Raw genomic sequence first — 72,089 nt, 5'->3', positions numbered from 1 at the left:
GAAATAGAGTTCTGCATTGATGTTGTGTCAGGGACAAACCCCCATATCAATGCTGCCTTACAGGATGGCACCAGCAGAATTGAAAGAGTTAAATGAGCAATTACAGGAGCTTTTGGACAAGTTTTTCATACGTCCGAGAACTTCACCTTGGGGCGCTCCTGTTCTATTTGTGAGAAAGAAAGATGGGTCATTGAGGTTGTGCATTGACTATAGACAGCTGAACAAGGTGACTGTGAAGAACAAGTATCCACTTCCTCGGATCGATGATCTGTTTGATCAACTCCAAGGAGCTAGATTCTTTTCCAAGATAGACCTGCGATCAGGCTACCATCAGTTGAGAATCAGGAATGAGGATGTGTTCAAAACAGTATTCAGGACAAGATATGGTCATTATGAGTTCTTGGTGATGTCTTTTGGACTCACTAATGCACCAGCAGCCTTCATGGACCTAATGAATAGAGTGTTCAGGACATTCCTGGACCGTTTTATCATCGTATTCATAGATGACATTTTGGTATACTCTCGGACCGAGAAAGAACATGTGTGGCACTTAAGGATGGTGTTGCAGACTTTGAGGGAGCACCAGCTATATGCCAAATTTTCAAAATGTGAATTTTGGCTAGGAAGCATCTCATTCTTCGGACACGTGGTTTCTAGTGAAGGCATTCAAGTGGATCCCAAGAAAATTGAGGCTGTAACTGATTGGCTTAGGCCTACAATAGTCACAGAGGTGCGAAGTTTTCTGGACCTAGCTAGCTACTATAGGCGTTTTGTGCAGGATTTTTCTAGGATAGCAGCTCCCCTAACTAAGTTAACTCAGAAAAATGTTCCATTCATTTGGACAGATGATTGTGAGGAGAGTTTCCAGAAGCTTAAGGAGTGTCTAACTACCGCCCCTGTGTTGGCACTACCAATGAGTGGTGAATGATATACCGTGTACTGTGATGCCTCCAGAGTTGGCTTAGGGTGTGTTTTGATGCAAAATGGAAAAGTAGTGGCTTATGATTCAAGGAAGCTGAAGAGGCATGAGTAGAACTACCCCACCCATGATTTGGAAATGGCGGCTGTAGTCTTTGCACTAAAGATCTGGAGACACTACCTGTATGGTGAAGTGTACGAGATATACACCAACCACAAGAGTTTAAAGTACATCTTCCAACAGAGGGATTTAAACTTGAGACAAAGGAGATGGATAGAGCTTCTGAAGGACTATGATTGTACCATCCAGTACCACCTTGGGAAGGCCAATGTAGTAGCAGATGCTTTGAGCAGAAAATGTAATGCCCCTATTTGCATAGCCTGGTATATTTCACTATTCCAGTGACCAGTGTCAGTACGGATAATTAAGGGGATTAGAACCATACTTAAGACAACTAGATAAGCCCTGAACACAATAATTAGTAATTGCCAATTAGTTAAGTATAAATAAGAAAAACAGAACATAAGAAGTTCAACAAGCCGAGAGTCACAGTGATGGGTGACCTTATCGGGAAGGTCTGCGAAGTAAATTTAAACTCAAATTTCAAACCATAAAATGTGACGCTACAGTCCTTAGGACTATTGCGAACACAGTGGAAAAGAGAAAATCACGAAAAAGAATTGTTAAGTCAATCAAATAATTAGGTCAGGGAGCCGAAAGAAATATTGAATTATTTGCAAACCGGGTTGAACTAGCGAGAGGCAATTTGGTCAATTGATCCCGAGAGCTGACTCCTGACCTGACTGTTAAATAAAATCAAAGAAAAGAAAATTTCAGAATCGGGTATTAAATTAAAGAACTAATGGAAAAAAAAGAAAAGAAAAGAAAAAGTTAAAAAGGTGATGACATCATGCATGATGTAATAAATATAATAATAAACAATTAAATTATGGGTCTTCCATAAGGATAAGTTTATAAAAAAAAAAAAGAAAGAAAAAAAAAGTAAAAAGAGTTGTCTTCCTCACCATTGCCGTCTCTCTCTCACTCTCTCCCTTACTCTCACTTAAACCTCCATTGAAGCTCACTTTGAGCTTGGAGAAAACTTAAATTCAGCCATAGGGATAGTAAGCTCCTTATTTAAACCTTGTGTATGAGCTTTGGAAGGAAGATTGAAGAAGCTAAGGAAAGGAAAAAAAGAAGAGAATTGAAGAAATTGGAGGTAAGTAATCTAGTTTGAGAAATTTAGTTTCTTAGTTACGTTTTTAGTTTAACTAACCTAGAACTCAACTTAAAAATGAAAGTAAACACTTGTTAAGGGACCATAGGAAATTCAGCCAGCCTAGGGAGATATTGGATTTGATGAAAAATATTTGAATTAAAGTGTTAGAGAAGTTGGGTTAAGTGTGTATATGTGATTTGTGTAGTTGGATGGCATGAATTGTGATGATTAGACAAATTAGGGTTTTGGCACCTAGGGTTTTGAAAGCCAAAAATGTGAGAAGTGATCAATTGGTGTGTTTGACCTTGTTTGAGATGAAAAATGGTCATTTGTGACCAATTGAGATGTGTTGGAAGTGTTGGAAGTGAGTTTGAATTTGGATTGAAAATGGTCATGCCGCAAGCAACATGACCAAGGTCCCTTTGAGGGACTAAAACTGAAAATTTACAAGTCCAATTGGTATGAGACCAATTGGGAATGAAAATAGACACAAAATGGAACATTTTTCATTTAGGAATCATGCCCAAAAAGTGGCCATAACCTAGTGAACAAATTGACCAAATCCGGATTTCTACAGTCTGACCTGTACAAAAATGACTAAATTTAGCCATAACTTGGGCTAGGCAGGTCTAAATAACCTCAAATTTTACCAGTGGACAGTTGAGATATAGACCAAAAACTTTTATGAAGAACATCAATCCAAATTATGCCCTTAACCAAGTCATTTGGCCACCCAAATTTGGTGACCTAAAACTGCCAGAACCAGTTTGGTGCCCAGAAATCTGGGTTAAGTCCAATCCGGCAGCCATGATTCAAATGGCTATAACTTGTGCTACAAAACTCCAATTGGAGTGATTCAAAAAGGAGAATAAAGTTAAGACAATAGGGAACATTTTCTATGAAGAAACTTTTACCAAATTCTAACAGCAAATTGACCAATGGAACAATGCAACATAAGACACCAAAACAAAAAATTTGCAATTTTGCCTAAAAGACCTAAGTTTTGAGAAAATGACCAAAACTAACAACTTAGGTGACCAAAATGTGGTATGTGGGTGAAGTTGGAATTCCCATACCTATTAAGCCTTAGAAAGTCAATAATTGACTTGAATAGTGTTGTGAATAGTAACCCCGAAATACAAATTTTAAAGAATGTCAAGTTTAGCATATATAAGCTAGATAAAAGTGAATTTGAATTTATTTGGATTTATGCTAAGTTATGGTACTGAAACATTGTGAAACTGTGTGTTTCAGCTGAAAAAGGCTCGAAAAGTCTAAGAGACTGAGTCAAGGCCTAGAGGCGACTCACGTCAGGTTTGTGCACAATAAACTCTATTTCAGCATTTTATCCTTGAAAAATTGATTTAGTACGCATTATGAGTTTAAGAACTTTTGTGTTGCCACTTTGTGATGAGATTGTAACTTTGGAAATTGATTTGATTTTTGTATGCAATATTTGAATAAAATGTTTGAAGTGGATTTTTTATTCACACTTAGCATGACAATGCCTTATTATTGCTTCTCCATTTATGGGGTTGAGATCGATTATTTTTCTCCCTCTCTGGTTTACCAGTTGAGGTTGTAGATCGGATGAGTACTCATTAGCTAGCTAGCCACCTCCCTCATTGATTTCGATTAGTGAGGTTGTAGATTGCTTTGTCGTGGTGTACAACGCGGCATTGATCGAAAATTTTGTGTCATGGCTTAAGTTGTGTATGAATTGGCAATACTGTGGTTATTAAATTATTTGACCCAAAAATTTTGCTATAATGAGTTTTGATAATTGGTGAAATGTAATTGTGCAATATTTAAATTGTGTTTTGTTAACGAATGATTTATGTACTGCATTTCAATTTTTATTGTGCACCACTGAGTATTTTTATACTCATCAATAGCTTATTTTGCTGTCGCAGATAAGAGCAAGGAGAAAGCAGCAGAGTGAGCTGCTCCTGATATTGAGGACTTCACTGATCCTTTTTTTTGTACGGGTATTGTTTTATACCCTTGTAGTTATTTTGATGTAAATATTGTAATGTCATATGTATTAATGTAAAGTTGAACAGTTATATAATAAATTGTAATAGTATTATTTGTTGTATTTTATATCTGTAAATTAGCTTTATTGAATGAAATGATGAAATATTTTGAGATGTCAAACTTGGATTAAATTGTGAAATTATTTTGAAGTGGAATTGACTTGAGTTATGTTGAATTGAGATTATTTGGAGGTTGGAAGTTGTGAAAAAATTTATTGGAAGTGTTTTTACAGGTTTTTGAAGAACTGTTTTCTCTAAATATAGGCAGCACTCTGCCGAAATTTTTATAAAATTTGCGGAAGAATAAAATGGACAAAATTTTTTACCAATTTTGAGACTTCAATTAAATGTTTTAAATTCCTACCAAAACGCTCACCACTTCCAAAATATAAGAAAATGGTTTTAAAATCTCTTGTAGTGTACTTAACGAATTATCGATAGGTGAAGTTTGATAGTTCATTAGGTATTCTGCGGGATCATGTTATGCCTTACAGAGGGGTAAGGTGTGACATGTTTTAGTGGTATTAGAGCATGATTTTCCAATAAATTTTGACTATGTGTATGAATATTTCTTTGATAAGTACAACTGCTCAAGTGTTTTTAATTGATACATATGACATATTTACATCATGAATATGCACTAACGGAGGTCAACCTCCTTGTGTTTGATCTCAGGAAGTAGAAATTTTGGGAAAATGGAATGGAAGAAGGAGATCCATCCGTGGAACAATCTGTTAAGGCTGAGGTTCAAGGGGAAGCCCCAGCACTCCAGAACGTGAGTGGGTCAGCCACTCCAGCTCCTACTCTAGCACCGCAGTTTCCTGCTTAGTTTGCACAGTAGATGGCTGCATTTTTCCAACAAATGGTGGGAAATGTGCCACCCCAAGCTCAGGTGTAAGCACCTACAGCACAACCATAGCCCTCGGCTCGGTAATATGAAAAATTGATGAAATCTGGGGCCACCGAGTTTAAGGGCACTGTGGATGCACTGGAGGCAGAACAGTGGTTGGAAAGAATGGAACGGGCTTTTAGAAAGCTGTAGTGAGCAGAAGAGCAAAAGTTAGAGTATTTTGTTTCTTTGTTGCGAGGGGATGCATATAAATGGTGGAAGACCATCCCCCACAGCTTGGTAGAACCTCCAGTCCTTACCTGGTCAAATTTTTTGAGAGAGTTTCGACAGAAATGGGTTCCCGATGCTTATGTGGATATGAAATTGCAAGAATTCTTGAGTCTGAAGTAAGGGGACAGAACAATAGCAGAGTATGAACGGGACTTTTCAAGGCTAAGCCACTATGCAAGAAGCTTAGTCTCCACCCCCAGAGACAGATGTAAGCGGTTTGAGGCCAGGTTAAGGCTAAATTTGAGAATGCAAGTTGTGGGTTTCCAACATCAGAATTTTTCTAAGCTGATTTCACAGGCCCTGAAACTGGAAAGAATAGAATCAGAAGGGCCAGTGAAGAAGGGTACGCAAGAGAAAGAGAAGACTGAAAAGACTACTGGTCAAGCATCTGAAAGTGGTTCAGGGAAGAGGAAACAGTCTGGGGGGTCTAGCTCTCGCAGATCTGGCAGAGGCAGATTCTCTGGCCAAAGACCACCCCGATCTGGTCAGCCGACCCAACAAGCTTCTCGAGGATCTTTATCAGTCCGGCAGTGTGAAACCTGTGGTAGAACACACGGTGGGGTGTGTTTCAAGGCCATAGGTGCATGCTATAACTGTGGAGGGAGCGGACATTTCGCTAAGGATTGTACTAGTCTGTGCCGGTCTGGACCTTCTGCTGCATCTGAGGGATCAGCCCAAGTCTCTGCACCTAGAGGGTCACAGCCAGCTGGTAGAGGTAGAGGCAGAGGTAGGGGTCCTGGTAACACTCCTGGAAGTCAAAGCACTGTTAACCAGCCAGTACCCAGTGGCGCACCAGTCAGAGTGTATACCATGCGTCAAAGGGAGGAGGCTAAAACATCAGACGTAGTAGTTGGTATTTTCTCCATCCTTGACCAAGATGTATATGTGTTGTTTGATCCTGGCTCCACATATTCGTATGTTAGTGCTAGTGTAATGTGTTCTACTGCTATTCAGTGTGTACCAATGGACTCTGATGTGTTAGTAACTAGTCCATTAGGTCAGAAGGTCAGGGTAAATAGACTATATAGGGATTGGCCTTTGGTGATCCAAGGACACACTTTTCTATCTAATTTTATTAAAATGCCCTTCGGAGATTATGACATTATCTTGGGCATGGATTGGTTAGCCAGGCATCATGCGATGATTGACTGTAGACTGAAGACAGTCACTTTTGGTCTCCCTCAATATGGTGATGTAGTAATACATGGAGAGAGGCAGTTATTGCCTTCAAACATCATTTCAGCTGCATTGGCAAGAAAAATGATTAGGAAGGGGTGTGAGGCGTACTTGGCACATGTGATAGACACCCAAGTCGGTAGTCCAGCATTGAGGGACATCCCTACGGTATATGACTTTCCGGATGTATTTCCTAATGAATTGCCAGGATTACCTCCAGAAAGAGAAGTGCAGTTTGATATTGATGTTATGCCTGGTGTGGACCCAATCTCCATAACGCCATACAGAATGGCACCAGTAGAACTAAAAGAATTGAAAGTGCAGTTGCAAGAACTGCTTGACAAGGGCTTTATCCGCCCTAGTGTGTCACCTTGGGGAGCGCCAGTGTTGTTTGTAAAGAAGAAAGATGGCACTCTCCGGTTATGCATTGACTATCGTCAGTTGAATAAGGTGACAATAAAGAATAGATACCCATTGCCCTGCATTGATGACTTGTTTGATCAGTTGAGGGGTGCAGCTGTGTTCTCCAAAATTGACTTGAGATTAAGTTATTATCAGCTAAAAGTACAAGAGCAGAGTATTTCTAAAACTGCCTTTAGAACCCGTTACGGCCATTATGAGTTTTTGGTTATGCCATTCGGGTTAACTAATGCTCTGACTGCTTTTATGGATATGATGAACACTATCTTCAAACCATACCTCGACCATTTTGTGGTTGTGTTTATAGATGATATATTGGTTTACTCGAGGAGTGCAGAAGAGCATGATAGACATCTACGGATTGTACTACAAACTTTGAGGGAGAAACAGCTATACACCAAATTATCGAAATGTGAATTTTGGCTGAAGGAGATATCCTTTTTGGGGCACATAGTATCAGCAGAGGGTATTAAGGTAGATCCTAGCAAGATAGAAGTTGTCCTTAATTGAAAGCCACCCAGAAATATCACAGAGATTCACAGTTTTTCTGGGTTTAGCTGGATACTACTGTCGTTTTGTGAAAGGATTCTCCATGTTGGCATCTCCATTGACCAAGCTGCTTAGGAAATATGTGAAATTTCAGTGGACGGATAAATGCCAGCAGAGTTTTGATGAATTGAAGAGGTGTTTGACTGAGGCTCCAGTCCTGACTTTACCTACACTGGGTAAAGAATATACAGTTTACAGCGATGCTTCTCACAATGGGTTAGGTTGTGTGTTGATGCAAGATCGGAATGTCATTACCTATGCATCACGCCAGCTAAAACTGCATGAGAGGAATTATCCGACGCATGACTTGGAGCTTGCAGCCATTGTGTTCGCTTTTAAGATCTGGAGACATTATTTGTATGGGGAGAAGTGCTACATCTACATAGATCATAAGAGTTTGAAGTATTTGGGCACCCAGAAAGAGTTGAATTTGAGACAGAGGAGATGGTTAGAGTTGATAAAAGACTATGATTGTCTGATAGACTATCAGCCAGGGAAAGCTAATGTGGTGGCTGACGCCTTAAGTCGCAAGACTATAGCAAGTCTACGGGTTACTCCTTTGTCTATGGTACATGAGTTGAGATCATTACATGCCAGTTTAGAGATTAATGATGAGGGGCAGACAACAGTTGCATGGCATGTACAGCCAGTGTTGATTGATCAGATCAGAATGGCTGCTCAGAATGATCAGAAGTATCAGAGGCTGTTGGAAGAAGTCCAGCAGGGCAAGAAACTAGAATTCTCAATTAGGGATGATGGTCTACTGCTACACCAGGGTAGAATGTGTGTTCCTAATGATGTTGATTTGAGGCAGATCTTTTTTAAGGAAGCACATGAGTCTCCTTTTGCCATGCACCCTGGTGGTACAAAAATGTATAGAGGGCTAAAAGAGTACTACTGGTGGATGGGTATGAAAAGAGATGTGGCAGAATTTATTTCAAATGCCTAACTTGTCACCAAGTGAAGGCAGAGCATCAAGTACCAACTGGATTATTACATCCACTACCAGTGCTAGAATGGAAATGGGAGAGAATAACAATGGATTTTGTGATGGGACTTCCGAGGACACAGAAGAGTCATGATGCAGTATGGGTCATTGTTGACAGACTGACCAAGTCTGCTCATTTTTTGCCAGTTTGGATAGACTACAGTTTAGAGAGATTAGCCAAGTTGTATATAGATGAGATTGTAAGACTGCATAGAGTGCCAATATCCATCTTATCAGACAGAGATCCTAAGTTCACTTCTAGATTCTGGGGTAGTCTTCAGAGAGCCCTAGGAACTAGATTGAACTTCAGTACGGCATTCCACCCACAGACAGATGGCCAATCTGAGAGGGTAATTCAGATCTTAGAGGACATGCTACGGGCTTGTGTGATTGAATTTGAGGGCAGTTGGGATACACACTTGCCTTTGATTGAGTTTTCTTACAACAATAGCTATCAATCAAGCATTGGGATGCCTCCATATGAAGCTTTGTATGGCAAAATATGTAGAACCCCATTGTGTTGGGATGACATGGGTGAAAGGAAAATGATTGGACCTGAAATTGTTCAGCAGACTGGGGAGAAAATTAGGATGATCAGAGATCAACTTAAGACTGCATCAGACCGTCAGAAGTCCTATGTTGATCTGAAGAGAAGGGACATTGAATATGCAGTGGGTGACAAAGTATTCCTCAAGGTTTCCCCTTAGAAGAGGATTATGAGATTCGACAAAAAGGAGAAACTGAGTCCTCGTTTCATTGGGCCATATGAGGTTCTGGAAAGAGTGGGTCCTTTGGCATATCGGTTGGCACTACCTCCAGAGTTAGAGAAGATACATAATGTCTTCCATGTGTCTATGTTGAGGAGGTACCGATTAGACCCATCTCATGTACTATCAGTGGAAGAAATTGAAGTGAATCCAGACCTCACTTATGAAGAAGAACCTATAGAGATTCTGGTTTATGAGGTGAAGCAGCTACGGAACAAGCAGATACCATTGGTAAAAGTGCTGTGGAACCATCATTCGGGCCAAGAAGCTACTTGGGAACGAGAGGAGGACATGAGGAGACAGCACCCACAGCTATTCAGAGATTGATACCAGGTAAAATTTCGAGACGAAATTTATTTTAAGGGGGGTAGAATTGTAATGCCCCTATTTGCATAGCCTGGTATATTTCACTATTCCGGTGACCAGTGTCGGTCTGGATAATTAAGGGGATTAGAACCATACTTAAGACAACTAGATAAGCCCTGAACATAAATAGTTAGTAATTGCCAATTAGTTAAGTATAAATAAGAAAAACAGAACATAAGAAGTTAAACGAGTCGAGAGTCACAGTGATGGGTGACTTTCTCGGGAAGGACTGCGAAGTCAATTTAAACTCAAATTTAGAACCGTAAAATGTGACGCTGCAGTCCTTAGGACTATTGCGAACACAGTGGAAAAGAGAAAATCGCAAAAAAGAATTGTTAAGTCAGTCAAATAATTAGGTCAGGGAGCCAGAAGAAATATTGAATTATTTGCAAACCGGGTTGAACCGGCGATGGGCAATTTGGTCAATTGATCCCAAGATTTGACTCCTGACCTGACTGTTAAATAAAATCGAAGAAAAGAAAATTTCAGAATCGGGTATTAAATTAAAGAACTAATGGGAAAAAAAAAAAGAAAAGAAAAAGTGAAAAAGGTGATGACATCATGCATGACATCATGCATGATGTAATAAATATAATAATAAACAATTAAATTTTGGATAAATTATGGGTCTTCCATAAGGATAAGTTTATAAAAAAAAAAAAAAGAAAGAAAAAAAAAGTAAAAAGAGTTGTCTTCCTCACCATTGCCGTCTCTGTCTCACTCTCTCCCTTACTCTCACTTAAACCTCCATTGAAGCTCACTTTGAGCTTGGAGAAAACTTAAATTCAGCCATAGAGATAGTAAGCTCCTTATTTAAACCTTGTGTATGAGCTTTGGAAGGAAGATTGAAGAAGTAAAGGAAAGGAAAGAAAGAAGAGAATTGAAGAAATTGGAGGTAAGTAATCTAGTTTGAGAAATTTAGTTTCTTAGTTATGTTTTTAGTTTAACTAACCTAGAACTCAACTTAAAAATGAAAGTAAACACTTGTTAAGGGACCATAGGAAATTCAGCCAGCCTAGGGAGATATTGGATTTGATGGAAAATATTGGAATTAAAGTGTTAGAGAAGTTGGGTTAAGTGTGTATATGTGATTTATGTAGTTGGATGGCATGAATTGTGATGATTAGACAAATTAGGGTTTTGGCACCTAGGGTTTTGAAAGCCCAAAATGTGAGAAGTGGTCAATTGGTGTGTTTGACCTTGTTTGAGATGAAAAATGGTCATTTGTGACCAATTGAGATGTGTTGGAAGTGTTGGAAGTGAGTTTGAATTCGGATTGAAAATGGTCATGCTGCAGGCAGCATGACCAAGGTCCATTTGAGGGACCAAAATTGAAAATTTACAAGTCCAATTGGTATGAGACCAATTGAGAATGAAAATAGACACAAAATGGAACATTTTTCATTTAGGAATCATGCCCAAAAAGTGACCATAACCTAGTGAACAAATTGACCAAATCTAGATTTCTGCAGTCTGACCTGTACAAAAATGACCAAATGAACAGTGTTTGTTCATTTAGCCATAACTTGGGCTAGGCAGGTCTAAATGACCTGAAATTTAACCAGTGGACAGTTGAGATATAGACCAACAACTTTCATGAAGAACACCAATCCAAATTATGTCCTTAACCAAGTCATTTGGCCACCCAAATTTGGTGACCTAAAACTGTCAGAACCAGTTTGGTGCCCAGAAATCTGGGTTAAGTCCAATCCAGCAGCCATGATTCAAATGCCTATAACTTGAGCTACAAAACTCCAATTGGAGTGATTCAAAAAGGAGAATAAAGTTAAGACAATAGGGAACATTTTCTATGAAGAAAATTTTGCTAAATTCTAACAGCAAATTGACCAATGGAACAGTGCAACATAAAATACCAAAACAAAAAATTTGCAATTTTGCCTAAAAGACCTAAGTTTTGAGAAAATGACCAAAACCAACAAGTTAGGTGACCAAAATGTGGTATGTGGGTGAAGTTGGAATTCCCATACCTATTAAGCCTTAGAAAGTCAACAAATCGACTTGGATAGTATAGTGAATAGTAACCCCGAAACACAAATTTTAAAGAACGTCAAGTTTAGCATATATAAGCTAGATAAAAGTGAATTTGAATTTATTTTTGGATTTATGCTAAGTTATAGTACTGAAACACTGTGAAACTGTGTGTTTCAGCTGAAAAAGGCTCAGAAAGTCTAAGAGACTGAGTCAAGGCCTAGAGGCGACTCACGTCAGGTTTATGCACAATAAACTCTATTTCAGCATTTTATCCTTGAAAAATTGATTTAGTACACATTATGAGTTTAAGAACTTTTGTGTTGCCACTTTGTGATGAGATTGTAACTTTGGAAATTGATTTGATTTTTGTATGCAATATTTAAATAAAATGTTTGAAGTGAATTTTTGATTCACACTTAGCATGACGGTGCCTTATTATTCCTCCTCCATTTATGGGGTTGAGATCAATTATTTTCCTCCCTCTCTGGTTTACCAGTTGAGGTTGTAGATCGGATGAATACTCATTAGCTAGCTAGCCACCTCCCTTATTGATTTCGATTAGTGAGGTTGTAGATTGCTTTGTCGTGGTGTACAACGCGGCATTGATCGAAAATTGTGTCATGGCTTAAGTTGTGTATGAATTAGCAACACTGTGGTTATTAAATTATTTGACCCAAAAATTTTGCTATAATGAGTTTTGATAATTGGTGAAATGTAATTGTGCAACATTTAAATTGTGTTTTGTCAACGAATGATTTATGTACTGCATTTCAATTTTTATTGTGCACCATTGAGTATTTTTATACTCAGCGATAGCTTATTTTGTTGTCGCAGATAAAAGCAAGAAGAAAGCAGCAGAGTGAGCTGCTACTGATATTGAGGACTTCACTGATCCTTTTTTTTGTACGGGTATTGTTTTATACCCTTGTAGTTATTTTGATGTAAATATTGTAATTTCATATATATTAATGTAAAGTTGAGCAGTTGTATAATAAATTGTAATAGTATTATTTATTGTATTTTATATCTGTAAATTAGCTTTATTGAATGAAATGATGAAATATTTTGAGATGTCAAACTTGGATTAAATTATTTTGAAGTGGAATTGACTTGAGTTATGTTGCATTGAGATTATTTGGAGGTTGGGAGTTGTGGAAAAACTTATTGGAAGTGTTTTTATAGGTTTTTGAAGAACTATTTTCTCCAAATACAGACGGCACTCTACCGAAATTTTTATAAAATTTGCGGAAGAATAAAATGGATAAAAATTTTTACTAATTTTGAGACTTTAATTAAATGTTTTTAATTCCTACCAAAACGCTCACCACTTCCAAAATGTAAGAAAATGGTTTAAAATTCGTTGTAGCGTACTTAACGAATTATCTGTAGATGAAGTTCGGTAGTTCATTAGGTATTCTACGGAATCATGTTATGCCTTACAGAGGGGTAAGGTGTGACAGAAAATCTTCTGGTAGCTTGGCGCACATATCAGCGGAGAAGAGACCGTTGATTCAGGAAGTACATGAGTTGATGGATCAAGGTCTAATCTTAGATCTTTCAGATGAAGGGGTATTGCTGGCTCATTTTTCAGTAAGGCCAAACTTGCGAGACAGAGTCAGAGTTTCCTAGCACAGAGACCAACAACTGATGAAGATCATAGAAAGAGTACAGCAGGGTGAAGGTGGTGAGTTTGAATTTGCCAATGATGGCACCCTTATGCAAGGTTCCAGGATATGTGTGCCCGACGTGGACAATCTCAGAAATGAAATCATGCGAGAGGCACACTATACACTGTACAATGTCCACCCAGGCTCCACCAAGATGTACCATGATGTGAAAGATAGCTATTGATGGAATGGCATGAAGAGAGACATAGCAGACTTCGTGTCCAAGTGCTTGACTTGTCAGAAGGTGAAGTTTGAACACCAGAGGCCATCAGGGAAGCTACAAGAGCTCTTTATCCCAGGATGGAAGTGAGAGATGATTACTATGGATTTTGTGATTGGGTTGCCTCGTACCACGCGAAGATATGATTTGAATGGGTAATTATAGACAGCCTAACTAAATCAGCTCATTTCTTGCCTATGAAGACTACATATTCTGTGGCACAGTACGCCCGGCTCTATATTCGAGAAATAGTCAGATTGCATGGAGTTCTGGCTTCCATAATATCTGACAGAGGGCCCCAGTTCACTTCTCGATTTTGGAAAAAGTTGCAGGAGGCACTTGGCACGCAGTTGAACTTTAGTATCGCTTTCCACCCTCAGACAGACAGACAGTCCGAAAGGACAATCCAAACACTGGAAGACATGCTCCGCATGTGTGTTTTGGATTTTGGAGGTCAATGGGATGATCAGCTACCTTTGGTGGAGTTTGCCTACAACAATAGTTATCATTCCAGCATAGGGATGGCACCCTATGAGGTATTGTATGGCAGAAAGTGTAGGTCTCCTCTGTGTTGGACGGAAATGGGAGAAGCGAAGGTGTATGATGTAGACCTAGTGCAGTACACTTCAGAGATGGTTCCTTTAATCAGGGAACGATTGAAAACAGCTTTCAGTAGGCAGAAGAGTTATGCAGACCCCAGACGGAGGGATGTGGAGTTTGCAGTAGGCTACTATGTATTCCTGAAGGTTTTTTCTGATGAAGGGATTCATGAGATTTGGAAAGAAGGGCAAGTTGGCACCTCGGTATATTGGACCTTTTGAGGTTACTGACAGAGTTGGAGCAGTTGCCTACCGGTTGGAGTTTCCACCCAACCTTTCTCACGTTCATCCTGTATTTCACATCTCTATGCTCAGGAAATACATTCCTGATCCTTCTCATGTGTTACAGCCGGATGTAGTAGAGCTGAAAGAAAACCTGACGTTTGAAGAGCAACCTATAGCCATAGTGGACTATCAAGTGAGGCAGTTAAGATCAAAACAGATTCCTATGGTTAAGGTTTTGTGAAAGAGCCAGTCAGTGAAAGAGTGCACTTGGGAGTCAGAGCGGGACATGCATAGCAAGTACACTTACCTATTCAATGTGTAATTCTATACTTTATTCTGCCTTGTGTAAAAATTCGAAGACGAATTTTCTATAAGGGGGGAAGAATGTAACACCCCAAATTTTTTAAATTTATTATTTTGTGAGTAATATTAATATTTTATTTTATTTAAATTTTAGAAAATTATTTGAAATTTTTCGGATTTTCGAAATCGGGTTTGATTTCCCAAAAATATAAAACTTTGATGATTTTTAAAAATTATTTTAAAGACCACGTGGCAAAACTAAAAATATATTTGGATTCTTCAAATTTTTCTGAGTTTTCTAGAATTTTTTTCAGAATTTTTGGGCTCGTTTTTTGTCCCAAGGTAGAGTAAAAATTCAATTTCGGGTACCCTGAATCGAATCGATCGAATCGAACCGGACCAGATCGGACCGGCCGAATTGAGCCAGCTCCTTCTCCTTCTTCTTTTTCCTTCCCGCGCGCGTTTTCCTCTCTTCCTCTCTCTCTCATTTTCTCTCTCCTCTCACCTCCCCTCGTCGGCCAGCCGCCACCCCAGCCTCCCCACCTCACCGGCGCACAGCCCCAGCGCCTCCCCACCTCACCGACGCACCGCCCCAGTGCCTCCCCACTGCCGACCGGCCTTCCAAGTGGCTGGAAATGACGCGCGAAGCTCTCTTTGTGCGCGCGTGCCGTTTCGGCTTCCTGGCCGAAATCCGGCCGATCCGGCCACCGATTGGGCCGGGTCTTGTGTCAAACAATATCTACACTTCGAGAGCTTTCCATAGACACCAAGAACACCAAATTATATACTAACCCTCGTGTTGTGGGCTTCATGTAAGTACCTTCAATTTGTAGAAATTCGACAGTTGCCCAGATCTGTGAATTTCCGGTCAGACAAACAGGCTATCGAAAAAGTCTCAGAATTGGGTCAAGATTTTGGCTACCCCACCATTGTCAGACGTCCCGAGCGCGTCCCAGGAGTCAGAATCAGCATAGGTAAACCCGAACATTGCTTTTTCATAATTTTCTAGTGCTTGAATTGGATTAAAAATTCATAAAATATTTGTGGTAGCTCAGAAAATTATAATTCCTTTTGCATTAGCTTAGTAATGATGATAAGGACCGCGGGACAAAGTTTTAGAATTTTTAGAACTCAATTGGGTAGTTTTTGCAAAAAGGGTCAATTATAAGGACTAAACTGTAATTTTATATATTGTGATTGATGACTGTTTGGATGGGCCCAAGAGGGGCTGTGTGATGTGATTGAGTTGTGGGTGTATGGTTTGTGGATATAGAAGTGTGTTTTAAGCCCTTTTGCAGTTTGGGTAGGTCCTAGGTATAGGGGAGACTCTGCCAGATTTTCGGCATGACTTAGGACGTATTTGGTCTTTTCTTAGTTTGTATTGAGTCAAATTTATTAAATAATTGTAATAAAAATTGTCAGGTGAGCCGGGACAGCCTTCCTCCTCCGCCCAGCCGCCACAGTGACTTCAGTTGAGTCTGTGAGTAAAATATTAATTTTAATTGTAATTTCGATATTATTATATGTTCAAGCATGCCCATGCATCACTTATAAATATGTATCTATGTAATTAAACACTAGGCACATTTTATGTTGCATTCATAACTGTTAAAGTGCCATGGATGTTGTTGTGGTAATTTGGAGCAGTGTGCGTAAGTTGGCGTGCGTGTGGTATGGTGTTAGCTATGGACAGGATGGGTAGACACGGTTTGAGATCTTCGCTGGGACCCGGTCCTTCGGGGTAGACACAGCTTGAGTTCTTCGCTGGGACCCCGATTTGGTTTATTAAGCGAAAGTCCGGCTTGAGTTCTTCGCTGGCACAGGTTGGATTAAGAGGGCTGTATAGGGGATCAGCTCCCATATATGTATTGTTTGACATTATCGGGTGTGTGAGTGCTCCAAATTGCCTTTTTGATGTGATTTGTATGAAATTATGACGATGTTGCATTTCACTCTATAGAGTACATTAGCTTTAGATAGCTATAGAGATTATGGTTAAAATTGATATTTTACTCTCTGAGTCGAACACTCACTCCTGTTCATTATTTTTCAGGCTATAAGAAGACTATTGTTGTGGTTAACCTACTTTTCTCCTTCGCAGGTTGTTTATTAATGTTTTTGTAATTCTGTTAACTTATAGAATTCCGCATGTGTTAGAAATATTCATTTGATTTGGGTCTGTAATATAATTACCATGTTGGACCTGTAAACTTATTATTATATGCGTGTATGTTGGACTGGATGAGGGAGCTGAGCTCCCATTTATTTTTATGACATATGAGTATGTGGAGGGTGAGCTGAGCTCCCCAATTGATTGTATATTGTGTTTACAGGTCAGATGAGTCAAAAACTCCCCGTTGAAATGTCTATTTTATGGTCGGACTCTGTCCGGTTGAATTCTTGAAATTAGGCCCAAATGGGCCTTAGAGTTGGGTTGAGGAATAGTTAGGCTTACTACGGGCCTTGGGGGCTTTAGGCCGGTCTAGGTCCAAGTGCCGGTCCGGCCCATAGGTTGAGTCGTGACAAATATGATGAGTTTAAATAATATAATTAGGTTTAAATGGATTAAATTTAAAAAATAATATGTGATATTTGAATTTTACATGTTGAGTATTAATTATTTAAATTTATTTATATAAATAATTAATTAAATATAAAATATATTTTTTAATAATATTTATAAATTTTTGTATTTTATATTTTAAAATATAGTTCTGATAGATGAGATACGAGAAGGAGTCAATAGAAAGTTAGAGCTTTAGAGAAGCACTTTAGAGTCAAAGGGCATTAAGTTAAGTAGAACGAAAACAGAATACATGTATTGCAAGTTTTGTGACGGCCGAACTAGTGATAGGGAAAGAGTTAGTTTGGATGGAGTAGTACTGCCCCAAAGTAGTCACTTTAAATATCTCGGCTCAATCATTCAAGTAGATGGGGCATGTGAGGAGAATGTTAGTCATAGGATTAAAGCCGGATGGTTGAAGTGGAGACGTGCCATAGGAGTTTTATGTGATCGCAAAATTCCCAATAAATTGAAAGGAAAATTTTACCGTACAGCCATACGGCCGGCCATGTTATATGGTAGTGAGTGTTGGGCACTGAAGGAGTCGTATGTGTCTAAGATAAGAGTTGCGTAGATGAGAATGTTAATGTGGATGAGTGGCCATACTAAACTAGATAAAGTTCGTAATGAGAGTATTAGAGAAAAGGTAGGAGTGGTGTCAATTGAGAATAAGTTAAGAGAGGGAGATTAAGGTGGAGATTAAGGTGATTTGGTCATGTAAAGCGTAGACATACAGATGCTCCAATTACACTAGTAGAGCACATTAGGTTAGAGGATAGAAAGAAAAGTAGGGGTAGACCTAAACTGATTTGGATGAGAGTAATACAACATGACTTAAAAGCATTACATATTTCGGAGGACTTAACCCAAAATCGTTTAGAGTGGAGAAAGAGAATCCATATAATTGACCCCAAATTTTTGGAATAAAGGCTTAGTTGAGTTGAGTTGAGTTGAGTTGAGTTGAGTTGTATATTTCAAAAATACAATTTAAATATTTTATATAATTATTAAAATTTTAAAACATAATTATTAATAAAATATATTTAGTATTAATTATTAATTAAAACATACAAAATTAAGTAGATTAATAATTAAATTTAGTGAGTAATTTAGGATAAAATTTAAATAAGTTTAAGATAAATTTAGTTATTAAAAATAATAATTGAGTTCAAATATTGATATGGCAATGCCCTACTTCATTGCGACCCTTATCATCATGCTTCCCTGCTTTACTATAAGATTTTGAATTTTTAATTTGGAAACAAGATCCCGGGATGAGTTTTAAACTAAAATTTAAGCTTAAAATATAAACTGTATAAAATAAATGAAAATTACTTTATATTAGAGAAAAATAAAAACACAATATTTGATTACTAACACCGTATAGGTTGGTGTAGCGGTGGCCATGATCTGATTTTAAACCGAAATGGGCTTGGTTAAAATCAAATCAAAATTAATCAAAATTAAAATCAGTTTTGAATTAGATTAAAATCACCTTAATATGATTTGATTTAAAATCGATTTTGAGTTAGATTGAATTCACCTTAATATGATTTTATTTAAATTTATATTTTGGAATAACTATGAACTAACAATTTCGAATTAGAACCCAAATTAGTGGTTAAAAAAAAGAAACTTTACAAATATCTCACTTCATTTTTAATTTATTTATATAAATCTCAAATTCTCAATACAATTATTTTTTATATTCTCTTTAATTTCAAATACTCTCTTAAATTCTCTGTATAATTATTTTTTACTCTTCTTAATTCTCAATACTCTTTTAATTTCTCTATATTCTTATTTTATATAGTGGAAACAATAATTAAAAAATAAAAAATAAATTAGCAACAAAAAAATAGAGGGTTGATAATATATTTGGATTAACACAAATTAAGCATTCATATTTATATATGTGTGTGTTTGGTGAATTAGGAACTTTTGGTGAAGTAGGAAATTAAAGCAAATCTACTTATCACTTAAGCTAGTTTTGGTGACAAGACAATTTAACTAAAAGGAAAAAACATATTAAGTTGTAAAATCTGTCTTTATGACATTTATATACAATTAAATTTACTTTGTAGTGTGTGAAGAACATATCACAAAATTAATTAACAAATGCAATATGACATTATGACATGACTCCATGCTTATATCAGAGAAAGCTCATTGCAAAGAAATAGTTAAAAGGATAGTATATAATGTGAAGGCACATCAAATAAGTATAAAGGTGTAATTTAACTTTAAGTCTAAATAAAATAGGCTAAATCTAAAGTCCAAGGAGCATGTAGCTAGGGACACATCTATTTAAATGCATGCATGGTAATTAAGTGTGGAGTTGAAAGATATTCTAGGATGTCCCCCCCTAATAATTAATTAATGAACAAGAAGCACAATTTAATTTATTTATTAATTAAATGATGCCGTAAGCAAAAAGAAAATAAGCCTCTATTAATTACAAAGGCATAAATTTCAAATTAAGTTGTGGAACATGTGTCTTGCTTAGATTCATTGTTATTTATGTGTTTCTATGTAGTCTTAATTTCTAGGCTGCTTTCTGAATGAATAATATATTATTTGTTCATTCAATTATTGTTTTTTTTTAAATTGAAAAATTAAATAATTTGATAAAAGAAATACAAGTTCTTTAATTTGAAAAATCATTTAAAAGTCATCCATTCAAATTGGACAGCGTCGATAAGCTCTTGGACCGTAACACTTGTTATTTAAAAGACAATAGACAGATACATTTAGCTTTCAATGCTTTCCATGCATGATGGTTTTTTTCTCTTTATTTCCAGTCTCCACGAAAGAAAGAAAGAAAAAAAAGAAAGAAAGAAAAAAAAGAAAGAAAGAAAAAGAAAGGTGTGATTTGGTAATGGGTATGGGTATGTTGAGCCATTAAATATTTAATACTTTTATCTTATATCTGATCAATAGGTAATAACACATCTTCTCGTGTCCAAGCATAAACATTTACAACATAAAATTTATAGAAACTAAATTTATAGGCAGCTCAATATTAAAAAAAAAAAAGGTTTGATTCATACCAAAATAAAAATTAATCTAATACCATTTAACAAAAACATACTGAACTTAATTAAAACTTTAAAATGATAACTTTTAATACTTAAGTTTTTTTTTTAATTTTTTATCAAATATATTAGTGTTAAAAGAATTGCTTAAGTCTTTTTAGGAATTTTACCTAATACTGATGTGGACAGCAACTTTTTTTTTCAATGCTTTCACAAAAATGAAAGAAATAAAGAAAAAAAATAAAGGAATAGAACTTAGGTGAATCCAACCCATGGACATGCATCAATCAGGCTGTCCTTACATCATCAGATATTAAAATGCAAGTGAAATAAACCTTATTTATCAGGTAGAAAAAGAGATGTAAGTGTGCACATGTATGCCAGAGAGGCAGAGACAACTAAAAAAAATTCCTTTACACATTCAATGAAATAACAGCAAAGGAAATTTCAGATTACAAACCTTGTGATAGTGCGTAAGCTTTCACAAAAATGAAAGAAATAAAGAAAAAAATAAAGGAATAGAACTTAGGTGAATCCAACCCATGGACATGCATCAATCAGGCTGTCCTTACATCATCAGATATTAAAATGCAAGTGAAATAAACCTTATTTATCAGCTAGAAAAAGAGATGTAAGTGTGCACATGTATGCCAGAGAGGCAGAGACAACTAAAAAAAATTCCTTTACACATTCAATGAAACGACAGCAAAGGAAATTCCAGATTACAACTCAGCAATTGATTTGTAATTAGTTTGGACCAACTTTTCATTCTTTGTCTGCTCATTGTAATTTTTCCTCTTTTTTCATTATAAATATTCTAATTTTATAGGGATTCATTTATAAATAGTTTTAATTCTATGTATCTAAGTACAATTTTTGTAAATACTTTACTTTTCTATGATAGATATTGCATTTTCTTAAGCAAATAATGCAGTCCTGAATTATTTCTGATTATATTGTTAATGACTATTTAATGACATAATAAGCATAAACCATCTCATCAAACTCATTCAAATCAAATATAAAATGAAATTAGAAATAATTTTTCAACCTTGGAGTTGTCAAAATCACAAAAATAACCCCAGCACTTATCCACCTCAATCCAAACCATCATCACATGGTTGTCCATTTGCTCATTCACACATGCCATGTTCCTAATTATATTAATGTTCTCCCTTGTCATTTGCATCTTTTTTAACACAGACTAATTCTTCTCCCCTATAGTTCAAATACAAGTCAATACTTTTGAATTTTGATCCCGTAGCTCTAAATTAACATCTTCTCATATGGATACCCTCTTGTCCCTTTACGTTAATCCCTCAATTATTTAATAATCATCTGTATTTGACCATTTTATCATTGTGTCGGAAAAATTAAAAAATGCGAAGCTCATATCTCAAAAACTGCACGAATACAATACCAGACTTGAATTTTCGATACAAAGTAAATTAAGAAAAGAAAGAGAATGCAAGAAATTCGATTAGAAATCTAAAACTAAAATCAAATAAAAAATAAAATCAAATTACTTACCTATTGAGCTTGAAACGTAAGGTGAAATTGAGAACAACAAATTACTCTCGAGAGCGCTGAAACCAAATTACTTACGGTGGTGGATTGTCACAAACGGAAAGACGGAGCAACTCCTCACTGTCGAGAAAGAGAGAAAAGAGGAAGAGCTGTTTTGAAAGAGGGGATAAAATGCGGCTGTCAACATTAGGGTTTTAAATCTTAAAATCTAAACTTTCTGATGGATTTCTGACGGAATTATTGTCTGTCACAAATTTTGTTAATAACCCGTCGCTAATTAGTTTAATATCCATCACTATTCTATTAAATTGATACCCGTTATTAATCCGTTGAAAATCTGTCGCTAAAAGAAATTCGTTCTGACGAATTTATTTCCGTCGCAAATTCCATCTCTGAAACAACTGTTTTTTTGTGGTGACTAACAGTTAAATTGACATAAATGGATGAGGGATTGAATTGTCAATGAAATCAAATGTAAGAGAATAAATCATATATTTTTAAAAATATGAAAATTAAATCACTAACTCTAATTTGATCAAGCGAATAAATCATAATTAGACTTATATAAATAATATATACGTAGAGTTATAGAACCATAACACAAATGCTTTTCTTGTGGATCTTTTGCATGATCATCGCAGTTACAGCCACCAAAGCTCCATATGAATTTCATGAATAGGCTGCTGTGCCTTTACTTGTGGACTTTGTCAAACTTTAACTAGGTTTTCTCTTTTATTTTTTTTATTGAAAAAAGAAAACATACAATAATTAAAATTATATAATAATAATCTCTTGATGACCCTGTCTAATTAACAATGACAGCTTAGTTTATTCTATAGAAAAGTGGATGCATAGAAAACGCCATCTTTAATAAGTACGAGCATCTTACATTGAGAGTAGAATCTTTGAGAATCATGAGGGTAAACAGGAAAAAAAAAAAAAAAAAAAAAAAAAACGTCTATAAGATAATAAGAATATATTAAATATGGTGATAGATCCATTTGTTGGTCCAATAGAAAGCTAAACCCTCAACCAGAACTGCTAAAATTCAATGATGACCCATGCATCTAATAGAAAATGAACTCTTTTGTAACTACAAACATATAGTTGATAAGAGCAGAAGTTAATTAATGGAAGAAGCAATTATTAAAGATTGAGTTGAGTTTCAATTGAAGTTCAATTGAAAAAAAAAAAGGACAACCCCCAGGTAACGGGCGATGACCAAAATGACGTCGATTTTGGAGAAGAGTCATGGTAATATATTAAGGAACAATAAATCTATTAATTAACAGCTCATGCAATGTGTTTATCATATTTCTTTTTTTCGTCTATCTAGGAAATCGCTTGTGTAGAAGGATAAGCACCAATTAATTTTCATGTGTATTATCTGTAGTATAAATAGATTATACAAGATGAGGTTTGTTACAAAGACAACAGAAGTGGTTACATTAGCTAAGTGATCACATCAGCTAAGTGATCACATCAGCTAAGTATTTCGGTTACTAAGATTTGATTCTATCACGCCCCCGCAATTTGAGCGAGATGTTGCTCGAATTGTTACTGATGTCGAAGATGTTCATGACGTATCATTGATACTGCCTCAGTAAGTCTGCAAGCTAATCCTTTGAGGAAATGTGACTGCGCATGAACATCTATTTCAATGTGTTTGGTCCGAATATGAAAAACAAGATTGAACAAGAGATAAGTTACACCAATATATAATTATTTGAAAATTTTATATCAATTGCTTTTACTATATATGTACAATTCACGACATACATGACATTATATGGATTAATTTTTAGACACAGTTATACAATTTTATGTGTTTTCTTTAGTACTGTCATTTAATTTAAATTTAATTATCCAAACTCTTTCAACTTTAATTTGAATAAACATAAAATCTGTACTATAACATATATATAAGTTATCACAAATAAAAAAGTTATTTTTCTCACCCGGCATTTCTTATAATTTCATATTTTGTAATCAAAATTTAATAAATTTCAAATATTTACACTAACCACATCTTATATACAAATTCCTTTTTATTATTTCTACTTTAATTGTTAAACATAAACTTTTATCTCTTTACATAGTATTGAAATTTTTAGTGATTAATTTAATGATATTTTCTACTCTTGTTATCCATTTATTTTTATAAATTAAATATCAAAAATAAATATTAAATTAAAACTGAATTGTAATAATCCATAAATTCTTTAATATTGCTATATATAAATATTAATTAATTTTAATTTTATTTATAAAGAAATATTTACATAAACTCGGTAAATTATAAATTTAAATATTAATGTGTGAAATTCATATATCTAATAAGCGAATCTCATCATATATCTTATATCTATAGTGAAGCTTGCTTTAATCAAGAAAAATCCTTAGTTATATTTTATCTAATATTATTATTGATTTTAGTATTATTAATTATCATAAACTACTAATATTAAAAACAATTTAAATATTTTTTTTAAATAATAAAATAAAGAAAATGAACCTGGACTACATTTGGGTCCCCCAAATTTACCCAGCAGAGGATGGGAAAAATATATATAAAATTCAGTATTTTCTTAAATTTGAAAAGGTGAGGCCTGAAAAGTTTTGCATTACATAGTTATAGTTTTCCCTGAATTAAGGAAGAGTGGATCTCATGTTTTATGATAGAGCCAATATGTACTGCAAGAGCACACAATAATCTCATATTAAATGTTTAAAGAGAGACCACATATATATTGAGTGCACTAAATCTATCGTAAGGAACACCCCTCTCCCCATTTTTTTTGATTCCTGGTACTCTCTCCCCAGCTCGTCTCCCCTTTAGAAAACAACTCCTTTGTCTCATTGACACAGCCCTTTCGTGCATAACCTACAAGCAAAGCATTATAAGCAACAACATCCGATATTAAAGGGAATTTGAGTGACTGTGAGTGAAAATTAGTCCAACATGTTGTATATAGACATATAAATCTAATAAGGTGTACGCATTAATAGAATATATACTCAGTGGTGTGATGATGTATTGCACGCTCCATGAAAACAAGAAGAAAAAGATGAACCTTTTCGACATCCACCCTCTATATATTGTTTAGTAGAGTTAGGTTACTGAAAGCCCTTCAACAATAACACGACAAGGCGTCCAGAAATTAAGTTTGTCGTTTCGTCTATACATGGTGAAAATGGTGATGTTGAATTCGGCATGCATAGTGGTCCGAGTCTCATGTTACCGTCTAGCAATTGATATATATATATATGGTAGCTCTCCTCTCCTGTGTTGTCTTGCTTTGTAATTAATTAACTTGCAAAAACGAACAATGATTTATTGATTTACTCCACCTTCCCCTCCCTGAAAAGAATATATATGCCAAGTGCTATCTTGGTGATTCTTTGTTCTGAAAGTGATTAGGAATAAGATCGTTAATGCGCAAACTATTGTTTCGTATGCCAAGTTATATATATACGTATGCATGCGTATGCTATCATTGTTTCGTTACTTGCTTACTGCAATGAAACTCTGGAACTTTGTGTCCCTTCATCGGTGGAAATGGCCAATGGACATGCACTTTTATCATTGGTAGAGGCTTATGCAAAAGTGTGTAGAAATATCAAATGCAGCAATGCATCAGCCGTTATTGGAAGTCAAAACCCACTAATATTTGTCCCTTAATCGACAGTGGGGGCGTCCAATCACCTGATAAAGGTTGAAATAATGCCCTAGGGTTTTTAAATTTATCTTCAACAGTCTGGAAAAAAAAATACTATTTTTAGTCCATTAGGTAGTTTGTAGTGGAAAACATTAGTGCTTTAGAATCTTTGACATCCTTTTCAACGAGGAAACTAATTAATGAGATTACTTCTCTATAAAGCAAAAGATTAAGGGAAAAGTTTTGCACAGATTGAGTTATCATGTACCCAGAAATAGTATGTCAACTCATATATTTATTGTCTTAGGCTCTTGTGAGTCACATTAATTTTCTCCATGACAAAAACTTCTCAATGCAACACTCATATTTACTGAGAAGTAAGGACTCATCTTCTTCTTGTGGCTTTCAATCTTAGGCTAGCTATGTGTAACATGATGAAAAGAAAGCCTTGTTTTCCCTCTATTATGTATTGGGATAATGCAATCTATATTAACTACATATTAAAATATATGATCAAAATAAAATAATAAATAATTTGTAAAAAAAATGGATTAATTAAAAAACATAAATATAGAAAAAGAATCATGAACATGTATGAATCCTTAGAAAATTTTAGGTAGACTTGTTCTACCACATCATTTTTAAACTACGCCAATAAAATTATTATATAATAATGCAATCATAAATAAACATGTAATATAATTTTAAGTTATATTTTCATGTTTATATAATTATAGATAAGCATGAATGCTACGTATACCTAAAAATCTATCTTTAATTATAAATAAAAATACTTTCGTTGAAATTTTTATGAATGGAAAATAAAAGAATATCCCTTTGATTTTCATTTGATTTGAAAAATTATTAATGAGTGAATTAAATAATATAAAACTTTAAATATATAATAATTATTATACTATAAAATAAATATTCAACATCATGAACTTTTCACGTAAAATGAGCAATATGCATGGGAATAAACAATTACGACTTGTAAAAAAAATTGATGAAATTAATAGAAAAAACATATCATATGTCAATGCCACCGCCCAACCTTGTTGACATTTAAAATAATAACGAATATATATAACAAAGTTAAGACTTGGTTAGATTATTAAAAAAAATTGAAACAATCCCATTCAAGGCATAAAAAAGACTGCATGTCAACAATTTTATAGATATATATTGCTATAGCTCAGTCTTAATCCAAACTTAACGACCTACGCAAATCATGCAATAAATTTTCTAATTTATATATTATTTGCCATGACATCATCAGATGAACCTTCAATTGAGGCTATCGGTCACAATTTAGGAATTAATGTTGATAATTTATCAATTGGGCCAACTCCATAAAGCTGACTCTTAGTTTGTTTGCTTCTAGGCCAGTTTGATCCTTGTCAAAATGGTTTTATTTTATTTTATTTTATTTTATGTTTAAACTGAATTTGAGCCTAACAAGAAAGCTTATTCCTTTTAATACGTTATTATTTGCTTCTAGTTCTATAGTCTCTAAAATACAAAACCTTTTGCAGAGCCCACCAACCAAGTCGCATGAAGGCTTGTATTAGACTGAATTTGTTTGAGATTGCACCCGCTGAAATTGACCTGCTTGTATAGGGAATCAATATTTCATGTCTCCTTTTTCAACATAAGCAGAGAAGCTCATCGCTTGGTGGATTACTTGACTAAAGCAAGATGTCTTAGAACTGATGAATATATTGATTTTATGTAATCGATCGGTTGTGTTTGTTCAGCCTATCCTTTCTCTTGTTTTGGTTGGTTGTTTTGTTTGGTTCTCGTGTATCCTCTTTATCAGGTTTTTTTTTTTTTTTTAATATGCCATATTTCAAAATTGAGTATAAGAGGAAGATTCGCTAACGGAGATGCAGATAATGTATTCGTGTTATTTTTTTTTTAATTTTCAATAATAAAAATTATTTTTCTGATAAAAAAATATTTGACCATTTGCTGTCTTAATAACTGTGACGCCCCTTACCCATCTATTGTATAGTCGAGCAAGAAGTGCCACATTCGGTACCGAAGCACCCTATCTTGTTTTATCATATCTATTGTAAACTTTTGATGTCATTTAAAATATGTATTCTATGTGTAGAATTTTTTTTTTTATATCTTATTTCTGTGTAGACCCGGACAGAGCCTCTCCTGTTTTATTAGCATCTGGCGGGTTTCCACTAATCACCTGTTAACATGTCCATATTCATTTCACACATTTCCATATCGTATTCTCTTGTATCATATCATTTACAATTATTTATGAGATCTAAAAATGAAGTATCATCTATTGCATTAATATAGAAATTCATAGATAATAAATTATAAGTTTTTATTTCAAGTCCAAAATGAAATACATCACTATACATGGGCCCTACCAAAATACAAAAGATCGGTGAGGTGACTCTGGACAGTGGCAGATCTGGTCAGAGCTCTATCGATTGCACTATCAGTGCCGGGCTGCGATTCTTTGCGGTGATCTCGATACCTACGCGATGGAAAACCAACGCGCTAAATATAACGCTTAGTGGTGCATAATTTATAATAACAATAATTTAACAATTGAAATAATAATTGCAATTTGTAATTTCTGAGTCTTTTACATTTTTATTGCTCTTTGGAAACAATTAATATTATCGGGATCTTTTATGATGACTTATTGTATTTTAAGTATTAATTAATTTTTATCAGTGCCCAAGAAACCTATAACAAATTATAAAAACCGTATGCTCGGGTGTATACTGGTAAGACAACCATATGTCTATCCAGTATACGTCTGTCAGGCACGAGGCCAGCTATCGGGCACGAGACCCGCTATCAGGCTTGTAAAGCCAGAAATGAAGTAGGCACAATGGCCAGTAAGTAGGCATATAGCCTGTAGAACAATCATACCAGACATATATTGTTAGTCCATGATTTTCTCGGTAGGCAGTACTGCTATCTGTAGTCCCTAATTGGTATACCAATTTATCCAAACTAAATAAATAAGTCTAGGTTTACTATGGGCAATTAAACATTTTTATTATTTTAGCACTATTCACTGTTACTATTTTCTGGTACTGTTCATTGATACCATTAATTTCATATTAATAGGACATTAGTCCCAATTTACATATTCATATCATTTTTAATATTTAATTATCCTTATGAGTATTTTAATTATCATATATAGCATTTTTCCCATGAACCTTTCTTTAGGTTCGTGTTGATGTGTTATTTTTATTTAGGAATTTGACTAGGTTAAGATGTCTATTTAGTCACATTTTCTTCATAATAATTGCTCTTCTATGCTTAAACTTGAATTTTAGCTTTTGAATCACTGAATTTGGGGTTATAGAACTCAAGTTATGGTCAAAATACCATAACTGGTCCCTTTGCCTCTAAGCTGTCCAGAATTTACAATTCCTAGTCAATAAACTTTGACCAGTCATTTGATCATTTTATGATCATTTTTAGACTTAGGTTCCTTCACAAGATATGTTCCTCTATGTCTTAGAAACTCCCAGGTACAATTTCATAATTTTTCAAGTTTGGTATAGTAAGTTATAGTCAATGTATTAACCTAGACTCTCAATCCTATAAAGGCAATAACCAAACTTCAAGGCAGTATGTTTGACCCTCTTTTTAGGGTCTTTACACTTAGAATTTGGAAAAGGTGTCTAAATCAATGTTGTAGCCCTAAGTATCATGTTTCCAGATCATATTGGCACATCTCAAATGGAATTTCCTAGTGGGAGTTATGGCCAAATGAACACACGGGTATCAAATGGCATTCTGGGTTCAACTTAACATTTTTCAGATTTCAATTCCTAACTTTGGCTAATATTTTCCCTATGATGCAATGGTTTCTAGAGGTTGGTCAAAACATAAAAATTATTGTGCTATGTACTATAAAACTTTTGGCACTAGTTTCACTCAATTTGCAGCTTTGGAGACCAAGTTATGGCATTTGTGCCAAAACTGGTCAAGCATACCAAAGGAACAGTATTTTTGACAATTTCTGGGTTGGCAGTTTTAGTGACTCAATTTGTACTAATAATTTGATTTAGTTAAAAGCAAAACTGGGTCAAGTGGTCTTCATGAAAAGTGTAGCCCTATGTCTAAGCTTTCCATTGATGAAATTTTAGATCATTTGGACTAGTATAGAGAGAGTTATGACCAAATGAACATGTACTGTTCATTTGGTCATTTTCTGGGTTGGCAGTTTTAGTGACTGAACTTGTGCTAACAATTTGATTTGGTTAAAAGGAAAACTGGGTCAAAGTGGTCTTCATAAAAAGTGTAGCCCTATGTCTAAGCTTTCTATTGATGTAATTTTAGGTCATTTGGACTAGTATAGAGAGAGTTATGACCAAATGAACACATACTGTTCATTTGGTCATTTTTTGGGTTGGCAGTTTTAGTGACTGAATTTGTGCTAATAATTTGATTTGGTTAAAGGCAAAACTAGGTCAAGTGGTCTTCATGAAAAGTGTAGCTCTATGTTTAAGATTTTCATTAATGAAATTTTAGGTCATTTGGACCAGTATAGAGAGAGTTATGACCAAATAAACACGTACTGTTCATTTGGTCATTTTCTGGGTTTGGTGGAATTTGGGCAGTATTTAGGTCAAGTTTTGGACAGAATTTGGGCATGGTTCTTCATGGAAAATGGGCTATGTTGAGTCTAATTTCACCTCCAATTAGCCTCATACCAATTGGAGTCACACATTTTTAGTTATGGGTCAATAAATCCACTGGACTCATTGAGTCCAAACCTGCAGAAAATTGAACACTCCCAATATCTCAATTCCTCCAACTTCCTTACTTCAATTTGCATGCAATACATTTCTATAAGCAACAATCTCAACTCAATAGGTCAATGTAACACCCCATTGCATAGCCTGGTAGATTTCGTTGTTCCGGTGACCAGTGTCGGTCTGGACAATTAAGGGGATTAGAACCATACTTAAGACAACTTGAGAAGCCAAAAACACAAATAATTAGTAATGTTTAATTAGTTAAGTATAAATAAGAAAAACAGAACAGAAGAAGTTAAACGAGCCGAGAGTCACAGCGATGGGTGACCTTCTCGGGAATGACTGCGAAGTCGTTTTAAACTCAAATTTCGAACCGTAAAAAGTGACGCCGCGGTCCTTAGGACCCTTATGGACACAGTGGAAAAGAGAAAATCACGAAAAAGAACTGTTAAGCCAGTCAAATAATTAGGTCAGGGAGCCGGAAGAAATATGGAATTAATTGCAAACCGGGATGAACCGGCGAGGGGCAATTTGGTCAATTGACCCCGAGAGCTGACTCCTGACCTAACTGTCAAATTAAATCAGAGAAAAGAAAATTTCGAAATCGAGAATTAAATTAAAGAATTAATAGAAAAAAAAAAAGAGATGAAAATGAAAAAAAGTCAAAAGTTATGACATCATGCATGATGTCATAACTAAATTAATAAATTGAATTAATTAATTTGAATTTAGTGGTCTTCCATAAGCAAAAAACGTATAAAGGAAAGAAAAGAAAAAAAAAAATTAAAACCATCTCATTTCTTCTTCTTCTTGGACGTTTCATACCTCTCCCTCTCTCACCACCATGTGCAACCACCATTGATGAATGCATCAAGCTTCCATAACTTGATTTTAGCCTTTCAAAATAAACCCTAAACCCTAAAAAGCTTCCAATTTAAAAAGAAGATTACAAGAAGGAAAAAGAAGCAAAAGATAGGGTTTTGAAGATTTAAGTTGAGGTTAGTATGTTAACCCTTTTTTTTTTATCCATTTAAATGCATAATTAGTTGTGAAAATGAGCATGGAATTTATGAAATGAAATAAAATCATGGGAGAAGGACTAAACTAAAATTTTGGCCTGGTTGAAGGGAGTATGGATTGCATGAATTTAATGGGTTTGAATGAGTTTAGGAACCCTACTTAGTTGATTGATTATGGTTTAAAGTTTTGAATTTAGTTAATTGCACAATTTAAGTGAATTAGGGTTTGGAGGCTAGGGTTTGTGAACCAAAATTTGGAGAAATGCATAAATGGCATGTTTGACCTATTGTGAAGTGAAATAGTGGTCAATTATGACCAAATGAATTGTGTGGGAATGGTAGGAAATTAAACCAAATTCGTAGGTCAATGGTCATGCTGCTGGCAGCATGACCAAACCTACTTTGAAGGACTAAAACTCAAATTTTACAAGCCTAATGGATATGCCACCAATTGGAGATGAAAATAGACGTAAAAGAGCACAATTTTCATTAAGGAACCATGGCCAAAAACTGACCAAAACTTGGTGAAACAATTGACCAAAGTGAAATGATAGCAGGCTGCCACTGCACTAAACTGACCAAATGAACAGTTGGTCATAACTCGAGTTAGACAGGTCAAATTGACCTGAAATTTGGCCAGGGGTTAGAGGAGATATAGATATAAAACTTTCATGGAGAACATCACCCCAAATTATGCCATTAACCCATTAAAATTATTGAGCAAATTTGAGTTATCAAACCTGCAACTCTGCAGATTTTCATTTGGGCAGTAATGTTTGGATAGCTATAACTCTCTCTAGAAAACTCAGATTTAGGCGATTCTTGAATCGATAGAAACCTAAGACATATTAGAACATTTCATATGAAGAAAGTGAGACCAAATTATGAACTTAACTTGATCAAATTATTGACCAAAGTTGGATCAAAATCTGCCAGAACCCAAAATTGCAGCATGAGCGATTGCGTGAGCGATAAACTTATTTTGGCCATAACTTGAGCTACAAAACTCCGATTGAGGTGATCCAAAAATGAGAATACACTTAAGACAATAAGGAACATTTTTTATGAAGGAAATTTTGTTAAATTCCAACAGTAGATCGACCAATGGAACAGTGCAACTTTGGAGAACCAAAACCAAAAATTGGCAATTTTGCCAAAATGACCTAATCTTTAAACAAATGACCAAAACCAACAAGTTTGGTGACCAAAATGTGGTATGCAGGTGAAGTTGGAGTTCCCATACCTATTAAGCCTTAGAAAGTCAATAATTTGACTTGAATAGTGCAGTGAATAGTAACCCGAAACACAAAATTTCGAGAACGTCGAATTTAACACGTTAGAGCTAGGTAAATGTGAAGTTAAGTTTATTTTGGATTTATTTTAAGTTTTAGTACTGAAACATTGGAAAATTTCATGTTTCAGTGGAAAAGAATACCGGGACAGAACCCGAGGAGTCGAGTCAAGGCCAACAGGCGACTCGTTTGAGGTTTGTGCAGAACATATACTTTTATAATCATCTTTTGCATATCGTTTTGAATAATGTGAAATATTGGATTATGGCATTCTTATGATGTTTGATCTAAATTGTTGAAAGTTATTATGTATATTTGAAAAGACAATGTTTAGCAAATTGTTAAGATAAGTTTTGAAACCACAGTGTCATGACCACATATTTGAACACCTCACTAGCACGACTAGTGGGGGTAATTAGTTTCGAATTTTGATTCCTTCTCTGGAGAAGTGTTGAGGTGTGCCAGTAGAAGAGGATGTGAATGGATATCCATATATTTGAGCTAGCTAGCCTTGTGATATGATTTCTCTTTAGCCTCTGGCTATTGAGATTCATGTGATTTCTCTTAGCCTCTGGCTATTGAGATTCTATTTGTTTCGAATGGCGTGATCTAACTGTGGGTTTTATGAAATGTGTTTTGATACTTCAAAATGAACTTGGTTTGCATTAAAATCTCATAATTCATGTTTTGTGTTTAATGCTCATGTTCAGTTAAATTTTTGAATAAATGTGATTTATATTTTGCATAAAGATTATTTTAGTATGTTGTGCACCACTGAGTCCTAGTACTCAGCGATAGCTTCTATTGCTGTCGCAGATACAGAGACTAGAGGAGCAGCAGACTGAGCTGCTAAGGTGTGAGGAGCTATCAGCTTAAAGTCATCGGGTATAATTTATACCCTAATTGTAAATACTTTTTTTGATGTATGTATTGCATATAAAAGTATGCACATGTAAATGGGTCTAGAGCAGTTTGTATAAAATTTGTATAAAGTTGTAATATATATTGTAGTTTGAAATTCTCTTAATGTAAATTTTGTAAGAATGTATATAAATTGTTTTGTCTCTAATGAAATATGAGTGGAACTATTTTATTTAATCTAAATGAAATGTATTGTTAGTATTCTGAGGATTATTGAATTTTGAATTGTTGAAATTGATTGAGTTTGATTGTGAAATTGAAGTAGTGGTTGAGAAAAATTTTTAGAAGTGCTTTTTACAGGTATTTGAAGAACTGGTTTCTCAAAATACAGAGGGAACTCTGTCAAAATTTTTATAAAATTTGCGTAAAAATAAAATGGGCCAAAAATATTAACTAGTTTTAATTTTAACTAAATGTTTTAAGTACTTATTAGAAAATGCTCACCACTTGTCAAAAATAAGAAAATTGTTTTAAAACCCCTTGTAGGGTACTTAATGAGTTATCGGTAGGTGAAGTTCAGTAGTTCTTTAGGTATTCTGCGGGATCATGTTATGCCTTACAGAGGGGTAAGGTGTGACAGTCAATTTCAATATTTTACACAAAGTCCTCAATATTTACACAAATCTTAGTTTTCAAAGTTTCAAATTTACACAAACACTATACAATCAAACTCCCAACCATTTCAACTCATCACACCTTCTCATGGAACCATTTTTCATCACTTAAAAGCAACAAATCTCAAGTTCCATGGCTGCCAAAAATTCAAGGGTTCTTTGCTCAAGATTTTCTTTTTATTTCTATGGTATTTATACTTGGCTAAACATGCTTTTCACGTTTAATAAAGAGAAGAAGAGGGATTAGTGCACTAACCTTACTTGAGCTTTCCTAACTTCAAATTTCTTACTTCCAATGGGTGTCTATAGCTTCCTTAGGGTGTGGGGAGTATTTTTTGTGAAGTGGGCTATGGGTTTTGGTGTGTAGAAGCTTGGAAAATCAAGCTTGGAAGCTTGACAACAATGGAGGAAATGAGGGAAAGAGAGACAGAAGAAATGGAGGAAGAAGATGGAAGTGGGTGGGAGTTTGTCCTCTAGTGCCTATTTATAATTTTTTTTGAATTTTCCTAAGCTTTTTCTTTTCTTTTCTTTTCTTTTCTTTTCTCTTCTCATTTTCATAATCTATTTCATAAATTTTAATTAATGTTAATTATTTTATTCTCTAATTTTTTTTTTATTTTGATATTTAGGTCAAAATTCACTTTTGGGGGTGAAATGACTAAAATGCCCTTAGTAGTGCATATTGGGTTATTTCTATTATTTTTGTATCAATTTATAAATTCTCTAAACTTTAATTTATTTTTTTCTCTATATTTTTCCTATATTTTCTTAACATTTATTTCTTCAATTTATGCCTCCTCACTATAGTCTAGGTGTAGTTCCAGACATTTTAACTGTCCGAACAGACATTAGTCGTCAGAACAGTAAAATATACGGATTACCTTTGGTGAGGGCATTACAATAACCCTATCGAGGTAAAGCTAAATTCTTTGTCATATGAAAGTTATATATATATATATATATATATATATATATATATATATATATATATAAAGGAAACATCAATATTATTAAATCAAAGAAATCAGCCAATAAAAAGGAAGGCAATGCCTCCCATCCAGTAAGATTATCATACAAGAGAGCACAAGAGGCAATAGGGTGAGCACTTTGATTACAACCTCTACGCACCCAATAGACAATAACCTCATGAAGTTGCTGCAACATATGACAATAATCTTGAGCAAGCAAACCAAAAGTAGAAAAATCAACAGCGGGCCCATTGATCGCATGAGCAACTTCAAGAGCATCCACCTCAATAATTAGTTAAGAAAAATTAGCATTTAGTGCCAATTGAATAGCTAAACGAGTAGCAAGCATCTCAGCAAGTCTTGGACAAATAATTCCATCAAGATAGCCTGACACTGCTATAAGAAAACCACCATATATCCCTAAAAATAAAATCAATATGTAGCCTTGGAGAAGGAAGAACGCACTGAAGCATCAATATTGCATTTTTTTTATAAGCAAAAAATTTTATTGAAATTTAAAGAAGGCCACAAAAAAAGGCCCATAACAACACAAGACAGATAAAAAAAGATAACAAATAAGGCGCATATACGCAGCAATTGATGCAAGAGAAAAAGAAACGATTAAAACCAAAGATTCAAATCCTTGTAAGCTCCAACAGAAGCCATAGGCAGAGCCAAAGTGAGATTCCCTACTCTCTTTAACCTGGTGGCATCAATATTGCATTTAACAATATCATCTGGTTGGGGAGACCAAGTCAAAATAGCAGGAGTAGACTGTAATACCTCCTGAAAGGACTAAAATGTGCAGAATTCCATGTCATGAAGTGCAGAAGAAGCATACTGCACAATTTCATGAGGAGAAAATAATTTACCATACCATTTGAGTTGATTACGAGCAGAACATATGTTAGAAATCAAAGAATATGAAGTAAAATGACAATATATAAATAGTTAGGTTACAACATTAAATTGGTTAATAATTTTAATGTGTAATCAATTATTTATATAAACTCGAATTAAAATAAATTAATATGAAATTTGTCAGTGTCTCTCCAAATTTAACACCATTACTCCATAATAAAACGCACGCCAACAGAAAATATGAGCAACAAAATCAAACACTGAATCTAAAGAAAATGACTCAGAAGAAATGAGTAACAAATCCCAGCAATCAACAGCCATAGGGCAACTAACAAAAACATGTACAGCATCTTCATAAGCACCAGAAAATGCACATTCATCAATTACATCAACACCCTTTTGCTGAAGAAGCTCCTTAGTTGGAATAACATTTCGAACTAAATGCCATAAAAAGGAAATGAGTCTTAAATGGCACATTCAATTTCCAAAGCTTACACTAATAAGAATTCAAAGGAGTGTATTCCCAAAGAGCGGAAGAATCCAATGCTACACGATAAGCTGACTTAACGGAATAAAAGCCCCATTTTTCAAAATGCCAAATTTTAACATCCTCACCCATGAAAAGACTAAAGAGGAGATTGAAGTACCTTGCTCACATCAACAAGCATAAGCAAAGAAGATTAGTTTATTTTTAGCATCTATTCCTATCTATTGGGTTTGTTTTTGCTGCTGGTTGTTGGGTTGATCATGCAGCAGCTTTTGGAAATTATGATATGATATAATATGCAATTTTTGGCACATTCCTTGATTGATTTATGAACTGTAGATTTAATTTTCAGTAGCAAGTTGATCTTGATCTTGGTTTTTCTCTTCTGTGTATTGGTGATTGTTGCTACAGTACCAGTCTTGTCACCAGTAGTTCGAGAGATAAATTCTCTAAGAACAGTATGAGAATCAGCACCTTCTCTAAGCATCTGAACATCGAGCCAAGCTTTGAATTCTGCAAGATGATCCCTCCATTTTGAGGGGGGAATGTCGTCAAATGTAAACCATGGGCCTGAGCTGGGCCTGGATTGGTGTGGGGCTCTTGGAAGATTAAAGTCCAGGATTGGGTCATCTTCTGGCATTTCCACATGTGGATCTTGGGCTTGAGGAGGCCCAGTAGAAGGGCCTGTGGTGCCGCTGGTGGAATCTGTAGTTGGTGAAGGACCTGTTTGAGATGCAGTTGGCTGGGGATTAGCCATGAGCAATGTCGTGATATCCATTCGTCCACCCTCACTATCATCAAATGAATTATCAGAAGAGTCATCTTCTGATTCAGAGGGTATAGATAACATATGCTAAGGAGGAGGATCAGGGTACATTTTGTCCTTTCCCTTATCAATCTTCCTTTTGGGAGGATGGGATTCTTCCGAAGAAGATGGACTCTTTGGTTCATATCTGGTAGGTGTAGGATTAGGTCTGAACAAAGGGGATGGGTGATATGTGGTTGGAGGTGGTTCATATGAGTAGTTAAAAGGGCCGAAAGGGGAATATGTAGGTTCAGGAGTAGGAAGGAAAGGATTATGAGCCATTTGAGTGGAAAATGGGCTGTAAGAAATAGGAGCCTCTGTTGGCTTTCACAGGTCGGCTTCGACTTGGGCTAACTGTTTTCTTAACCTTCTGATTTCCTGTTCCTTTTGGTTAAACTCTGCGCCAAACCTCCTTTGTTGGATTGAGGATCGTAAATCCCTGTCAAGCTGGGCAATTCTGCCTTGTAAATCTTTGTACATGTTCTGGGCAAATGCAGTGAAAGAATCGACCTTCTGATCAATATGCTGAGTCCTGGTGAGGACTTGATCAATCTTGGAGTCAATTCGTTGTAATGTTTTGTTTTGGACAGCTGCATTCTTTGTCTGCCAATTCAGAACTTCTTCAGCTTGAGTAATCGGGGTTATCTGACATTCACTATCAACCTTAGTTGAGTGAATGAAAGGTCTGGTGGAGATTTTGGTCTGTTGGTCTGTCTGTTGTGCTAATGGGGGAAAATCTGCTTCATAAGAAGTGGGTGAGAACATCATAACTAGATCTATCAGATCTCTCATTTCTTCCAGAAGGTCTTTATCAAAAGAATATGTTCAGGCCTCCAGAATGGATCAATGCTCTCTCCAGAGTTTATCTGCTGAACAGTATGTGACTTTAGAAATCCCTCCTCAGCTCATTCCCAGATGGAGACAAGAAGGATTTTCTCACCTCCACTTTGGAGCTGTTAGACTTATCCTCAGTCTACATGGAAGATGAGGGCTTCCAGTGACAGCAAAAGTATCACTCCTTGATACGAGATTCTTACAATATGAACATGTAGTGATAGGGACATGCCTTACCACTTTGCATGCTGGAAGTGTGGTACTGACGTTCTTCCCAAACTACAATCTCTCACTCAGAGATCCATATCTCAGCACAGCTTTAAAGGTTCAGATCCAACTCACTGGTGCAGCACAAGTCGCATCCTCCATGATGGCTACGTTACACCATCAGATCATCTATAGGCTGCAAGACCATGCAGTAGATCTGTCTCAGCTATCTGTATCAAATGATGCTCTGCTCGTATTAGCAGACATTGAGACCACCCCAACAATTGTCCAGATACCTAGGCAACTGCCTAGAAATGAGCTTGAGTAGCTCATCCCGAAAGATTGGTTAACCAACTATGAGAGGCTTCATTCAACCTCTCAATCAATTCAGATTACAGAATCCTCTTTTAAAAGAAATCCTGATGGAACAGTACAGACTTCCTTTCAGTCACCACGGCATTCTACAGGATCTTTACCTGTATTTCAGACCATGATGGTCCAGCCATTAGGAAAGGAGCAAGAAGATTTTCCCATTGGAGCAGTAACACCTGACAACCATTACATCTATCCTCAGAAGATAGATGGTCACTGTCCCTAGGATCTCCCAGGATCTGAAATGTGCGATGAAGATTGTGATTATTGTGATAACCCAATATCAGGACCATGTTCATAATGCACAGGCCTTTCTCTAAAAGGCCCGATGGACTCCTCTGGACCCAAAATACTGAGTACGAATGGAGAACTTACGAAGGATCAATCATTGAAAAGGACGCCATGGGGCCCCTAAGAAAACAACTAGCTAAATATCTCTGTGAGATCAACAGCTATTATTGTCTGGTACCTCCCCATGTGAATTGTACATCTCTTGGTCCCATCCGATCTCTCACTGATGAGCCCATGGACTGGACCCATCCCATGTGGCAAGATTCCCAGGATCCAATGGACATAGAGTCACGGGATGCCATTCAAAGCGCTGATCCACCATCTCCTATACACTGATAGTGGCCAAAGGACTTTTTTGGAATCGACTCTGATGACTCCGACTTTGACACCCTCAACCTGTCCACCACTCCATGAGAAAAGTTAAAGTTTGTCAGTCAATAATGTAATGAAGTGTCATTCTTTATTTTGCTTTTACTTTATCTACTTAAAGAGTGTCGGTAGCCAGTTTCTAACCGGTTGCCTGTAATCCTAAGAGCCTCCAAGTCTATATAAGGAGTTGCTCTCTTCAGTTGTATTCAGACTCAGTTTTTCCCTTCAATAATATTCTCTGAAGTTTTCTTCTATGGCTTTCTAAACTTTTCTCTTTCTTTCTGAAAACCTTTGAACGTGTATCATACTCTTATAATCAGAGATACATATGCTCTACACTTGCCTCTCTGAGAGGATCCTGTGTATCAGAAATATCTTTGTTTTGGTATTTTGGTGCGACGGTCCCATTATCATATATGTAATGTACAAAAGGGCATAGCCAGTGAGTACCTATGGAGAGGGAATAGGCATAGCATAAGTACATTATGTGTATGGTAAGGGCTCCCGGCTTATCTTGGTATCAGAGCCTGGTTATGCTTGTATTATACATACTTCATTGGTGAGTAGGGGAGAAACTTTCAACCTCTGGTTTTCTCTAAATCTCTGTATCACTGTTTTCTGCCATCTTCTCTTATCTTGGTATATCGGCTAGAAACTAGTAACTACTTGATTCCTTCCTAGAAGGTAGAGCGATCTCTAGTCACAACGCCACGTACCAAACATGGCTTGTCAAACACCTAACCCTATTGCTAAAACTCATCTCTAGACCCCTTCTCCTTCTGAAATTGTTAATCTCACCTCTTTCTCTTTCTTTCTCTTCACCACTTCGAAGAACACTGTCTTCCCGAATTGATAATCTCGTGGAAATATCTACTCTACCTGAAGATGCTCAGGTTGGAGAATCTCTCTTACCTCTTCTCAGTCCCTACCATTTTCCACTCAAATGGCTTATAATCCTTTCCTTCCTACTCCTGAACTTGCATATTCCCCTTTCGGCCCTTTTAACTACTCATATGAACCACCTCCAACCACATATTACCCATTCCCTTTGTTCAGACCTAATCCTACACCTACCAGATATGAACCAAAGAGTCCATCTTCTTCGGAAGAATCCTATCCTCCCAAAAGGAATATTGATAAGGGAAAGGACAAGACGGCTTTTAGTCTTTCAGCGGCAATCTGAAAACGACATGTCGGATAATGGATAATATTTTCTTATATAAAAGGGATTCTATATAATATTTTGAAATATTTTATAAAATTAAATTATAATTTTTATATTAATATTTTTAATTTTATAATTATTATAATTATTTTTATTAATTAAATCATATCTTATTTTGTAACAAAAATATAAATAAGCAATCGAAACTACCTTATCACCTTTCTCAAATTTAAATAATTTTTTCTTAGTAATTATTAATAATGATATTTAATTTTTATTGTTATCGTTTTATTGGTCCTTGCAAACTTCTCTGTTATAATTATTAGCTTAAATTAATTATCATTTGTAGAAATTCATTCAAATATTTATTCGAGCATTCAGGAATATACTCGAGTAAATAGCACCTGTCTTAGTGTTAAGAACAAATATCCGAGCAACTCATAATAGCTCGAATCCAAATTAGGTATCATTATGCATTACACAATTATCCATTACAAATCTTTATGTATTATTTTAGTAGCTGTAATATCAAGCTATATATAACAATTTGTATATTGATATTTTAATTTTATGATATCAATTCTTTTACTTTTAATTATAAAAATTTTTGCTATTAAATTTTACATTTCTTTGAGGGCACAAATTTGATTGCAGTGAAAGTTATAAAATGATTTATAATGTTAACCTTTTTATTGAATCTTTTTTCTCCAGTAAAAAGTAAATATCACATTATATATCAACTGTTGCTCAATTCAGTAAATATAAAAATATATCCTAAATAGAACATAGTTGACAGATACACCACTTAGTAAAATCATAATAATTTTATTAAGATATGTTAATTTATATAGACCACAGCTATTTATAATTGATGTAAAATTTTAAAGGACTAATCCCCTACATGAAAGACTATATATACACGACTCACATGTGGGAGAACCCACGCATGCACCAGCCCTCCCTCTCAAGAACTTTTATTTTTTTCTTTCGAAGGTAAACAAATATAGACATATAGTTCAATAATAAAATATATTTTTTTATAAAATTATATATATATATATTATCCACGATCGACACGAGATTCTTAAGTTAGAAAGTTAAAAGACTTTAATCAGGGCATTGGCAGCATCATTTGCGGTCATCCTGCGGCGCCGGAGAATCTGTGGAATACTATGTCTTGTACGGCCAGAAACCTTCTATGCCAAAAACCAAACGTATCTCTCCATTCTGCTTTTTCAAAACTTTCCCAGTCAAATAAGATTTTAAAATAAAAAATAAAACAAAATAAAATGGTCATTTTTCTCCAAAGAAATTGATAAAATGGTCACTACCGACTAAACCTTCTAAACCAATACAGAATCATAAAGCTATACATATAGAAAAAAAAACGCGTCGGCCAAAAAATATTTTCTTTTTTAAAAATCATTTATTTTCTGTTCTTTAATTGAAATATATTAATAAAAGGAATTGCATATTATTTATTTATTCCTAAATATATTTTTTTAGACAAATTAATTGATTTTAATAATATATACCAACTATTTTTTTAATTTTTAAATTTATTTTCAAAATTAAATAAATATATCAGTACATTTATTTTAACTAAATATTTGTTTATTAGTAGAGCTGAGTATGTGATTCAAACCGAATCATAAAAACAAATTAATCTAATTATTGAGTTAATTATTCTTTGACAGATTCTCACTTGTATGTTTGGGTGGGGTGGAGATTGGAGAATAGTGTTGTGGTGAAAAACCTTGTAGGTGATTCCATGGAAAGTACAATTCCTTGAATTTCAGTCAAATTTCGTGTTCTGAATGAATCGAATTTAGTCATTCAATTTTGAGATACCTGGTCCACTTCTTCTTCTTATGGTATGATCCGTGCGCCTGCTTGACCTCCTCGCAACTACCATTTTTTATTTAAGATGGCCCATGGCGATAGAACTATATCCGTTTTAGGGATAATGTAGTACCAAGACACAGCAAAGGTCCATTAGTTCCCACTTCCCAGTTATGATAGTTTCTACGGATAAAGCAAGTCCAGTTACTTGTAACTAATAAATGTCTAATACAGCAGCCACAAGGCCACCAGTTTCCTTTTTCTTTTTTGAAAAAAAAAAGTTAGATATATTATAGCTTGGATACTTGAATCAGGGTATATAAGTTGTGACATGCTTTGAAATCTATGTAATTTCGGTAGGGGTGAAATTAGAAATTTATATGTGAAAGGTCAAAAATAACTACTAAGAAGAAATTAAATAAAATTTTAATAAAAATATAAGAGTTAAATAAAAATACAAAATATTAATATATTAAAATTAAATAATATAAAAAATATGAATGAAATTTACATAAAAGTTAAGCAATCAAAACAAAAATAAAAATATTGAAGGATCAAATAATAACTTTTTTAAGAAAATACACTAAAATTAATAGGTAAAATTTTAATTTTAAAATGTTTTGAGGGGCATGCTGTAATTTTATTTCATAAAAAATAAAATTTACAGGTTAACTTTTAATTTTAAAAACTTTTGGAGAAGCTAAAGCCCCCAAATCTCTACCTAATTTCCCCACGGTACTTCTTTATTTCCATCTTTGATTTTGGTATAGTTATAGAATAGAATTACTTGCTAGTTAAAATACATATTCCTAATAAACCTTATTTCATGTATGTCAACTAAGCAACAACTTTAGTGAGGGTTTAATAAGCTCCTAGGCATCATTCCCTTACAAGTTAGGGTTTTCAAGAGTGAGTGCTATTTAGGTGACTTGTTCCTTACGAGATTTAACCTTACTAATATATAGTGTTCAACAATTTATATCAATCAGCATCAGAGTCAGCCCCATCTTACGAGACTCAATATTCAAAGTAATAATCTAAACCCATTGTATAAGGACAAGTGACCCAGATGTAAATATAGAACTTTAGTCGTGATCAATGAAAACATTGATTTTTCAAGCATAGGATAATGTTGCACTTCCCATTATTAAGGAAAAACTGTTGACTAAATAGGCTCCCCAGTATATCCCTTTACTTGTTTATTTTCAAAGGTGAAATTTATTTAGTTTAACTTGTTACCCACATTATTCCACCTCAATCACTTGTATTATCCAACAGTTCACATCAGGTACTATATCATTACAACTTTTAGAATAAGCCCTGTAAATTATTATTATTATTATTATTATTATTATAACGTCATCACTTTAGGTAGTTCGTACATTCTACTGTTCCGACGACTAATGTCTGTTCGAACAGTCAGGATGTCTGGAACTACACTTGAAACAGATTGAGGAGTCATGAGATGATTAAATAAAGACCAATAAAAATTAAGGAAAAATAAAAGAAATGAATTGTAAATGAATTAAACGAGCCAGAGTCACGGCGATGGGTAAACGTACTGGGAAACGACTGTGAAGACAGTTGCCGACCCCAGACCCGCGAGAAGCCCTATAGAATAAATATTTTGGATTAAATTGAAGGTTTTAAGAGGATTAGATGACATTAAAAATGTCAAAGAAAATTCAAGAAAATTTTATTAATCGGTACAGACGAATAAAATTAAACTCGATAAGTACCATGAAGGGCATTTTAGTCATTCCACCCTTAATGATAAATTTTGACCTAAATGCCAAGTAAAATGAGAGAGATTAAAACTCATAAAACAAATTAAAAACATGAATTTAAGTGATGAAAAAAGGAAAAAGAAAAAGAAAAGAAGGAAATAACATTTATTACCTAAGCATGATGTCATAATGACATCATTTAAAATTTTTAACCAATGAAAATTTAACAACCAATTTAAAAGAGATAAGAAAGAGTTAAAAAGAAGAAAAACTAAATTAAAAGACATAAAAATCTATCATCTTCTCCCTTGTTTCTCTACTTGGCCAATTCACCATGGAAGCATAGCTTTCTTCATTTTCTTTCTTTAAAGCTTGATTTTCCCTAAGCTTTCCACCCCAACACCCATACCTCCCTTCATTAAAAATTATTTCCACACCATAAGAAAGAAAGATTGTGGCAGCCAAGAAATTTGAAATTAGTGAAGTTTTGTCAAAGTTAAGAAGTGATCAACATAAGGTTATTGTTGGTACATGTTTTGGTTTTTCTGTCCCTAATCCGATAGATTTTTTTTTTTTTTTGGTGGTGGTGGCTTTTTTTTTTTTTTGGGGGTGGGGGGTGGTGTTGTTGTTGTTGGGAGGTTATTATATTGATTTATTTAACTGGGTTTACACTTTCTAATTGGCTGGTGCTGCATCTTTAGCTACATATGTTTTTAATACTACACTGGCACCTGCATTTGGCCTACCTCTGAATCCACAAGCTGCTGCTGAAGCTGAGAAAGTTCTCTCTTCATCCCTATCAAAGATAGAATTCTTTTGCCTCAAGGGAAGCGGACGTTTTTTGCTAGGTGGCAATCAACCATCTATAGCAGATCTAAGCCTTGTCTGTGAAATAATGCAACTGGAGGTATGCAGATAAAATCCAGTATTCTTTTCTTATTTTTTATTTAAATTCTGTTTAGACCTTGCTCACACCTCTGCAACTGTGAAAACCCTTATCCTCCATTTTCCAAACACACAAAATGAGGCATGCTCACTCCCACCAGAACAGCAGAGTAATATATGTAACAAAATATGGCAGTATAATGTCTTCCTGGAAGCTTTCTGACCCCAACTTTCTGAACTGCTTCAGGCTTTTACATTGATTTTCTGATGAATGTTTAGATTATTTAAAATTGAAAATCTGTGCTATGTTACTATAATGTGAGATCAAAGCAGAGTAAGCCTTTTTCCTCCAGTTCATGTGTTTCTTTAATGTGAGGTCAAAGATAGAGGACAGTTAGTCCACTTGATAGAGTATCTGTTATCAACATGTTCCAGCTCTCTCTTGAAAATCTTTCTAAGATTACCATTAGAGCACTTTGTGTGCTGCTTTTGATTATATGGCAGTTTGTCTAGGTATTCACTGTTCTGTTTCCAACGCTTATCAGATGTCATTGTAAAGTGTGGATCTCTGTTTCTAAATTTGCCTCAGCTCAAAAGTCATTTGAATTACTAAGTGGAAGAAGTTCCTAAGCAAATATATAGTATGAGCTCATTTTAAAATTTACTTTTGGATTTAGGTTTTGGATGAGAATGATCGCAGTCGAATAATTGCTCCATATAAGAAAGTTCAGCAATGGATTGAAGACACAAGACAGGCAACAAGGCCTCACTTTGATGATGTGCATAAAATCCTATTTAAAGCCAAAGCAAGACTGCAAAAGCAGCGGTCTGTGGGGGAAAACATTGAGACTCAATCAAGCTTGAAAACAACATTGTCCTCAAAGATGTAAAAATTGTTTGACGTTTATGTTTGCCCAAATAAATGTATCAAGTATTTCTGGGTTTGTCTTGTATAGGCTCAAGCCGAGAATACCCAATGAATTAGGACACAATGTTATTCACGGTTGCAATAAATAGACATGCTAGTTATAAATTATAGCAATTTTCTTCAACTAGTTCTATTGTGAAACTTTGAAGTCTGAGAAGCTGTTTTCTGCTTGTATGCTGAGCTGACCGTCTCTTGTATGACTGCAGGTTCTTCATGATTTATGTTTTTCTCTCTAGCTTTGGCTGCGATTTCTTAGACCTTTAATGTTTTTCTTTTAACAAGAAATAGTATTCCATTGAATCATGGAAAAAGATCACGTGATACAGCAAGAAACTACAAATGAAAGCAGAAATTAAATTCATGAGAAACAGATCAAGCAATCCAAATTCCAAACCACTCATTCAAATCAATACATATTTGCTTATTCAGTCTTTCATTCAACATTAATCTACAGATGATCATATACCACTTAACATAAAACTCAGTCAATATCATTTTCTTGACACTGTTTTCATTTAGATAGGTAGCACAATGCTTCAAATTTTTTTTTTTCTGTTCAGAGGAATTGAGTTGAAAGCCATGGCTTATTGGTCAACTCTTATTCCGTGAATCTCAAGGTTTTCCAGTTTCTTGGGCCTCTTGTATTTCTTCAACAAATAGGGAGACATGACCAACCCGAGTGAAGAGCATGTAGCTATCATTCCAGCTATCCATGGCTGCAAGATAAATCCAAGTAGGAAAGGGGCAGCAGTAGCCATTGAAATGCCAAGGAAGTTATGAACGCAAGCACATACGAGATTAAGATGATTAAGAGAAATTGTCTTTCTGGAAAGGTCTATGGCAGTAACGACATCCTCCAAGTTGTCCTTTGTGAGATTAATATCAGCTGCCTCCATTGCAATGCCTGTGCGTGCTCCAACTGCTATTCCAACATCTGCTGCCGCAAGTGCAAGTGAATTGCTTCTACTAACATCAACCATTGCCACTGCATGTCCTTGGTCCTAAGAATGGGAGAGAAGAAAGTTGAAAATACTGTCGCAACTTAAAAGATCTTATAATAATGAGGTGCACATGTACCTGCAGCTTCTCCACTTCCTTTACTTTCTGCTGATGGTTGGCTTCTGCGATAAAAGTTTCAATCCCAACTTGTCTGCAAATGGAATTGGCAGTTCCCCAATTGTCACCTGTCGCCATGATCGTCCTAACTTTCATAGATTTGAGAATGGAAATGACTTCGCGTGCACCTGGTTTCAGTGGATCAGATATGGCTACAATTCCAGTTAGTTCCGAGTCTATGGATACTAAAACTCCAGTTTGACCCTTCCTTTCAATTTCTGCGAGCTTTTTCTTAGCGTCATCCGGGATTGAAATGTTGTGTTCAATCATCAAGCTCTTGTTTCCCACGAGTATTTGCTTGCTCTGGACAATAGCTTTCAACCCGCGGCCAGCAATTGAGTCAAAATCATGAGCTTCAGGCAAGAGAAAGTTATCTTTGTCTTCCCCGCATTCCTTGGCGTGCTCTATAATGGCCTTGGCTAAAGGGTGCCTACTATTTGCCTGATATGGATTCATAAAGACAACATTTCAACTGTCATCGTAGGGTATGTGAAATTCTATTTCTGAGCTATATAAAATCGCCTAAAGAGTTGCTGTAGAGACAAACTTGCTTTATTAGTGAGTTAATTTGTTTGTGGAATAGTAGCATACCTCAACTGCAGCAACTAGTAGGAAAAATTCTTTAGGTCTCATATTTTTCAGAAGTGTTAGGTCAACAACCACTGGTTTTCCAACGGTAAGAGTTCTCTTGTTGAAAACAATGCAATCCACCTGCAACAACAATGACCAGGCCAAATGTTTGAGTTCAAAGAGCCTTGTTAACAAACAGGCCAAATTAGAAGCAATTGAAATTCATTGATAACATCAAATTGGTGAGAATTGGCATGATAAGGTAAAAAATTAAACCAAAAGATGAATTTCCTTGCTAACCTTATGTGCCCATTCTAATGCTCGCTTATTTTTTATTAGAACACCCCTGGATGCGCCAACCTGGGCGGCAACCATGGCAGCAATTTCAGTTGCTAGGGGAAGAGAACACGGCGAAGCTATTGCCATAACAGATATCCAAACTAGGGCTGCAAGATGAGACCTATCCATGGAATGCGGTAACAAAGATTTTGGGTAGGCATGGAACTTTCCAGCTAAAAACCAGGCAAGCCAAAATAAAAAAGAAACAATAATAGCCTGTAAAAAAAAAAAAAGGGACAATCATAGATTAGCGAAGACTGCCTTGCATACGAAACTTGTAAATGAATTTAACAGCTTATGAAATGTTGAATTTGCACCTACCAAAATGAGAAAGAATTTGGAAATAGTTTTAGCAAATTCCTTCACAGGACCTTCCGCCTTCTGATCAGACTGAACAAGATGAGCAATCTGTGAGAGAACACTGTCTGATCCAAAACTTCTCCCCTTAAAATACACAACTCCATTCTCATTCGCATGGCTCTTCTCCCATTTAGCTTTTGCACCAGGAATTAGTCTAATGACATCAGTTAACCCTAACCTACTATCAATTTCTTCGACAGTCAAATTTTCTTTATGAACCAAAGTCAATAATGTTATCGTTTCCTTTGCCAATCCCTTATGCTTGGTGATGACTTGAGATCTCTTCCTCCTAACGAATGCATCTAGATACGTCCCAAGAAGATTGAAGGCCACAAACATTAAGCTAGTCCCAAAGAAGTCCACTCCTTGAAAATCTGAAGAAAAAGCAGTCCTCAAAACTGAATAGACTGAACAAAAGTAGATTATATTCGCTTTTAGGGCAGTAAACACATCCATGTCAACAGAACAACAATTCAGTGTCTTGTTGGGTGCTGTATAGAATTGCCAAAGGATGATAAGCTGCATAAGCAGCATCGGAGTGGATAGCACCCACCTGATAATTGCCCCTATTGTCAGCATATTGACTACTTTGATGTCCAAATAATGCTTAATTGCAGGGACATTAATGGAAAGCATGGATGCTAAAAATAAAATAAATGCAAGAACCAAAAACCACAAAAGCAGAAAGTACTGCAAATGCTCAGTTTCCTCCTGTCTACGACTTTCTCTTCCTCTTCTCCCTTCAGCAAATATCATGGCCTTGAAATTTCCAGCTTCAGTTGATTCGGTCACTATGATAAAACTTCCAGGTGCAGGGGAATCTGGTTCGCAAGAAACAGAAATTCTGTTCAGTTCAGGGTCTACACATATGCTTTGAACACCTGGGACAGCTTGAAGACTATTTTTAATTGCTTTCAAAGAATTATCTGTGATTGCATCGTCCACTTTAAGCTCTATCTTGCTTGTGTCCTCATCAGTGCTGACATGTATGACTTGAAATACTCTATTTGCTGTGTCTTTCAAGAACTGAATGAAGTTTCTGATAGCTTTTGATTCTTCAGTTGCCAAGGCCACTGGGGAAGTTTGCACTTCTTTTACTGCTTGTAAAGGTTGTTCAATACCGGAAGAACAAGTGCAATGCTCTCCATTAATGCATATTTGGCAGACTCGAGTGGATTTGCCATTGCCCTCATCCTGGACTGAATTGGCCCTCCGTCCGGCAACTTCACTTGTCTCAAGGATGGCGTCTTCCTGTCACATAGAAATTGTCAACCATATGTAAAAATAAACACCATCAATAGATCTTCCAGCACACAAGGACCCAGTGAAAAAGAAAAGGAAACGAAAAACGATGAAGTGAATTACCTTTGTAATCGGCGGCGAATAGAAAATAACTTGGTCACTTCCGCCAAGACCACTCCCATGGAAAGAAGACATTGCCTTGGTTGCCGACGATCAGTCCGTACTTGTTCTAACCAAAGGCTCAGTTCGTTTATAGGCCAAGTGGGCTAGACTATATATAGAGAAGAAAAAACCATCCAGGGTGCACATTTAATTTCTTTATTATAATTAATTGTGAAGAAAAACTGCTTACGTAAACAGGTAGTCTCCATGTTGCACCAACTTCTAGATTGCGACCCAATACGGCCAAGGGCTGACGCAGGTGACACGTGACGTGTGAGTGTGAGTTCTTGGCGTGAATGTGAGGGAGTTCACTCAATTTTTTCAAAAACAAATTATATATATATATAGGGGTCAAACGCAGTGTTATTAAACCCGGTCAAAAGTTCAATTGAGTGAATGAATCAGTAACTTGAGTCACTAAAAATTAATTAAATATAATATTTATTAATATAAATAAATATAATTAATTAATTTTTAATTATTTAAAATAAAATTTTAATATTTATGAAATTATATTTAATAAATTTTAATACTATTCTTTTTATATAAAAATATTTAAGTAATATAATGTATAAATGTATGATTCTCTTTTTAATATTATGAAATATTAACTATATATTAAAAAATAAATATATTGAAATGAAAAATAAATAGTATTAAATCAACTCAATTGATTTTAATAAAAAACTTTTTATGAGGTTTTGAGTTTAATTTTCTAATAAAAAAAAGGAATTTTATTGAATAATTGAACCAATCGGATTAACCAGGTCACACAAGTACATTGATTCAACCACTAGGTTCATCGAGTCACGCTGGGTCACTTCCTTATCTGTTCAATTACAAACTTGAACCGATTTGAGGTCCATTTACCAATTCATTAATTTAATCGGCTAGTTCGATTCGATTTTAATAACTATGCCTAAATGTCTGCATGATACTGCAAGTATTTTTTTTATTTATAATATTAATATAATTAATAAAAAGAAAAATGTTTGTATTCAAAACACATGTAATTCTGTTTTACAATAATATAAAATATTATACTTACATCATATAAATAAATTTATTATCTATCAATAATTATTAATTTCACTTTATCAATTCAATTAAAATAAAATACTACTCATTAACTATATTACATATTGGGTATATTTTAAAACCAACATATTAACTATATTACAGGGCTAAGCCAGAAATTTGATTCAGTAGAGTAAAAAATTCTTATTTTGCTTAATTTAAAGAAAAAAATTATATATAATAATAAATTATTTATTAAGGGTAAAAATTCAATTTTTTAACATATAATTTAGTAGAAAAAAAAGAATATAATTTTATAAATAGCTATAATATTGAATTTACAATTGTCCTCGATGAGTTTCTATTTTTTGAAAGTTTTTCCTCATTACTTAGTTATCAATGCTATCAAAAACATCTTTTTTAATATATGTAATCAAATAATCATATACAACTGATTTCTCATTTAATTTTGTAATCAAGTTTTTATAATCTTTGTTAAAAGAAAGAATACAAGTAATGAAAGAAATGATTGTATATTTGTCTGTGTCTCATTTACAGAGATATTACATCTATTTATACATGAGAATATGAACTAATTTGGACAAGAATAATAATTGCTATAATTATGCTACACAAATCTCCTATAATTATGCTAATTGCTGTAATTATGCTACACAAATCTCCTATAATCATGCTAATTGCTGTAATTATGCTAACACCCCCCCTCAAACTCAAGGTGGTAGCACAGGTGCCAACTTGAGTTTGCTTAAGATCTGAAGCGAGTGGGAGAATGCGTTTTGGTGAATATATCGGTTTGGTGCGGAGGAGACAGAATCAAACATATGGTGCAATGTGCAACATGATGTAGTAAAAAATGACAATCTTTTTCGATTTGTTTGGTTCGATCATGAATTACATCATTATGAGAAATCTGTATGCACTTCTATTATCGCAAATGAAGCATTGTGGCAGAAGAATGAGTGACACCCAAATCGATTAATAACCACCGTAACCAAAGTAATTCGGATGTAGCATCGGCAAGAGCACGATATTCGATTACGTGCTAGAACGTGCAACAACGGTTTGCTTTTGCTACGCCAAGAGATAAGAGAATTACCCAAGAAGAAACAATAACCGATTGTAGAGCGGCGATGCAGCCGGATCACTAGCCCAATCGACATCGAGTAGCGGATAATACTAGGGAGGAGGTAGCAGAAAAGTGCAAACCATGAAAAAGAGTGCCTTTGATATAACGAAGGATTCGAAGTACTGCAGAGAAATGAGTTGAGCGAGGAGCAGACATAAAGCGGTGACGGATGAACGGCATAGGAAATATCAGTCGAGTAGCGTGAGATAAACAAGACTCGACAAGCTATCGATATAAAGTAGGATCATCAAGAGGAGTGCCATCAAGAGGTGTGAGTTTGCAATTGAGCTCCAATGGGGTTGATACTGTTTTGCTATCAGTGATGCCTGCTCGAGAAAGTAAGTCGGATGCATACTTGGCTTGAGATAGATAATAGCCATCATAATTTTGAGAAACTTCAAGACCCAAAAAATAGCTGAGAGAACCCAGGTCTTTCATTTCAAAATGTTGATTGAGATAATGTTGTAACTCTAAAATACCAGATGAATCATCTCCTGTTATTATCATATCATCAACATAAAGCAACAGAAGAACAATACCACTGTCAGTTCGGCAAGTGAATAATGCAGAATCATGTGGACTAGAGAGAAAACCAAGTTGAGCAAAAGTGGAACTAAATTTGGCAAACCAGGCCCTGGGAGCTTGTTTTAATCCATATAAGGCTCGCCGAAGTTTACAAACCTTATGAGGAGAATAATAACCAGGAGGAGGATGCATATAAACCTCTTACATTAAATCACCATGAAGAAAAGCATTTTTGACATCCATCCGGAAAAGTTTCCATTCTGACTGCAGCAATAGCTAAGAGACTGCGAATAGATGTTAATCGGGCCCTTTGGAGCAAAAGTTTCTTCATAGTCGATACCATACTCTTGAGTGTACCCTTTGGCTACTAAGCGAGCTTTGTAGCGTTCAATAGTTCCATCAGAACGGGTCTTGATTTTGTAAATCCATTTGCAACCAATAGGGGTCTTGTTTGGTGGAAGATCAACTAAATCCCAAGTATGAGTTTTCTTTAAAGCCTGAAGTTAAATCGAGTCATAGCTTGTCGCCAAAGAGGGTCGATCTTGCCTCACGATAAGAACGAGGCTCATGAAGGGTTGCAATAGTAGAGTAACAGTGAAAATCGGAAAGATAATGAGGAGTTTCTCTTACACGGGTAGAGCAGCGAAGAGTAGTGCTAGGAGGAGATGCAGTGCAGTCTTGGATCAACAACTGGTGCCGATTCAACAGGGGCAGGTGTAGTTGGGCTAATATTGAGCACATCACAATCACCTGGATCAGGACTTGGAAACAGCTCTTTGGAGGAGTCAGTGAAAAATAGAGAGTCAGTATTGACAGAGTGATGAAATTTGGAAAGAGAAGAGAACATAGTATTTTCCCAAAAGGTAACATGACGAGAGATGCGTAACTTATTAGAAACAGGATCCCAACAACGATACCCTTTGTGTTCAATGCCATAACCAAGAAAACAACATAGACGAGCACGGGGTTCTAATTTGGTATGTTCATGAGGTTGTAAAAGAACAAAAGAAACACATCCAAAAGGTTTAAGGATGGAATAGTCAGGAAGTTGTCCAAACAACTTTTCAAAAGGAGATAAATTATGAAGAACCAAGGTAGGAAGACGATTAATAATATAAGCGGCATGAAGAGTCGCTTCTCCCCAAAATTTTACTGGACATGAGGCAGAAAGAAGAAGAGTACGTACATAATCAAGAATATGGCGATACTTGCGTTCGGCTCGCCCATTCTGTTGAGAGGTGTGAGGACAAGAACGTTGAACAACGGTGCCTTGTTGACTAAGAAACTGAAGTAAAGAAGAATCCCGATATTCCATGGCATTGTCTGTTCGGAGAATTTTAATGTCACAAGAGAACTGAGTTTTAATCATTTTTGCAAATGTAATGTAAATTTGTGATAACTCAGATTGATATTTCAAAAAATATATCCAAGTAAACCGAGAATAATCATCAATAAATATTACAAAATAACGAAAACCATTTACTGAAGAAATAGGAGGACCCCAGATGTCAGAATGAATTAAACCAAAAGGAGTGTCTGAAGTAGTATTATTATGAGAAAAAGATAATGCAGGTTGTTTTGCAAGCTGACAATTTAAACAATTAAATGACTCAAACTTAGTATATCCTAATAATCCACGAGAAATTAAAGGTTGAATTTTACTGGTAGAAGCATGACCAAGACGAAGATGCCATTGGTGAATGGAGGAATTAGGGATTGTAGCTGCAGACACAAATCTCTGAGGAAGATGTAAAGATGTAAGCTCAATAATCGACCCACTCTGCGACCCTTCCCAAGAATCTGTCCCGTTTGTGGATCCTGTACCTGGACACCATGGTGAGAAAAAATAACATTTAGTCCTTTTGCACACACGACCAACGAAATAAGATTGAGTTCAAAATTAGGGATATAATATGTGTCAGGTAGATGAAGATTTGAGGTAGACACATTACCAGTATGTGTGATGTTCATTTTAGTACCATTTGCAGTATGGATTGGTGGTAAGGAAGATACGAGTTTCTGAGAAGACAAGTATTTAAGTTTTGTGGTCATATGATTACAACATGCAGTCAAAAGCCAATAAGAATTACCGGAGTGGCGGACATGGCGGCGGGAAAATTAGAAGAGATAACCTGTTTGAATAGTGCCTCAAGATCACTCATGGTGATGGCAGTAGAGCCCTCAGTAGCAGCAACAGCAGTGACAGAGGAAGATCCAGGCTTTGAGACATTCTTGAATTTATAATGCCCTCCTTTTGGTCTTGGAGGACGTGTGGGACAATGTTCAAGAATATGACCGTAACCATGACAATATTTGCATTTTATAGTAGGACAATATGCAAAAGCATGACCAATTTGATTACAATTCTTACAGAGTTGATTGCCAGATTTCTGATGTGAGGATCTAGTAGTTGCAAGAGCAGCTTCAAATTGAGGAGCTTTATCCAAACCAAGACGAGTCTCTTCAAAAATAATCTCTTGAATAGCAGTTTCTAATGATGGGAGTGGATTTCAATATAGCAGGGATGCTCGAACGGCCTCATATTCTGAGCGAAGAGCCATTAGAACTTGAATGAGATGAAGATGATCTTCACTGATTTTGGCTTGAGATGTTTGATTCCAAATAGGTTGGACCTGGGCAAGAAAATCATTCACAGATTGACCTGCTTCTTGTTTCAGATTATGAAGAGTAGTCCAATGGCGATAATAGTGGGCAAGTCCGGTGGTACGTCTGGATTAGCCAAAAATCCCGATTTCTTTGGCGAGTCATAATTAGCAAAGCGGATGTGGATGGGCGAGGCAGGTATTGCGAAACGGTGATGATCGATGATTTTTACTATCCCAATCCTCAAGGCGGTCGACAAATTTTGCATCGGTTTCATCGTTCTCTCTTGTCAGTGATGATATCTCCGGTAACAATACGCCAAAGCTTGCGACCTATCAAAAAACTTTTCATTCCTTGAACCCAAAGATTATAGTTGGAACCAGTCAGAACTGTTGCAATAGATTTTGAAATATCAGATTTCTCCATTGATAACAAGATGAGGAAAAAAAAATGGTATAATAATAGGTATGAAAGAATGAACCAGAACAGGTTGTAGAGAGAGCAGAGAGACCCAAAAAGAACTAGAAATAAAAGCTTTATGGCTCTGATACCATGTTAAAAGAAAGAATACAAGTAATGAAAGAAAGGATTGTATATTTGTCTGTGTCTCATTTACAGAGATATTACATCTATTTATACATGAGAATATGAACTAATTTGGACAAGAATAATAATTGCTATAATTATGCTACACAAATCTTCTATAATTATGCTAATTGCTGTAATTATGCTACACAAATCTCCTATAATCATGCTAATTACTGTAATTATGCTAACAATCTTCATCACAGAATTGTAATTGTAACAAGTGATATCAATGTTAATTTTACAAGCAAGTAATCTAATAAATATACTAGATTTTTCTTCGTTTGGATTCGCTTTTGAACAAGGCCATCAATTCCCTTAATTTATCTTGCAAAATTGATTTTGTTTGCTAGTTTTATTGAAAAAAAAAAAAAGACAGCCAATTGTTAGAGAATAAGGGAAAAAAAAAAAAAGATATGAGAGATAAAAAAAATTGCAATTTTGTAAACATGAAAAATAATAAATATAAAAGTTAAAAAATGAAGAGTTAAAAGAGAGAAAGAGATACATTTTTCAGAGTTTAATAGATAGGTTTTTGACTTTTTTTAGATTTTATTATTTACTTTAAAAAATTAAAATAGTGATTATTTTTTATAAAAAATAAAATATTAAGTATTTAGAATAAACAATCTAGTAAATTTAAATTTATTAAATATAATATATATATATATATATATATTTTTTTTAAAAAAAAATAGTGATTATATTATAAGTTTAAGTAAAATTTTGTATACATTTAATTTAAATTATAATAATTATTATTTAAAAAAAAAAGCAATGATTTTTATTTAAAATTATAATATATTATTTTTTATTAAATTAATTAAATATAAGAATTTCCCTTTCTGAACGCCTACAGGTGTTTATTACAATTTGGCCGTTACCATTCTGGAACGGCTAGCAGGTCCAACAAGACGGCTTTTAGTCTTTCAGCGGCTACTCGGTTGTAGCTTAAACGTGAAGAAAAAGATTCTTGATCTGAAAACGACATGTCGGATAATGGATAATATTTTCTTATATAAAAGGGATTCTATATAATATTTTGAAATATTTTATAAAATTACATTATAATTTTTATATTAATTTTATAAATATTATAATTATTTTTATTAATTAAATCATATATTATTTTGTAACCAAATATAAATAAGCAATCGAAACTACCTTATCACCTTTTCCAAATTTAAATAATTTTTTCTTAGTAATTATTAATAATGATGTTTAATTTTTATTGTTATCGTTTTATTGGTCCTTGCAAACTTCTCTGTTATAATTATTAGCTTAAATTAATTATCATTTGTAGAAATTCATTCAAATATTTTCATTTGCAATACATCACTATTTATTATTATTATCATTATTATTTAATTTTTTTTCTCCAGTAAAAGGTAAATATCACATTATATATCAACTGTTGCTCAATTCTGTAAATATAAAAGTATATCCTAAATAGAACATAGTTAGTAAATATACCACTTAGTAAAATTATAATAATTTTATTAAGATATGTTAATTTATATTGACCACATATACGCGAGTTATTTATAACTGAGGTGAAATTTTGAAGGAGCAATTCTCTACATTAAAGACTATGTACGCAACTCATATGTGGGAGAACCCATGCACGCACCGACCCTCCCTCTCAAGAACTATTATTTTTTTTCTTTTGAAGGTAAACAAATGTAGACATAATTCAATAATAAAATATGCTTTTTTATAAAATTATACACATATTATCCATGATCAATACGAGATTCTTAAGTTAGAAAGTTGAAGAATTTAATCAGGGCATTGGCAGCATCATTCGCGGTCATCCTGCGGCGCCGGAGAATCTGTGGAATACTATGTCTTGTACTGCCAGAAACCTTCTATGCCAATAACCAAACGTATCTCTCCATTCTGCTTTTTCAAAACTTTCCCAGTCAAATAAGATTTTGAAATAACAAATAAAACAAAATAAAATGGTCATTTTTCTCCAAAGAAATTGATATGCCCATTTGACTCCACTACCGACTATACCTTCTAGACCAATACAGAATCATAAAGCTATACATATAGAAAAAAAACGTGTCTGCCAAAAAATATTTTCTTTTTTAAAAATCATTTATTTTCTGTTCTTTAATTGAAACATATTAATAAAAGGAATTGCATATTATTTATTTATTCCTAAATATATTTTTTTAGACAAATTAATTGATTTTAATAATATATACCAACTATTTTTTTAATTTTTAAATTTATTTTCAAAATTAAATAAATATATCAGTACATTTATTTTAATTAAATATTTATTTATTAGTAGAGCTGAGTATGTGATTCAAACCGAATCAAATCGAACCGAATCATAAAAATAAATTAATCTAATTATTATATTTTAGAAACCGAATAGAATCAAAATGAATGAAAAAACAAACCAAACCGAACTGCTTTATTCGGGTTCCGTTCGGTTTAAATCGGTCAGTTTTTTTAGTTTGGATAGATTTTTTTTTAATTTAGGCTTAATTTTCAAGTTATTTGGTCTGATTTTGACCTTAATTTGAACCTAATAATTATTAATCAATGAAATTAAATAATTTATATATATATAATTACATATAATTTATAAATTTCCTTTAAAAATCAATAAATTAATTCAGTTTGGTTCGGTTCAACCTATTATTTCCTCGAAAATCAAACCAAACTAAAATAACTAAAATTCTTAAAATATAAAATTAAACTGAACCGAATCGAATTATTTTAAAAATTAAACTAAATTACTAAATTAAGGTAATTTGATTTTATTTATTCAATTCAAATTGAATAATGCTTATCCTATTTATTTACATGAATAAAAAATACCTTTTCAGTCCTATTATCTTTGTCTTGTTTCTGTAGAAGTCGCCGTCCACACAGCCGCAACGTTGATAGAGTATCACTCTCAACTTCCAGACGGTCAAAACTTGCTGCGATAGCTGTGTCCATTCCATATTTGATTGCATGGATTTCTGCCAACACCGGTTCATGTTCTACAGCAATAGACTTGGATGCCGCCAACATAACATTCCACTAAGAATCTCGAATAGCAATTCCCAACCCCGTCTTACTGTCTGAGAAAATGCTAGCATTGATCAGTATTGAGTTTAAAGGTCAAAGTAGAAAGGAAGGTCCACTGCTTTGGGAGGGATGAGGAACTGTTGTGGTAAGTTTCATAGTGCATCTGTGCTTCCTGGAACTCAAACAAATGGTTAATGCTGGTTGAAATAATCTCGCGAACGTCGAACGGGCCCTCATGATTTTGTGATTTCCAAATGACCTAGTAGTGATACTATCCACCCAAAATGGAATCAAATATTCAGCACTTGGATGAAGAATCTAACGTAGCACTTAAATTATCAATACTCGGTCAAGGAGTCAGATCGAGCAAAAAGATGCTCGGGCAATCCAAACCGAGTAGAACCCAGATCAAGTTGAAGGATATTCGGGCAAACCAGACTGAATAGAAGAGAGTTAAGAAAGTTGATGAAGACTTTGCTCAATAAGTTGAACATCTAAGCCGAGCATCAATGTTATTGAGCATCAGCAACACCATTGAATGATAAGGCTTGCAAATAGTTACAATGACTATATAGCTTACGATCTATAAACACGAGAAACAACCATTAATCAGGTATATTTATTTTACTAAATTTCCTATAAAAACTTTCATTATTTAACTATTTACTCTCAATTCATATATTTAACTTGAGCGTCCAAGTGGCCGGCTAATAAACAACCAACCTCACTATTTTGTGTTCACTGACTTATTTGGCACTTGGACTGAATTTTAGAGACTCCCAACGCCATTTAGTATACACAAATAACTCAAGATATTCAGTTTCATTAGTCTCAAAAATCTTTGTCAGAATGGAGCTTGCATCATTAATGGACCTGCATGCCAAACATGAGGAACAGTATGACACTGGAAGAAAATATGATTAATGGACTCCACAGCCTCACCGCAAAGAACTCAAGTATCATCCATATCCACACTTCTACAGCGAAGATTGGCCTTTGTTGGAAGGATGCTTTTTATCATTTTCTAGAGAAAAGAGCGGGTTTTGGGAGGTACATCCAGACTCGATATTTTTTTCCATGGGCAACTTAGATTCGAACCTGAAGACGCTCCCTCTGATGCTCTTGCCCGATTCTTTCTTAACCAATGATATGCTCTCTTGACAGAAAACACTCCATTCTTGGAACCTATCAAGTACACTATTATAACCAGCATGCAAATCTAAGGCATAAATCACATAATATAGAAAAAAGAAGAAGAATAACACATGATTTAACCGTAAAGTATATATCCATGGACAAAACAAGAGAAAAAGTTCCACTATAATAAAAAGAGCAACATACAATCACTCAGAACTTTCAAACCCTAACCCCAATGTGTTTCTTTAATATCTCGTAACTTTACCGTAAAAGATAAAATATTATAATATTTATACTGATCCTTATCGCGAGGGCAACACCCCCAAAGAGATCAGTGGTGGGTTTCGGACCTGGGCCTATCGGCTCATACCCTCCGCTACCACAACAAATCTCATTTTTTATTCCAATAGGGTCAAAGTGCAAAGCTTTTTGGGTCAGGTCATAATTCGGGTATATGAAAACGTATCTAAAATTCAAGACACATTAAAAATAATAATTCTTCTCCTTGGCTTGAATTTCCTCCATCGTCAACAAAATAACCAGAAGCACTCTGTCTTGCCATATCCCCTCACAAGGGCACTACAAACACAAACTAAATCTAGGCAATGCTTAAAATTGCTGACTGAAACTCCCTTGATTATCATACCTTCTGGATTATCGTGTGTAGAGATTTTCTGCACAACTACAGTCTCCTAAAATATAATGTCCCGACTGAAGTGATATCTGACATTAATATACCTACTTCGCTCACGGTACATCTGATTCTTTGTGAAATGTATTGCACTCTGATTGTCATAAAACACTGTTAGCTTATTCTGTATCAAACCAAGATCACCCACCAAACATTATAATCATAAAACTTCCTTTACTATCTTTGCTAAGGCCATATATTTAGCCTCTGTGGGTGAATTTGATCTAAAGGCCCATGCACACTGAGAGGAATCTGCAGAATTTGATCAACCTCAAATTGATAGAAAACCAATCTAATTAAAGGTTCATTCCAGCTCCCGTTTGTTATAATTGAGGAGACCTCGTCATGAACGTGAATGGCCACTGGAGACCAAATTCTACCTTCTTTGTTGAAGAGGCAGCCATCTATCACCACAAATCCGAATCTGCTGACCATCACCAATTCCTCAACCAAGACTCCACCTTATACCCCAAGATAAGGCCTCCTTAGCAAACATTTTTCCTCTCCAAAGGTGGCTAGGACTATACCTTAAATTGACCTCCAGGATAGATGATTTGGGAAAATATCGAGCAGAAGCTAATCCGTTGGGTTTTGCAACAAGCGCGGAATGTGCTTAAATAGATATTAATTTTGTATGCATTCAATTAACTTATCTTCCTAAATGAGTTTAAGGGCATCATTCTATTCTTAGTTTATATCTTAAAAAATTAACTACTTTCAAAATATTAATTTTTAAAAATCAAATACAGAATAATAGAATAGGGAGCAAACCCTATAATCTATTTTTAACAAGATTATTAATTATATTTACATAATGTTTAACATGAAATTATTATTGTAGATCTTGATTTCACTCTCAACTGTGGGCCTAGCAACAACGGCAATTCGACTATTATAGTCATAAATCTTGATTTTTAATTGGGACATATTCCGTCCAGCTTTGCGACGATTTTGAATAAGCCCATGACGCAAACGTTTAGCAGTAGCAATCATCTATTACATTATAATCATATATAATTATAACATTACAATATTCATTTAATTGCATAATTGATTGCAGCCTAAGAACAATGGACAAAAATCCTGTACTTTTTTATTGCTTCCTAGCTAGAAAGATCGTTTTCTTTCCTGTCATTTACATTTGTAGATTTTAGGAAACTTTGCTAAGAGAAGTTGCCTATTATTCGTACATACAAGCATAGCTTTTTATTCGTATATAAACACAACTTGTTTGACAACCGCAGTAGTAGATCACTCGATCCTTATTCCGCGAATCTCAAGGTTTTCCAGAATCTTGGGTCTCTTGTAATATTTTAACAGGAGGGAACACACAACCACACTGACTGAAGAAGCTGCCATAGCAGCTCCAGCAATCCATGGCGGTAAACGGAATCCAGCACCTGGGAAAAGTGCCCCAGCTGCTATTGGAATGCCTAGTAGATTATAGCCCAGAGCCCAAATGTAGTTTAGACGAATACGGGAAAAAGTCTTCCTGGAAAGATCTATAGCAGTGATCACATCCTCCAGGTTGCTTTTCATCAGAACTATGTCAGCTGCCTCGATAGCTATATCTGTGCCTGCACCAATGGCCATTCCAACGTCTGCTGCTACAAGTGCCGGAGAATCATTTATTCCATCGCCTACCATTGCCACTACATAGCCTGAGGCCTGCAAATCATAGAAATTAAACTTAAAAAGATTGTCACAAATTGTGAGATATTAGCTAGGGCAATAAATATGGGGCACATTTACCTGTAACTCTTTCACTTTCTCCGCTTTCTGCTCGGGTTTGGTTTCTGCCATGACAGTTTCAATCCCAACTTCCCTAGCAATGGAATTGGCAGTTCCCCAGTTGTCACCTGTCACCATTATGCTTCTAACTTTCATAGACTTGAGAATGGAAATGACTTCATGTGCTCCTGGTTTCAGCGGATCAGATATGGCTAGTACTCCAGTGATTTCTCCATCTACAGATATTAAAATCCCAGTTTGAGCCATCTCTTCAGTTTCTGCAAGCATCTCTTCAGCATCAACTGGAATGGCAATGTTGTGATCGAGCATTAAGCTTCGGTTTCCTACTATTATTTCCCTGTTGCAGACTATAGCTTTCACTCCATGGCCAGTAATGGAGACAAAATCTTGTGCCTCTGGCCAAATTGGGTTCTCTTCATCTTCTCTGAATTTCTTGGCATACTCTACAATAGCTTTGGCTAAAGGGTGCTCACTATTTACCTGTTATGGATAGATGAAGCAAACTTGATCAACGGTCATCATAATATAAATAGATATTAAAAGTTCCATTTCTTTAAGTTAGGAGTCTTTCAAGAGGTTTAAGATTTAGAAAGTATTTCCATAAAGACAATCCCGAGTCCGCAGTGAGTTTTAAGGATGAGAATATACCTCAGCTGCAGCAACAAGTTCGTAAAAATCTCTAAGTACCATATTTTTGAAGAGTTTTGTGTTAACAACCACTGGCTTTCCAACTGTAAGAGTTCCTGTCTTGTCAAACACAATACAATTCACCTGCAAGATCAATAATCATCCCCCATTAGAAGAATATTTTACTTCTGACAGGCTTATGCAGGTCAATTAATCTACTGGAAATTAAATTCATTTTTTAGCGGCTATGAGGACTTGCTTATGCCAGAAGCCTAACGGCGCGGCTTGGTTATGCAAATAACATTCATTAAGAATGCCAAATTGAGATAGAGTTGATATTGGAAAGAAACACTATTCCAAAAGTTAAATGATGGAGCATAGATCAATGTGGTCAGTGGAATTGGTCTTGAAGTAGTATCCGAATATGTTAACACAAAGTCAAATTTCACAAATAACTAAATTTGTAGAAGGAAAGCTAGATTTGTGATTAACCTTGTGTGCACTTTCTAATGCTTGGCCACCTTTGATTAGAACACCCTGAGATGCGCCAACTCCTGTACCAACCATGACAGCAGTTGGAGTTGCTAATCCAAGAGCACATGGGCAGGCTATGACCATAACAGAGATTCCAAATTGAAGCGCTAGCTCAAAGCTATCCATGGAATTTGGTATCCAAGACTCTGGGTAGCCATGGAACTTTCCAGCTAAAAACCACGCAAGCCAAGTTGTGAGTGAAAGAATGATGACCTGCAAAAGATAATTATTTAGAATGGCAAAGGAAAAAGAAAATGTTATACAATATTTCCCATATTATTTTTTAATTGATTAATGAAATTATATACTTACCAGAGGCACAAAGAACCTGGAAATACGATCAGCAAATTTCTGTACAGGAGCTTTAGCCATCTGCGCTGACTCAACAAGACGAACAATCTGCGAAAGAGCACTTTCTGATCCAACCTTTGTTGCCTTGATATGCAATACTCCATTCTCATTCACGGTACCTCCTATCACTGGATCTCCTTTCGTCTTTGCCACTGGTCGTGCTTCTCCTGTTATCATACTTTCATTGACATGGCTCTGACCCCATAAAACAAAACCGTCTGAAGCTACTTTTGCACCAGGAATGATTTTAATCACATCGTTCTTCTGTATCAACCGGCTATCAATCTCTTCTTCATTAATCACATTTCCTTCATCATCTAGAGTTAATAATATTGCTGTATCAGGTGCTAAGTCCATAAGCTTAGCAATAGCCTCAGATGTCTTTCCTTTAGCCAAAACCTCTAGATACTTTCCAAGAAGAATGAATGATATAAGCGTTGCGCTAGTCTCAAAGAAATCCGTCCCCATGAAATCTGGAGAAGTAGCCGCTCTCAACACAGAGTAGACAGAATAGAAGTAGGCTGCATTTGTTCCTAAGGCGATCAGAACATCCATATTAGCAGAACCATGCCTTAATGCTTTGTAGGCCCCTGTATAGAATCGTCGGCCAATGATGAACTGCACTGGAGTGGATAGAACCCACATCAAAATTGCTCCTATAGTCAGCATATTGACTATTTTGGTGTGCAGTGCATCCTTAATTCCGGGGATGTACATAAAAACCATGGATATTAAGAATACAGGAACTGTGAAAACCAAACTCCATAGGAAGGATCTGTAGTATTGCTTAATTTCCTCTCGTCTATGGCTTTCTCTTCCTCCTGATCCTTCAGGAAATATCATAGCCTTGAATCGTCCGCTTCCAGTTGATTCAATCACTCTGATAAAATTTCTAGGACCAGTCATTTCTGGTTTGTAAGAAAGAGAAAACTTGTTGACTTCAGGGTCTATGGCTATATTATGAACGCCAGGAAGTGCTTGAAGAGAATTTTCAATCATTCTCATTGAATTGTTTGACCTTATACCGTCAACTTTAAGCTGTATCTTGTCCATGTCTTCACCAGTACTGATGAGTATAGCTTCAAATCCCGTATCCTCTATGGCCTGTAACAGCTGGTTGTCGCTCAGAATCCTTGGATCATAGAGAACTTCTGCTTCTTCAGTTGCTAATGCCACTTGAGCTTTTTGTACACCTTGAATTGCTTGCAGAGCTCGTTCAACTGTAGAGGAGCAAGAAGTGCAAGTCATTCCATTAATGCGTATCCGGCAGACCTGAGTGGATTTATCACTGGTCTCATCTTGAATCAGTGTGGCCTCAAATCCCGCATCTTCAATGGCCTCACGAATGGTTTCTTCCTATTCATATGTTCAATTACAGAGTCATGAAATTTAAAGAGAAAAATAACGGAACTTAAGGCACAACTCCAAGGTGCAAATGCAAAAGAGAAGCAGGCATGTTAAATTTAGTTCCCTTCCCATTGATTACGTTTTATCCCACCCAAATCCAAGTGAATATATAAAGCAACTATGCCTGTAAAATGCTTGTTTCTTCCACAACAGAACAGTTGCTAACCTGAACTATACAATCTGTTAAGGCTTAAAATTGTGAAGTCCATCTGGGCTCAGAAAGGCCCAAATCTTGGATTTGGCAGACCCACATTATCTATCCTAACACTAACATCCAGCTTAGCATGGTTTGAGTTCACAAGCCTGGCCTAGTCTAGGAAAAATAACCTATTTGAGTTATTCTATTGGAAGGCAAGATTCATACCATGTCACCATCATAACAGTACATGTTTATCTCAATCCAGGAAAAAGCACAAGTTTGCTCGCACACTACCTTAAAAAAGGAAGAGCCAAAGGAAATGACATTTCTGGCTTGAACCCAAAAAGGGAGAACCTTTTCTTACGTAATACAAGTGCGGGAAAATGGAAATCATTAATCACCATCCAATATTTATAATTTAAAAAGAATTTTCAAAAAAAATAAAAGGAATCCCTCAAATGGCTTAAACCCAAAATTCTTTTCTTTTTCTTGAATCACAAAACAATTCACAATAATCATTCTTTGAATCCAAACAAGAAGAAGAAAAACAATAATAAAGAAACGAACGAAAACCCCAAAACACAGATGAAGAAAACAATTAATTAAAGCAAATGGATCAAGAACTTACGTTAACGAAACTCGGATAGAATAAAACTTGAGCGCGATTATTCAAGACATCGACGGCAGCCTCGCGTATACCGGGAAGACGTTTGACGGCTTTCTCGACGGATCCAGCACAAGCAGCGCACGTCATTCCGATGACAGAAAACATAGCCTTCGCCTCCGACCCCTGCACGTTCGTTTCTTGCCCGGAAACGCCTTTGGGGTATTTTGGCATGGAGGGGTAGTGTGGTCTGGGCAACAAATCGCCATAGCTCTCTTTGCGAATGCAAGCTAACGCCAGTAACTTGGAAGCCATGAAAGTGTTCGACCTCAGCCTCTGAGTATTCTTTTCCGTGAAAAAGGCACAAGAAAAGGAAAGATATTTGAATTATAAGCACTAGCTAGGTGGTGCAAGTGGAGGTTATGATGATGAATTTTGAGAATGGGCGGCACTACTTAAAGAGAACAGATTGCTCCATTATTTTACTATAAATTTAAAGAATGATAATATTATACTATTATTTTTTATAAAATTAATTTTAATTAAAATTCAAATTTAAGATTTTCATATTCATTACCACTCGCCCAAAAGCTGATTGGAATAACATCCCTTGGTTATTTACCAAGAATTTGTGAAGTTTTGACTTTCTTAGTTGAAGCCTGAAGGTGGGTGCTGATCAATTTCTATGTCAGTACTGACGATGGAATTCGACCGATGGAAAATTTTAAGATTATCTTGTCTATTTTATAAATTATTATTATTAATTTTAGTATTAATGGCTCATAATAAAAATATAAACAAAATAAGTAAGAAAAAAATAAAGTTATTAACGCCCAGGTATTTAACCTAATTCAACCCAATATTGTAACACTATAAATTTTTAAATTTATTATTTTGTGAGTAATATTAATATTTTATTTTATTTAAATTTTAAGTAATTATTTGAAATTTTTTTGATTTTCGAAATTGAGTTTGATTTCCCAAAAATATAAAATTTTGATGATTTTTAAAAATTAATTTAAAGACCAAGTGGCAAAACTAAAAATATATTTGGATTCTTCAAATTTTTCTGAGTTTTCTAAAATTTTTTTCGGAATTTTTGGGCCTCATTTTTTATCTCAAGGCAGAGTAAAAATTCAATTTCGGATACCCTGAATCGAACCAGCCGAATCAAACCGGACCGGATCGGACCAGCCGAATCGGGCTAACTCCTTCTCCTTCTTCTTTTTCCTTCTCGCGCACGTTTTCCTCTCTGCCTCTCTCTCCCGTTTTCTCTCTCCTCTCACCTCCCCTCGCCGGCCAGCCGCCACCCCAGCCTCCCCACCTCACCGACGCACCGCCCCAGCGCCTCCCCACCGCCGGCCGATGTTCCAAGCGGCCGGAAACGACTCGCGAAGCTCTCTTTCCGCGCGCGAGCCGTTTCGGCTTCTCGGCCGAAATCTAGCCTATCCGGTCACCGATTGGGTCGGGTCTTGTGTCAAACAACATCTACACCTTGAGAGCTTTCCATAGACACCAAGAACATCAAAATCCATCGAGCGGTTTGCCCAATTTTGGTCCGAAAAATTTTAGCCAATTTCGATTTTTGGCCTAGATTTCTCGCAAACCGTGAACCCCACGAGAAAACTGAGAGTACAGAGCGCTCCACTCGTCGAGAGCTTCGAGGCAATATAAATTTCAAAATTTTTCGATACCGTTTTTCGGTGGGTCCCACGAAACTTCGTAGTATTTTTTCGAGCATTAAATGAGCTTAGAAAATTCCGTAAAAATTATATATTAATTCCCGTGTTGTGGGCTTCGTGTAAGTACCTTCAATTAGCGGAAATTCGACAATTACCCAAGTTTGTGAATTTCCGGCCAGATAGACAGGCTACCGAAAAAGTCTCGGAATTAGGTCAAGATTTTAGCTACCCCACCGTTGTCAGACGTCCTGAGCGCGTCACTAGAGTCAGAATCGGCATAGGTAAACCCGAACCTTGCTTTTTCATAATTTTCTAGTGCTTGAATTGGATTAAAATTTCACAAAATATTCGTGGTAGCTCAGAAAATTATAATTCCTTTTGCATTAGATTAGTAATGATGATAAAGACCACGGGGAAAAGTTTTAGAATTTTTAGAACTTATTTGGGTAGTTTTTGCAAAAAGGGTCAATTACAAGGATAAACTGTAATTTTACATATTGTGATTGATGACTGTTTGGATGGGCCCAGGAGGGGCTGTGTGATGTGATTGAGTTGTGGGTGTATGGTTTGTGGATATAGAAGTGTATTTTAAACCCTTTTGCAGGTTAGGTAGGTCCTAAGTATAAGGGAGACTTTACCTGATTTTCGGCACGACTTAGGACGTATTTAGTCTTTTCTTAGTTTGTATTGAGTCAAATTTATTAAATGATTGTAATAAAAATTGTCATGTAAAATGTGACGCTGCAGTCCTTAGGACTATTGCGAACACAGTGGAAAAGAGAAAATCACGAAAAAGAATTGTTAAGTCAGTCAAATAATTAGGTCAGGGAGCTGGAAGAAATATTGAATTATTTGCAAACCGGGTTGAACCGGCGAGGGCAATTTGGTCAATTGATCCTGAGAGCTGACTCCTGACCTGACTATTAAATAAAATCGAAGAAAAGAAAATTTCAGAATCAGGTATTAAATTAAAGAACTAATGAAAAAAAAAGAAAAGAAAAAGTGAAAAATGTGATGACATCATGCATGACATCATGCATGATGTAATAAACATAATAATAAACAATTAAATTTTGGATAAATTATGGGTCTTCCATAAGGATAAGTTTATAAAAAAAAAAAGAAAGAAAAAAAAATTAAAAAGAGTTGTCTTCCTCACCATTGCCGTCTCTCTCTCACTCTCTCGCTTACTCTCACTTAAACCTCCATTGAAGCTCACTTTGAGCTTGGAGAAAACTTAAATTCAGCCATAGAGATAGTAAGCTCCTTATTTGAACCTTGTGTATGAGCTTTGGAAGGAAGATTGAAGAAGCAAAGGAAAGGAAAGAAAGAAGAGAATTGAAGAAATTGGAGGTAAGTAATCTAGTTTGAGAAATTTAGTTTCTTAGTTATGTTTTTAGTTTAACTAACCTAGAACTCAACTTAAAAATGAAAGTAAACACTTGTTAATGGACCATAGGAAATTCAGCTAGCCTAGGGAGATATTGGATTTGATGGAAAATATTGGAATTACAGTGTTAGAGAAGTTGAGCTAAGTGTGTATATGTGATTTGTGTAGTTGGATGGCATGAATTGTGATGATTAGACAAATTAGGGTTTTGGCACCTAGGATTTTGAAAGCAAAAAATGTGAGAAGTGGTCAATTGGTGTGTTTGACCTTTTTTGAGATGAAAAATGGTCATTTGTGACCAACTGAGATGTGTTGGAAGTGTTGGAAGTGAGTTTGAATTCGGATTGAAAATGGTCATGCTGCAGGCAGTATGACCAAGGTCCCTTTGAGGGACCAAAACTAAAAATTTATAAGTCCAATTGGTATGAGACCAATTGGGAATGAAAATAGACACAAAATGGAACATTTTTCATTTAGGAATCATGCCCAAAAAGTGACCATAACCTAGTGAACAAATTGACCAAATCCGGATTTCTTCAGTCTAACCTATACAAAAATTACCAAATGAATAGTATTTGTTCATTTAGTCATAACTTGGGCTAGACAGGTCTAAATGACCTGAAATTTTACCAGTGGATAGTTGAGATATAGATAAACAACTTTCATGAAGAACACCAATCTAAATTCTGCCCTTTGGCCACCCAAAGTTGGTGACCTAAAACTGCCAGAACCAGCTAGGTGCCCAAAAATCTAGGTTAAGTCCAATCCGGCAGCCATGATTCAAATGGCTATAACTTGAGCTACAAAACTCCAATTGGAGTGATTCAAAAAGGAGAATAAATTTAAGACAATAGGAAACAGTTTATATGAAGAAAATTTTTCCAAATTCTAACAGCAAATTGACCAATAGAACAATGCAGCATAAGATACCAAAACTGAAAATTTGCAATTTTGCCTAAAAGACCTAAGTTTTGAGAAAATGACCAAAACCAACAAGTTAGGTGACCAAAATGTGGTATGTGGGTGAAGTTGGAATTCCCATACCTATTAAGCCTTAGAAAGTCAACAAATTGACTTGAATAGTGTAGTGAATAGTAATCTCGAAATACAAATTTTAAAGAACGTCAAGTTTAGCATATATAAGCTAGATAAAAGTGAATTTGAATTTATTTTTGGATTTATGGTAAGTTATGGTACTGAAACACTGTGAAACTATGTGTTTCAGCTGAAAAAAGCTCGGAAAGTCTAAGAGACTAAGTCAAGGCCTAGAGGCGACTCACGTCAGGTTTATGCATAATAAACTCTATTTCAGCATTTTATCCTTGAAAAATTGATTTAGTACGCATTATGAGTTTAAGAACTTTTGTGTTGCCACTTTGTGATGAGATTGTAACTTTGGAAATTGATTTGATTTTTGTATGCAATATTTGAATAAAATGTTTGAAGTGGATTTTTTATTCACACTTAGCATGACAGTGCCTTATTATTCCTCCTCCATTTATGGGATTGAGATCGATTATTTTCCTCCCTCTCTGGTTTACCAGTTGAGGTTGTAGATCGGATGAGTACTCATTAGCTAGCTAGCCACCTCCCTCATTGACTTCGATTAGTGAGGTTGTAGATTGCTTTGTCGTGGTATACAATGCAGCATTGATCGAAAATTTTGTGTCATGGCTTAAGTTGTGTATGAATTGGCAACACTGTGGTTATTAAATTATTTGACCCAAAAATTTTGCTATAATGAGTTTTGATAATTGGTGAAATGTAATTGTGTAACATTTAAATTGTGTTTTGTCAACGAATGATTTATGTGCTGCATTTCAATTTTTATTGTACACCACTGAGTATTTTTATACTCAGCGATAGCTTATTTTGCTGTCACAGATAAGAGCAAGGAGAAAGCAGCAGAGTGAGCTGCTACTGATATTGAGGACTTCACTGATCCTTTTTTTTCTACGGGTATTGTTTTATACCCTTGTAGTTATTTTGATGTAAATATTGTAATGTCATATGTATTAATGTAAAGTTGAGCAGTTATATAATAAATTGTAATAGTATTATTTGTTGTATTTTATATCTGCAAATTAGCTTTATTGAATGAAATGATGAAATATTTTGAGATGTCAAACTTGGATTAAATTATGAAATTATTTTGAAGTGGAATTGACTTGACTTATGTTGAATTGAGATTATTTGGAGGTTGGGAGTTGTGAAAAAATTTATTGGAAGTGTTTTTATAGGTTTTTGAAGAACTGTTTTCTCCAAATACAGATGGCACTCTACCGAAATTTTTATAAAATTTGCGGAAGAATAAAATGGACAAAAATTTTTACTAATTTTGAGACTTCAATTAAATGTTTTTAATTCCTACCAAACCGCTCACCACTTCCAAAATGTAAGAAAATGGTTTTAAAATCCCTTGTAGTGTACTTAACGAATTATCGGTAGGTGAAGTTCGGTAGTTCATTAGGTATTCTACGGGATCATGTTATGCCTTACAGAGGGGTAAGGTGTGACAGAAAATCTTCTGGTAGCTTGGCACACATATCAGCGGAGAAGAGACTGTTGATTCAGGAAGTACATGAGTTGATGGATCAATGTCTAATCTTAGATCTTTCAGATGAAGGGGTATTGTTGGCTCATTTTTCAGTGAGGCCAAACTTGCGAGATAGAGTCAAAGTTTCCTAGCACAGAGACCAACAACTGATGAAGATCATAGAAAGAGTACAGCAGGGTGAAGGTGGTGAGTTTTGATTTGCCAATGATGGCACCCTTATGCAAGGTTCCAGGATATGTGTGCCCAATGTGGACAATCTCATAAATGAAATCATGCGAGAGGCACACTATACACTGTATAATGTCTACCCAGGCTCCACCAAGATGTACCATGATGTGAAAGATAGCTATTGGTGGAATGGCATGAAGAGAGACATAGCAGACTTCGTGTCCAAGTGCTTGACTTGTCAGAAGGTGAAGTTTGAACACCAGAGGCCATCAGGGAAGCTGCAAGAGCTCTCTATCCCAGAATGGAAGTGGGAGATGATTACTATAGATTTTGTGACTGGGTTGCCTCGTACCACGCTAGAATATGATTTGATATGGATAATTATAGACCACCTAACTAAATCAGCTCATTTCTTGCCTGTGAAGACTACATATTCTGTGGCATAGTACGCCTGGCTTTATATTCGAGAAATAGTCAGATTGCATGGAGTTCCAGCTTCCATAATATCTGACAGAGGGCCCTAGTTCACTTCTCGGTTTTGGAGAAAGTTGCAGGAGGCACTTGGCAAACAGTTGAACTTTAGTACCGCTTTCCACCCTCAGACAGACAGATAGTCTGAAAGGACAATCCAAACACTGGAAGACATGCTCCGCATGTGT

General features: G+C 35.3%; 3 protein-coding genes across 3 annotated transcripts; all 3 read right to left on the bottom strand.

Annotated features, from left to right (window-relative positions):
* Positions 1-45,757: 45,757 nt before the first annotated feature.
* Positions 45,758-47,307, bottom strand: LOC110660857 (probable copper-transporting ATPase HMA5). The gene is made up of 2 exons (XM_021819294.2): positions 46,769-47,307; positions 45,758-46,692 (listed from the first exon to the last, which is right to left on the bottom strand). The coding sequence occupies exons 1-2, from the start codon at positions 47,261-47,263 to the stop codon at positions 46,276-46,278; spliced, it is 912 nt and encodes a 303-aa protein (XP_021674986.2). The 5' UTR covers positions 47,264-47,307; the 3' UTR covers positions 45,758-46,275.
* LOC131182868 (probable copper-transporting ATPase HMA5) lies at positions 47,305-49,513 on the bottom strand. The gene is made up of 5 exons (XM_058152212.1): positions 49,442-49,513; positions 48,038-49,327; positions 47,678-47,932; positions 47,399-47,518; positions 47,305-47,340 (listed from the first exon to the last, which is right to left on the bottom strand). The coding sequence occupies exons 1-5, from the start codon at positions 49,511-49,513 to the stop codon at positions 47,305-47,307; spliced, it is 1,773 nt and encodes a 590-aa protein (XP_058008195.1).
* Positions 49,514-61,294: 11,781 nt separating this feature from the next.
* Positions 61,295-66,102, bottom strand: LOC131183244 (probable copper-transporting ATPase HMA5). The gene is made up of 6 exons (XM_058153661.1): positions 65,658-66,102; positions 63,445-64,839; positions 63,091-63,345; positions 62,620-62,742; positions 61,972-62,451; positions 61,295-61,887 (listed from the first exon to the last, which is right to left on the bottom strand). Exons 1-6 carry the CDS (start codon positions 65,946-65,948, stop codon positions 61,471-61,473), a joined length of 2,961 nt encoding a protein of 986 aa, XP_058009644.1. The 5' UTR covers positions 65,949-66,102; the 3' UTR covers positions 61,295-61,470.
* Positions 66,103-72,089: the final 5,987 nt, after the last annotated feature.

Source organism: Hevea brasiliensis, chromosome 9 (assembly GCF_030052815.1).
Source record: "Hevea brasiliensis isolate MT/VB/25A 57/8 chromosome 9, ASM3005281v1, whole genome shotgun sequence".
NCBI classification, from domain to species: Eukaryota; Viridiplantae; Streptophyta; class Magnoliopsida; order Malpighiales; family Euphorbiaceae; genus Hevea; species Hevea brasiliensis.
This window is presented reverse-complemented; position numbering and strand designations above follow the sequence as displayed.

Bases quoted from the DNA above. Each gene is read 5' to 3' on its own strand.
- LOC131182868 (XM_058152212.1), bottom strand. From the start codon at position 49,513: ATGTCTTCTTTCCATGGGAGTGGTCTTGGCGGAAGTGACCAAGTTATT. The intron at 47,519-47,677 runs GTTAGCAAGGAA...TTGTTGTTGCAG, and splicing joins CATTAGAATGGGCACATAAG to GTGGATTGCATTGTTTTCAA. The intron at 47,341-47,398 runs GTATGCTACTAT...TTGTCTCTACAG, and splicing joins TACTAGTTGCTGCAGTTGAG to CAACTCTTTAGGCGATTTTA.
- LOC110660857 (XM_021819294.2), bottom strand. From the start codon at position 47,263: ATGAATCCATATCAGGCAAATAGTAGGCACCCTTTAGCCAAGGCCATT. The intron at 46,693-46,768 runs GTACATGTGCAC...TCCCATTCTTAG, and splicing joins AGGAAGTGGAGAAGCTGCAG to GACCAAGGACATGCAGTGGC.
- LOC131183244 (XM_058153661.1), bottom strand. From the start codon at position 65,948: ATGGCTTCCAAGTTACTGGCGTTAGCTTGCATTCGCAAAGAGAGCTAT. The intron at 62,743-63,090 runs GTTAATCACAAA...TTGATCTTGCAG, and splicing joins CATTAGAAAGTGCACACAAG to GTGAATTGTATTGTGTTTGA. The intron at 61,888-61,971 runs GTAAATGTGCCC...TATGATTTGCAG, and splicing joins AGAAAGTGAAAGAGTTACAG to GCCTCAGGCTATGTAGTGGC.